At 42.9% G+C, this 52,298-nt stretch overlaps 1 protein-coding gene across 1 annotated transcript; it reads left to right on the top strand.

The window, feature by feature from the left end:
- Positions 1 to 3,090: 3,090 nt before the first annotated feature.
- On the top strand, positions 3,091 to 51,472 carry LOC309451691 (neuronal acetylcholine receptor subunit alpha-7-like; the record flags this gene model as incomplete). The annotated part of the gene is made up of 10 exons (XM_082075642.1): positions 3,091 to 3,169; positions 21,076 to 21,215; positions 30,487 to 30,531; positions 32,053 to 32,162; positions 35,066 to 35,145; positions 37,050 to 37,217; positions 39,282 to 39,476; positions 40,768 to 40,854; positions 47,160 to 47,269; positions 50,951 to 51,472. The coding sequence occupies 10 exons, from the start codon at positions 3,091 to 3,093 to the stop codon at positions 51,470 to 51,472; spliced, it is 1,536 nt and encodes a 511-aa protein (XP_081931768.1).
- Between the last annotated feature and the right edge of the window lie 826 nt (positions 51,473 to 52,298).

Consider the following 52,298-nt stretch of genomic DNA (forward strand, 5'->3'; position numbering starts at 1 on the left):
AAAGCAGGAGAGAATGCAGCAGAGGAAAGGAGACCAAGCTGCTCCTACCTGAAAAAAAAAAGAAAGGATTGCTACCTCCTGCAGACATTCAAATGCCATAATACTTGATCTGACACCCGGTTTGCCTGCATCTGCAAATGCATGCAGAGACAGCAGTGCTGGTGTCCCATCCCCACTCTGACTGCAGCTGTCCACTAGGATGCTTGCAGGAGATGCTTTCCTTGGCACTAGCCCCGATGGGGATCCCCTCATTCCCTGCCACTGAGAGGCACTCTGTGGCAGGGGAAAGTGCCACGGATCTGCACCTGCCACAGCGCCCATACCTATCTTCAGGCCGAGCTTCTGACCCACACTGCTTCCATCTGTATGCAGCTCCCAGTCTGGTTTTTCTAAGGGAATATCCCTTAAATCTGGAGAAAATAATTTGGCTTTCCTTCCTTTTTCAGCATGATTCCTTCTGCTGTTGCTGCTGCAGCAATGTAACAGACCAACTTGTCATCCCCAGCTTCCCCCAGCCCACAAGGAGAGCATGGCCACAGAGCTGGACAACTGCTGTCCAGTATGCCTGGACAGCTGGGAGGAGGCCAGCTGCATGATGACATGCCTCCACTAATGCTGTTACATATGTATCCTGTGGGGGGCTGAGAGCAAGCTCAAGTGCCCTTTCTGTAAAAGGAGGGTGAGCTCTATCTTGCACTCCATGCAGGGGTACGATGGCTTTGAGGTTCATGTCATCCTTCCACCTGTGGCACCATCACTTGTCGTCCACCTGACAGGAGGATCTTCCAGTCACCCAGCCACCCACAGCCTCTATCACCCTCCAAAAACCTAGCCAGCAGCAGCTGCCCGTGGCTCCAGTGGGTGGCTTCCATGCCTACATCTGGGCATTCTTCTTCCACATCTACCCCTCTGTTCTCCATTCCCTGCTGCCCTGGCTGTATCAGGAGCTGGGACAGGTCTTTGAGGATGCCAAGGAAACAGCGGCAGTGCACAGCCTTATCACATCCAGCCTGCGGTACTTCAGCCTGGATGAGGAGGCTCTGATCCAGCTGGTTCGGGCCTCCCTGGGCAGGTACACGAGGAGCTTTGTCCACCACCTGATTGACACTGTTGTGCACTGGTGCAGCGGGGAGGCCCAGCTTTGCATGGGCCTGGGGGATGGCTGTGCTGCTGGAAAGTGGGAGGACAGTCCCATGGCTGCCCCTGGCCAGGCTGCCTCCCAAGGAGGGTCTTCTGCCTCCAGCTCAGCCCTTTGTGGGGCTCCCAGCAGCTCCCACTCTGTCCCCGTTCCCACCCACAGGGAGCAAGAAGAGCCAGAGGAGGGTGTGCCAGGGCCCTCCACATAACCAGGACAGCGAACGTTCACCTGGATAGCCCAGTGACCCCTAAGAGAATGGCCAGCAAGCTCCAAGAACCCTTCCCAGCCCCCCAGGAAGCCACCCTGTCATCCTTGACATTGGGAGGGTACCTGAGGGACTGGCTAATCCAGGGCCGGGCTGCAGCTGGGGTACACACCAGCCCCTTGTGGTCCTGGCCCCCCAGATCTATTTAGCATTTAATAAAAGAAAATTAAAGCATGAAAACTGCAGAAAAAGCCTAAGTATTACCATCAATCCTGTTGGTATTGCTATCCCCACCTGTGCTGCTTTTTCTCCCTTTTCCTGAAGCTACAGTCACTGTTTCCTCCCATGTCTGCTGCACCCTACAGCTGCTGGGGTCAGCCTGGCTGGAGAGGGCTTGCAGCAGTGCAGCCTTTGGTTGTGAGTTGAGATTTTGTTGTTGATAAGTCCTTCTACCTGTGCCAAGTACTATTTTATTGTATCTCCCCGAAGTCAAGTGCTGCCCAGCTCCAGATCTGCATTTCTGCAATTGGGCAGATGTTTCCAGCCAGGGGGTCTCCAAGGACAACCCATGCTCATCACCCCATCTCCTCCTCCTCACTGCACCCTCTTGCCCCCCATCCTGGGGCTCAGCTCTCCTACCAGCCTGCACTGCCCGGTACAGCCTCGCTATGGCAGCGCCCAGATCCCTCCTGTGTAAAGTTACAATTTGGTGCTGCTCTCTGCATCAGCCTAGGGTTGTACCATGCCAAGTCAGGAGACCCAAGAAGTTCATCAGGGGGAAGTGTGAAGTCTTGCACCCATTTTCATTGAAACAGAAGTGGGTGAGTGTTCAGAAGAGGCAAAAAGAGTAAAAACAGGCTCAAATGATGAATGTCATGAAATATGTTCAAGTCTTTGCTTTGTCTTTACCTTTGCCTGGCTGGTGAATAATATGGAGTGGGCAGGTACAGGAGCTGTCCCAGGGAAGCCAGGCACACAGTGGGGAGCCAGCAGCAGTGGGCAGCTGGGGAAGAGGGCACTAGGGCAGTTCCCTGCTTCTGGTGGAAGTGATTGCAGGAAGGGGTGCATCAAAAAGGATGGGGTCTCCTGGCTAGTTTCACCTTCCCCAGCTTCTGCACTATTGAATCTCACCAGTCACTTCTGCTGAGAGAAAGCACAGGTACATGACAGAAGGACCATGTCACAGGTGTGCTTGCTACAAGTTTCACTGGCAGCTGAGATAGAGCAGAGAGGAACACAAACTCTTTTTTTTTTTCTTTTTTCTTTTTTTCCTGTTTTTTTTTTTTTTTTTTTTTCTTTTTTTTCCTGGAAAACAGCTCTAGAGGCACCAGAGTGCAAGCAATGGAAGCACTGCAGACATGCTGTCTCGAGTTAGGTACAATCTGTGGGGATGTGAAAAGCATCTCCCAGGCATCAGGCTCCCCCTCCTCGCTGTACACTCTCAGCTGTGTGTGGGGATTGCTAGTATTTGCTTTGGACCGAGAAAAGGCTCAGAGTGCCTGGGAATGTGAGCCCCAAGCAAAGTAACCAGCCTCTTTGTGTTTGGATTTACTAACTCAGCACTGAGCTGATTTGGCTCCTGGGAACTGGAGAAGCACACAAGCAAATGCACTTCTTTTTCCTGGTGGGAAGCTGGTTTGATGCTTTGTTACTGTAATTGCCAAATCCATCAGTCATTGCAGGCTGTCTTTAAGACTTCATCCACTTTCATCCTCTGCTCAGGAAGGATAGCCAGCCTATTTTGACAATGCTCACAGAAAAGTCTTTGGGATTTGTTTATTCTGGACTATGTCTCTGGGCACCCTTGTTCCTGTCTTTCTTTGAAGGTAAGTTCATCTGTTGTTATCCAGATTGTTTTGTTTGTGGTGGTGGTTTGGTTTGCTTTTTTTTTTTTTTTTTCTAAACGCCTGTCACATCCTACCCCAATTCTATTTTCGGGAGGACTTGTATCTGCTTTTAGTAGAGTAAGTTTGTGGATCTTAGAGTGCTGGGCACTTTTTTTTTTTTTTTTTTTTTTTTTAAACAAAGGATATGGTGTGTTTTGTTTTGTTTTAATGAAAAGTGAGTCTTTCCCACTTTCAGAAATGAATTGAAATGATTGTGTTTCAAAAGGGAGGTGTTCTTGCTCTCCTTTAAAAATTTAACCTATCTGTGTTTTTGGGGGGAATGGCAAATTATAACTCCAAGCTGGACAGGATCACTGTGAGAGTCCTGTAGGTGTGTTAGTGAAATGGTGTTCTACAAAGAAAAATGACCAGAAAAAAATTCTTAACATTTTTAATGGGAATTTGGGAAAATTCATATTTGCATAAATACCTATATTTACTCTTTCTTGATTTGTTTTTTTTGCTTCCAACTTTCAGTATGCATAACAAAAATCCTTCCAGATAGTGACAGGTGTAAGTTGGAAACATCTAATATCAATAATAATGGGCTTCTGTAGTCTAAGGTGTCACCTGTGACCAAATTGTCTTCTGAAGTTTCAGCATGTTACAAACAAAAGTAGGAACTGTGTGATTGTTCCGAAACATGGAGGATTGCAAGACTGAAAATAAAGAACTTTTAAATGAGAAGGGAGGTTGAAATGGCCACAGTCCAGAAAGGTGTTCAGGATTCTACACAAAATGGGCTTTTATTGCTCCCTAATAATTGAAACTAAACTGCAACTAGATATTAAAAACGCAGCATATTCCAGGTGTGAGGGACCATGTCATGTTACTCATGATTTATGCATAGAGAAAGGATGATTGTCTTTTTAAAGAAGAGAAAGTGACCCCTCTGTTTCAGAAGTGCAGGGGCATAGGAAACTTATGTATGTGTTGTTGCACTGGACTATTGTTGCCACGGAGAGAATTCCTCATTATTTTATCTGAGTCTGCAAAACATCCATACATTTCAGTATTACAGCTCTGCATTTCAGCTGCCTAATGTAGCAGTGGTATTGCAGAAAAATATTTACCCACCTTGCTAAATTAAGAAGCTTTCTATCTTTGTTTGTAAGACATTTCTGTGCTACTTCAGGAGCTGAACTAACAGGCAGGTGGTGGCAGCTCATTATTATATAACTCACTTTGTGTGAAGTCCCATCATGAGTAGTTGTGTACCCTGTAAATACTGCCTTTTAAATACTGAGTAATCACTAATTCTTCAGGGGAGATGCTTAGTTTCTCTGAGCAGCACACGAACACACAAACTGCTTCTATAAATAGTTCAGAGGATTTTTTGTTAGGTGCTTTTACCATCAGTTTAGAATTATGCAGTTTTACAGACAATTGCTGATGGAGAATAAGATGAACCTCTGATTAAGGTGGTCTGTGTTTGACCTCTGCTTTGTGTTTATTTGAAGGGAAGGGAAGGGAAGGGAAGGGAAGGGAAGGGAAGGGAAGGGAAGGGAAGGGAAGGGAAGGGAAGGGAAGGGAAGGGAAGGGAAGGGAAGGGAAGGGAAGGGAAGGGAAGGGAAGGGAAGGGAAGGGAAGGGAAGGGAAGGGAAGGGAAGGGAAGGGAAGGGAAGGGAAGGGAAGGGAAGGGAAGGGAAAAACAAACCACCATATTGTACAGTTGCTGCAGAAGGGAAAAATCTCAAAGTAATCTTAGCATGTTATCATTAGCAGAGTCTTCTAACAGTAAGCTCCAAATAAACTGCCTCAGGATTCCTCAGTGCACCCACATGGAAGTCACAGCAAGTCCATCATCATGAACGTCACTCTTACATAGTGCTGAGTTATTTCAACAGAATGTATAAAAATTTCTCAACTACTGAAAACTCCTGTGGGGCTGCTTGACAGGAAAGTTGTGACAACAACTAGGTAAAAACCAAACAAATATATAAACAAAAACAAACAAACATACAAACAAACAAAGAAACAAAAAAACCCCTAACAACAAAAAACCAAAAACCATTAAGAAGTCAGTAATTTTTTCTGGTCCTTTCCACAACTTTTTGCTTCAACTTGACTCTGCCTGCATTACTGCTAGGAGCCCTGATAGGCATGTCAGGCATGTGAGGTAATTACAGCCCTCCTTCCCAAAATGCCTGGAGCTAGTGATGCTTTCCTGGGTTATGGGGCCTGGTTCTCAGCCTCCATGGATCCCAGACGAAATCTCTCAAAGCCAAAAAAACCCTTCCAGGCCAGGTGCAATTCATGAAGGAGCATCCAGAGTATGGAAGGACCCTGTGAGTCCCAGCAGCTACATAAGAACCTTAGGTGAAGCATCTTGCTGCAGGGAGAGCTAAGAAGGGAGGGATCAGACCCACTCCTGCTCCTTTCTCTGAGCATGGCACAGTATGGGAACTGGAGGGCAGATCGCCCTGCAAGGGAATTATCCTCCTGAGAAACATGTCCTAGCGACCACATAGGCACCTAGCCTCTCTGAGGAGGGTTACTTTCAGCTCAGTACATAGGCACATTCTGACTTTGAACAGCCAGCAAAGTTAAACATGCATTTTGATAGTTTTCAGTCGACCCATGCATTCCTATTGCTGTGCTTTTGTGTCCTTTTTTTTAAACGAGGTCACTGAAGTGCCACACATGCCACACAGAGCAGAGTCAGTCCTCTTAATTTCTGTGCTCTGTGCAGCCAGATATCAGGGTCATAGTCTGGCCATGTGGCTTTGAAAAGCCTAACAAAGGCATAGGCAAGCTCAGGACAGAGCCCTTCATCTGCAGTCTGGTGGGAATGTAAGTGCTTTGCAGTATGGGACAAATCTTATTGGCAGGGGATGCTGCAAGTGAGCTAAACAGCTAAAAGAAGTAAATTATTCAGTAACTCTGCCTGTCTTGGTGTACCCAGCCTGTACGAAGTAGCTTTTCTTTGGCTCACTCACAATACAGAGTTGAATTCCTGTGCTACACTCATTTCATGCTTTCTCATAACTTTGCTTTTAGATGAATCTTAGTGATCACATCAGAAGACAACTGGTGATCTCTAGGAGCAAAGATACTGTTGTTGATTCACTTCCATGCAAGCAGGTACTGTTCCCACAGCAGTATCATTGGCAAGACAGTCTCGAAAGGCCGGATTCTGCTGACAAGCCACAGTTTCACTCATGTGAGCTAGTTAAACTGAGGTGACACAAGTTTAGAGGTCTGTGTAGCAGGAAGAATCAAGGCTGGTACTGAAATCACAGAATCACAGAATCACGGAATCACAGAATCGACTGGGTTGGAAAAGACCTCAGAGATCATCAAGTCCAACTCTTGGTCCAACTTCAGTCCATTTACTAGATCATGGCACTAAGTGCCATGTCCAATCTCAGTTTAAAAACCTCCAGGGAGGGTGAGTCCACCGCCTCCCTGGGCAGGCCATTCCAATGCCTGATCACTCTCTCTGTAAAGAACTTCTTTCTAATATCCAGCCTAAAGTTCCCCTGGCAGAGTTTAAGCCCATGCCCCCTTGTCCTATTGCTAACTGCCTGGGAGAAGAGACCAGTCCCCACCTGGCTATAACTTCCCTTCAGGTAGTTATAGAGAGTGATGAGGTCACCTCTAAGCCTCCTCTTCTCTAGACTAAACAACCCCAGCTCCCTCAGCCTCTCCCCATAGGTCTTGTGCTCAAGTCCCTTCACCAGTCTTGTTGCTCTTCTCTGGACCCACTCCAGCACTTCAATATCTTTCCTGAACTGAGGGGCCTAGAACTGAACACAATACTCCAGGTGTGGTCTCACCAATGCAGAGTACAGGGGAAGGATCACTTCCCTTGTTCTGCTGACCACGCTATTTTTGGCCTTCTTGGCCACCTGGGCACACTGTTGGCTCATGTTGAGCTTCCTGTCAACTAGTACCCCCAGGTCCCTTTCTGCCTGACTGCCCTCCAGCCGCTCTGTGCCCAGCCTGTAGCGCTGCAGGGGGTTCTTGTGGCCAAAGTGCAGGACCCAGCACTTGGCCTTGTTGAACTTCATCCCATTGGAATCAGACCATTTTTCCAGTCTATCCAGATCCCCCTGCAGAGCCCTCCTGCCTTCCAGCAGGTTGACACTCACTCCCAGCTTGGTGTCATCAGCAAATTTCCTGATGATGGTCTTAATCCTCTCATCTAAATCATCAATAAAGATGTTAAACAGGACTGGACCCAACACTGACCCCTGGGGGACACCACTAGTGACTGGCTGCCAGCTAGATGCAGTCCCATTCACCAGCACTCTCTGGGCCCGGCCCTCCAGCCAGTTCTTAACCCAGCAGAGAGTGCACTTGTCCAAGCCATGGGCTAACAGCTTTTGCAGGAGTATATTATGGGAGACAGTGTCAAAGGCTTTGATGAAGTCTAGATAGACCATGTCTACAGCTTTCCCCTCATCCACCAGGTGGGTCACCTGATCATAAAAGGAGATCAGGTTGGTCAGACAGGACCTGCCTCTCCTAAACCCATGCTGGCTGGGTCTGATCCCTTGTCCATCCTGAAGGTGCTGTGTGATTGCATTCAAGATGATCTGCTCCATAACCCTGTCAGACACCAAGGTCAGGCTGACAGGCCTGTAGTTGCCAGGGTCAGCTTTGCAGCCCTTTTTGTGGATTGGGGTAACATTCGCCAATTTCCAATCATATGGGACCTCCCCAGTGAGCCAGGACTGTTGGAAGATGATGGAGAGCGGCTTGGTGAGCTCTTCTGCTAGCTCTCTCATCACCCTAGGATGGATCCCATCTGGTCCCATAGACTTGTGAGGATCCAGATGGCTCAGTAAATCACCAACTATTTCCTCCTGGAATACAAGGGGACTATTTGGCTACCTATCTCTGTCAACCACCTCCAGAGGCCAGTTGTCCCGAGGGCCACCTGTCTTGCTGGTAAAAACTGAGGCAAAGTAGGTATTAAGCACCTCAGCTTTCTCCTCATCTTTGTTAACTATATTTCCCTCAAAGTCCAACAGAGAATGGAGGTTTTCCTTGCCCCTCCTTTTGTTATTAACATATTTAAAGAAGGACTTTTTATTATCCATAACAGAATTGGCCAAATTAACTTCAAATTGCACTTTTGTTTCCCTGATTTTTTTTCTGCACAATCTAGCTATTTTCATAAATTCTTCATAAGTAGCCAGCCCTTTTTTTTCCGTAGTTGGTAAACTCTCCTTTTATTTCTGATTTCCTTCAGAATCTCCCTGTTTAGCCAAGCTGGTTGTCTTCCCTGCCGGCTAGCCTTTTGGCACACTGGTATAGCTTGTTCCTGTGCACTCAAAACCTCCTGCTTGAAGCATGTCCAACCCTCCTGGGCCCCCTTGTTTTTAAGCATTGTTTCCCAGGGTATACTCTGAACTAGACTTCTGAATAGGCAAATAGGCAAAAATCTGCCTATAAATACCCATATATGGAGTCTAAATTCAGGCTCCAGCTGGGTAGGACTGATGGAAATGCAGTGAGCTGTGTTAATCAAACTGGTTTACTTCAAGGAGACATATTGATGTGGGGAGTACAATGTAATGCCATTGGTAATTTATGTGGTTGGTGATTGAGCTCCACCTTTAGATCTCATAAACGTTACTAGAATAGAACTATATGTTAATGTAAGATCACTTAGTATCTTTCATACTCTTAATTTGAGGTCTGAAGGTCACATTCACCTCGGTTCTCCACATTGTCTACGTTGGTGCTCTGAGTTGTGTCACCCCACTGTGTGATACACAGCCTCAAAGGTAACAATGTAGCTGATGCAAGTTTAAAATAGAAAATATATAAGGACAACCTTTGCTTGTACAGCAGGTCTTTTCTTCCATATTGGCTAAAACTTCTAGGCAGCATGAGTACTTAGGAGTGTCAACAATGAGATGCAGGTAACTCTGTCCTGCCTTGCTTTCTATTGGCTTTTCTCAGTTAAAGAAGTTGTGGTTAGCAGCACACTGGCATGGATGTCTGCAATTCTTATCACCTTCCAGAAATGGATAACTTCCAGAATGTTGCAGAGAAAGCCACACTCATTTCTGTTTTTAATGCAACATAGATTTGGACAAAAACCAGGACTTAGAGGGAAAGTATAGGCTTGAGGAGATGTCATTTTGCATTGAGAACTCAAACAACCTAAAGCCAGTTTGCAGACTGGGCTGACAAGACTGCATGCTGTGTTCCCTGAAGCTCAGCTGTAGCTATGAAGCTCAGCTGTGGCTACGTGGAAAAGAATCTTTGGTCAGTTAGATCTCCACCATTCCAAGAGAGAAAATCAGGTTGCAGATTGGAAAATACATGTCTGTGGAAGCTGAGGTGAGAGAAGATCTGATGGATACAAACTCATAGGCTGGTAGAATAATTTGACTGGAAAGGACCTCCAGAGGTTGCCCAGACTAACTCTTCTTCTCAAAGCAGTGACAGTTCTATTAGGTTACTTCCTGGGTACTCAAGCTGGGAAGATCTACAAGAATGGTGATCTCTCCTATGTGGGTACCCTTCAGAGAGAAAAAGCCTTCTATGATACCATGGCAATGCCCCATGGTGCAACTCGTATCTGATTAGTGCTGTCCCTGTGCACCTCCCAGAAGAGTCTGGCTCCTTCATCATATAGCCGTACTTCATGACAGCTGAAGGCAGTCAAAAGAGCTTCTCCTTGCATTCTCATACACAAGTTGATCAAAGGCATGTCTCTTCACCTCTCATTGGACATTTTGTGCTCCAACGGCCCATCGTCCGAGTGGTCTCCACTCAACTCACTCCACAGGGTCAGTGTATGTCTTGTGCTGCCCTAGGGAGGCTTTATTAGGCACAGTGCTGACTGTGTGTCATGCAGTTGAGTCTCACTGATGTTGAATATAGGCTAGCTGTAGAGGCTACTGCTGTTTAGTGTATTCATCACCTCTGAGTCAGTAGGTTTGGAAAACAAACAAACAAACCAACCAAACCAAACCAACCAAACAAACAAAAAACCCCACCAAACCAACGAAAAACACACACACAAAAGTAGGAGCTCATAAAATAATGCAGAAAATACCTTACACAGTTCCTAGCCATCTTGTGTTGTTTTTCAAGAACTTCCTCATCTTGAGTATGAAAGGGTCAGAGCAGGTCATGACAAATAATGGACTACATCCCCATGAATATTGTGTCATTTTACAAAAGTCATCAGCAAACTGAAATCTAGCTTAAGCAGTTGTAACAATAGGAAGAAGAGATAAAAAATTTAATAAATAGTTGTTAGATAGTTTGCAGTTGTCAGTGTTTCAAGCAGCAAATGGACAACAACTTTGAATTGTACCCATTCTTGTTCACGCTTTACACACAATTCATAAAAGACAACTGGACAGCTTCAAGAGCTCTAAGCAAAAGACTTGCCTTTCTAATATAGCCAAACAGCTATCCTGCAGCATACCCTCTGCAGCAGTGTTTCATTCAAGGTCTAAGCCTTATAATGTAGTTGCCAGAGATATCAGGGTCCCCAGTTTTCATTTACTTCATAATCCAAATTTGTTGCATTGTTACCTCAGCCCACTGGTATCTCCTTGCTATTGTTGGGTCTACTTAAACATTACCTGGCAATAACAACAGGAGAGCAGGACAATAAAGAAAGAATAGTTCAAATGGGAATAGGTCTGTGGGTAAGAAAAGGAGACATGCTTCTCCAGAGGAGGCCTCTTCCCAAGTGGACAAATCATTTCTTCTTTGGGTCAAAATGCTCTTAGCAGACTCAGGAAGTCTGTATGCTGGGGAATACAAGAGGTCAGGCCAGACAGCACAGGGTCACTTTCTGCTCTTCAGGTTAGTTCTGGTCTCTCTCAGAGACCAAGCATCCCACATCTGCAGGCATTGCCATTGTATCACAAGATGACAGTCATACACCACCTGGACATGTGGCGCACCAATTTTGTTTTGTTTTGTTTGCACTGACATAATTCAGGAGCATTAGATGGAAGCTGCAAAAGCTTTCGTTCAAAAGAGTAATGCTAGGACAAAATCAGGCTCCCCAGATCATAATTGTCTGAAAGTATCTCATTTTCACTGTAGTTTATCTCTACTCTTAGGATCAGTGACTCAGCCAATGCAGGTTAGGCTGGCAGAGTGCAGCAAGGAGAGACATATACTTCATATTCCCACTGATCCCAACAAAACCAGGACTTGAGGCCTGTAACAGAGGAAAAGACAATAGCATGTAGCATTCTGGAAATAGACAGATCAAGGCTAACCAAGGCTCAGCTGTCACTGAGACCTTGTGGCATTCAGAGTCTAGGAAAAAAAACAGCTGTAACCTTCATGATACAGATCATACTCAGCCACTTCATATGCACATAAGCAAATCGGGGCTCAATCAGCCAAAACAAAGCACTTCTTACCATTTCAGGCATCCTAAGTCAGATCTCCACAGACCTTCTTTGATTGGTCATGAGTCTAATTTGCTCAGAGACGGTCATTTACCTCATCAAGACAGTATTAGAAGCAGCTTTTGTCTTCATTGAGGAATAAATTCAGACTCTGTGCTGAGAAATTTAATGCCTCTTTTAACAAATCCTAACTTTGAATGCCTGGACCACCTCAGAGGTCTTTCCCTTGGAAAAAATCCCATGATAGCAGACACTTCAGCTTCCAAAGCCTCCAAATTATCACCACCCAGGTAGCAACACAGCATCTTTTGCATAGACAGGCAGTAAGTTTTGCCTGGCCTAGTGAAAGCTAAGCAGTGCTTCTCAAAACAGAGCTTGAGTCTCATCTGCAAAGGTTTTATGTAAGTTTTGCTTCCCAAATAGGAAACTGTTTCAGATTTGGGAAAATGTATCCTGATATTTCCCAGTTAAGGTACTAAGCCCTGAATAGGAGGACAAATAAGCAGCCATTCAAAATCCAGCCAAAATTTCCATCAAGTTAGCCCACATCCCTTTCACAGGACTCTGACACCATGTTTCATGTTTCACACCATGATTTGATTTTCTGATATGGGACAGAGAAGTTTGCAACTTTCTCTGCATTCCCAGATCCATGTTCATTTTGGACGTTTGTGCTTTGCAACGAGTGCAGCTCTCACTTTGCTCAAAGGCAACAGCTGAGACTTGAGTAATGTGGGAAAAAGGCAGGAGGAACCATCACTGCCCTTGCCTATTGCATCCTCAGGACCTTTGCTGCTTAACATTGCTATGAAAGTACTGGCTGGCAGGCTGGCAAGGCAGGAAACTAGCCATTCCTGGGTACATAACCATTGCCACTGACCAGCACTGTAGAAGGAGAAGGGGAAAGAATCACTGCAACATCTTCGGGCACACTGGGTTGTTCATTTCCACAATATTACTCTCTGTAACATTTCCACTCCAACCTGTCCTCTGCATTGCCCAGAGAAGTTAATATCACACTGCTGCTTAAGTAACAACACACTGAGGCAATGGTTTTGAAACAAAATCCCTCACCTCTTAACTATGAAAAAGGAACAAGCCTTCTCTGCCTAGTAAAGACATGTCTGTGGCTAAGGAATAGTGCTTGGGAGAACTAAGTTTGGTTTTTTTGTCTTTGCTCTCTTCATGTCTTGGGGACAAAATGACTTACCTCTTCTTGGGAAGTTAACTTATCTTCCTTCTCTTCCAGGATCCTGCTGACCCTGGTGTGGGCTTCTTTCTAATTATATTGTAAGATTTTCAGAGTGGGAAGAGGAGCCTGAAGAATTGTGTTGCACAGTAAATTGAAGATTTCATTGCAGCCTCTGTCACTGCTGTTATCTGCACTGGGTTTAGGAAAAAAAACCCTCTTCCTACCTATCAGCTTCTCAGCCCTAACCAGACCTGTGTATCTGCTTCCACTGAAAACATTATTATAGCTGTCTGTTCACATATGGCTTTCCCAGATCTGAGCTCTCCATATGTGCTTGGTATGGTGTTGAGTGGACTTTGGATAGGGAGGTGCAGATTCCCTGTGATCCTTTTCAGACATGTCTGTGAATGCTGTGCAGATTGCCACGGCTACTTCAGTGACAGCACTTGGTTGGTGAAGTTCATAGTGCTTTATTAAGAAGGACTTACCCTTGGTTTACTGTTCTGAGTGCTGAAACATGTAGGGGTGAATGGATGTGACAAGCTGCTCTGCAAGCCAGTGGGAGCAGGGAGTCCAGAAACCCACTTCAGTACACTGATGACCTTAGCTGCCTGGAGGAAAAGGACCTGGGAGTGGTCATCAACAGCCAGCTAAATAGGAGCCAACAGTGTGCCCAAGTGGCTAAGAAGACCAACGGCATCATGGCCTGTATCAGAAATAGTGTAACCAGCAGGACTAGGAAAGTGATTGTTCCCTTGTACTTGGCACTGGTGAGGCCCCATCTTGAATATTGTGTTCAATGTTGGGCCCCTCACTATAAGAAAGACATTGAGGTGCTGGAGTGAGTTCGGACAACACCAAGGAAGCTGGTGAAGGGTCTGGAGCACAAGTCTTATGAGGAGAGGCTGAGGGAACTGGGGTTGTTTAGTCTGGAAGAAAAGGAGACTTATTGGTTGCTACGAGAGCCTGAAGGTGGTTGTAGCATGGAGGGTGTTGGTCTCTTCTCCCAAGTAGCAAGTGATAGGATGAAAGGAAATGGCCTCAAGTTGCCAAAGGGGAGGTTTAGATTGGATGTGAGGAAAACTTTCTTCACAGAAAGAGTTATCAAGCACTGGAACAAGCTGCCCAGGGAGGTGCTTGAGTCACCATCCCTGGACATGTTTAAAAGACACATAGGTGAGGTTCTTAGGGAGATGGTTGAGTGCTGGTGTGAGGTTAACAGTTTGACTTTATGATCTTGGGAGTCTTCTCCAAACTAAGTGATTTTATTATTCTATGATTCTGTATCACCAGTATTTCACATTTATCATACGATTTAGTTTCTTTCCATTGGCTTCCATTACTGCTCCTCCCCACAAATCACAGATGGCTAGCTAGAGTCACCTTCAGATGGCCACAGCTCTCTGTAATATCTCTAGCAAGTGGAGTTTCCTTCTTCACCACTTCTCCAACTCCCTCCTCCTGTGGTCCCTCCACATAGTTATATTGCATGGAACTACTGTAAACTAGCATTACACTAAAAACACAGGGGTTTTTCCACTTCTGCCTGTAGCCAGTTGTTTCTGACCTGGAGCAATGAGGCAGTTTAGATAACTATCACAGATTTGAGAAGTATCCCACTGTTAATATCTTAATGTGTGTCTGCTCACCTTACACACTTCTCTCAGCCTTTAAAACATCTGCACCAAGCCAGGAGGACCAAAAATATAAACTCACCCTTTCATTATGTAATGGCCTATATATTCTCTTTTTAGCATGTTGTCCTATGCCTGAAGTCTCTGAGATTGAACCTTTCCTAGTATACCCTTTAATACCCATCTCTGCTGGGAGCTCTTTATCTGCTATGAAAGAACAGAAATGACCAATATTAGGAAGATTAGGTCCTTTTTGCCTAGGAAAACAGAGCATTTCCCACATTCCTCCGGGTATCTAATGAGTTTTGCGTGTAAGATGCAGAAACAATCTGCATAGCGAAAGCCAAAGATTAGAGCCAAAGATTACCCACAAGGGAAGTAGATTAAAAAGAGGTTTTAAATGAGAGAGGTATTCAAATACACAACATGCAAAGACAAACATGCACACACAGGGTTGAGGCAGCTAATGTGATTTCAGTGTGTGAGTACTCTTCCCTGAAGATGTGATGGCAAGCATTTAAAATCAAAGGACGTTGAAAGAAAGAATGCATTTTCAGCCACAGATAAAGGCAACAACACTGCACATAAGAATAAAAGCAGATGGGACACGTCTGTGTTTCTGGGGATTAAGTGACATATGGCAGTGACGTGCTTTACATTCTCAGAAATCTGCAAAATATGCAAAATAAGGTGGGCGTTAGAACATGTCACATTTTTAAAGTGCTGCTGTCATTCCAATTCTTTATGCCAATGAAGTTACCTCTGAAAATAGTTGCTTTTATTTTGATATTACTCCTGTTACTTCACCCATAATTCATAATTGCATATAGTGTGTGTGTTTGTTGAGTCTTCCTGTGATGATTTTATTTGTACTCCTAAAGAAATAGCTGAAAATCCCTGTAAGAGTACAGTGATGAAGTAAAAAGAAAGTAATAATAATAGAAGAGGAGCTATGGCAGAAAATTCTGCAGGTTGTTAGGAAAATACTTGGAAGTTCGAGGGTTTAGCTCTGACACTTAGAGTTTTTCATTACAATTTTTTTTCTCTGTAAATGTTCCGATTATAATAAGACTGTATACAGTCATTACACAAGAAGATGTAACAATACATCTCAGTATACTTACACTGTGTTTTTTTTTTTTTTTTAAAAGGCCAGAAATCCACTCAGTTTCTTTTAGGAGACAGAAAACAAACAAACAAATAAACTAACAAACAAATCAGCCAAAACAGAAAGAACATGGCAAAGTAACTATATATCTATATATCTATCTATATATATATATATATAAAAATGACATAGATGGGGTGAAATACCTGCAGAAGGTACAAGGAGAGTAAAAAAATACCACAATATTGCTACAATTTAGGACATTTTGTGAAGTAGCAGAGGATAACATATTTAAAAGCAACAATGTGATGGACCAGGAACATGCTGATTTTAGCTTACTGTGCTCTACAAAGCACTTGTATATGCAAACAATTCTAGAAACTGTTTTTGAGAAGGGAAAGAAAAAAGTGCATGTTTTGTAGTTCACAGACATGTTAGCATGCATATGTATGAATATAAAGTGATGTGGGAAGAATACAATATTTGGTCTGAAAACCATTGATCCTTTAGGTGCCAATAACACCCATAATCTTGTATGAATAAAGTAATAACTTGCGTGTAAGGCTCAGGTCTCTGCCAAAATAAATGAGTAGCAGTTAGAAAACATTCAGCTAGCAGCTGGCCCCAAAAAAGTTCAAAGATTATGAAAATAAAACCAGTGAATGCTAGGAACCAAAGGTGGATTGGTCAATAAATACAGGTACTGTGTCTGAAAACCTTGTGGAAATCCATGCCCTTCTACCTACCCTCTTGTTAATATTTTTTTATTTATTCTTTACTGTTCACAGCAAACCATTATGTGGCACATACCAGGGATGCTCAGTCAAGGAGATTACTACTTTAGAGGCAAATGTGGAGAACTGAGAAGGGCTGGACTCCTGCCTTGTAGCTCAGGGAGCTCTGCATGCAAAGCAGAGCAGGGGGATTGACCAGCCAAGACCAGACATAACAGCATGGGTCCTAGGAAACAGGCCTTCCTGGGGATAGCATATGGATGGTCTGGCCAGAGCTAGTTGCAATTTTGACAGCCATTGCTACCAGACAACACTGAATAACCTCCAGTCCAAACAAGTACTTTCTCAGATCTGAACCCAAACCCACAGAAGAAACAAAGAGTAGTGGCATAGTGAGGAGCACGGGATCACACTCAAGCATGGAAGAGGCAATACATGCCCAGAGGATCCCACCTGGACATAGAAAGTGAAATAGGTTTATTGCCAGCCTGCAGCTATGTGCCTAGGGTACTATAACTCCTACACAGGCCAAGTAAAATTGTAAAGGAGTAAGCCAATGCAACCAATTAAACCATATGCAGCACAGAAAAAAGGAGGAAGGGCTTTGCCAGTTTTAGTCAGTTTTTTTTCTTTCCCTTTCCCTTTCCCTTTCTCTTTCCCTTTCCCTTTCCCTTTCCCTTTCCCTTTCCCTTTCCCTTTCCCTTTCCCTTTCCCTTTCCCTTTCCCTTTCCCTTTCCCTTTCCCTTTCCCTTTCCCTTTCCCTTTCCCTTTCCCTTTCCCTTTCCCTTCTTTTTCTCCTTTTCCCCTTCCCTTTCCTTCTTATTTTTATTTTTATATTATTTATAGATCTGTTTGTTTGATTATCTCTTTCTTTTTCTCTTTCATTTCTTTTTCCTACCGAAACGTTTGGCATACTTATTTTATTTTTAGACAGACTAGATATGTGAGTTATTCAATGATCAGCATCTCTTAGGTCACAAGAAAACACAGAGGCCAATTGAGGCAGCTCTCCTTGCCATTACTGGCTTCAGTCTGAGCTTGACCTTGGGCATGTACAGCTGCTGATTTACAGCTAACATCAGCCAGTACCAGCTTGATCTAATTTAATTGCAGTGTCTCAGAATTCAAACTCCTTTATTGATACCATGAAGGCTCACAGTTAGTATAAGAGATATCTGTGCAAGTCTCATCAGACTTTTCTCTCTTCCTCTAGCAATCAACCCACACTTTGTTCAAATACATGGATGCAGTTATTAACTTGTGCCACCCAATTCCCTGCAAATGTCAGAGACAGGTTAGAGAACAATTTCAGATTGTACAGAGACTAAAGCTTATGGGACAACCTAGTCCTTGGTCTAGTAAGTCCATGTCTCCTTTGTACTGAGGAGCCCAAAACTGGACCCAGCACTCCAGTTGTGTCTCACGACTGCTGGGTAGAGAGAAGGATCACCTCTCTTGACCTAGTGGTGAGGCTCTGCCCAATGCAGCTCGGGATGCTGGTGGCCTTTGCTGCAGTGTGCATTGCCACAGTGTGTTCAACTTGGTATTTTTAAGGACTCCCAGGACCCTTCTGCCAACCTGTTTTCTAGCTGGTGGGGCCCAATCTATCCTGGTGCCTGGGGTTACTCCTCCTCAGGTGCAAGACTTTGAACATCCTTTCACTGAACTTCATGAGGTTCCTGTCTGCCATTTCTCCATTTTTTGAGGTCTCGCTCAATGGCAGCAAAACCATGTGCTGGATCAGTCACTCCTTCCAATTTTGTACCATCTGAAAACTTGCTGAGGGTGCACTCTGTCCCATCATTCATAACAATGTTAAACAGCATTGGCCCCATTATCCACCCCTGGAGCACTCCACCATTGGCTAGCTCTTGGACTTTGTACTGCTGATTACAATTCTCTGGGCTTGACAGTTCAGTCACTTTTCAGGCCACCTCACTGTTCACTTATCTAGCCTATGAGGCGTAGATAAATGTCTACGAGGATGTTTCCAGAGATGGTGTCAAAAGTCTTGCTAAACTTGAGATAAACATCATACTTTCAAATTTTAATGAGATTGTATGTTTTCGTACTGCTTTAAAGGTAATTGAGAAAGAAGAGGGACACTGTCTGAGGATGTAAGACATAGAAACTCTTTGTTGCTCAAAGCTCGTTTATCTGGAAAGCATGACCTTTTCCAGTTAATTGTACTTTGCCTGTAACATACATAGGCAAGCAAGTCTGACATTGCTTTTGGGAGACTGACCTGGCAACCTTAAATATTGATGTCCAACTTCCAGCCTACTTTAAAAGATGAAACAGTTACACTGTTTTTTTGTTAATTTTCTGCGACTGAAAGGTTGGTAGTAGTAAAGTTTATTCTGCCACTACTCCTGTGAGATCCAGACTTCCCCATCCCCTCCAAACGCTCTATTTAGCACACAAGGATGTAGTGTCACAATGCATTATGGGGAAAAAGCAGAAATCTCTGGAGTATGAAACATTAAGTATTTGAAGATCACAATTTAAAGAAGAAGTAGTCTATGAAAATACAAGTCTGACTTGTCACTCGCCTCAGTTCCTTCTCCAAAGCAGCTGTAGCAGTGAGACGGCAATGTGATTAGACTAGCCACGTCTTTGTGGTATCAATAGCTGCATTGACTATTTGCCAGGACACCTCAAAGTCGCCACGGCTTCTGCATCTAGGTTATTTTGTAAGCAAAACCATGCAGCACACAAACTTACGTTCACCAATGCCAATTCAGCAGACTAAGAATTGATCAGCTACAGCTGCAAGACACAAGAGGTCACAAAGTAACTGGGCCACATTGCAGAGGGCATAGTTGAAGAAACATTGGAAAACCAGGTGCAAAGTTGCAGTACTGGACTACTTCACAAAGTTAAACAGGAAAAGGGGCCTGGCTTCAGCATGGTTGGAACACACAGTACAAAGACATCTTCCGAAGCAAACAGCAGAGGGTTATGTTCAGATCTTTCCAAGTCAGACCTCCGTTGGTGGGGGCTATTTTAATGCACCACGACAGCGACGATACCAGGACACTCTAGCAGCCCAGCTGACTTCCAGGGGCTGGTGAAGGGCACTTTTACCTTGTAAAAGCTGAGGCAGTCAGTTTAAAAGGAACGTTAAAGGCAAATATTACATAAGTACCCAAGATGAGAGCAATAGTGCAGGCAGTCATTTCTTTCTGAAAGCACAGGAATATGGGGGGCGAGGGGGAGGCAGGTGAATGAAAGGACAATAAATTTGCTCAAAATACAGAGCCTCTTTCCATAGAACAATGTGTAGTGATTCTCACTGGTTTCCTTTCCACAGAAGGATCTTACAAGGGCATCAGAGTCTGCTGAGGCACTGGAAAGCAAGTACTAAGCCATAACAGAGGACCTAAATCACTGCCTTTGGTATTGGAAAACTGAAGGAAACATTAATTTAACAGACTTATTAACTGTAAACTACATTTGCTATTAGCTTTAAAAGGCATGGCTGCTTTGCTGGGCACAGTAAGAGACTGAGGAAGGCAGAACTGGTTGTTCTGGTTTGTTTGCATTGTCAAAAAGATGTTCATCAGAACCATGAGAGGAGTCCTGGTCTCAATGTGCAGAGCTCTGCTCAAGAGCTAAAAAAAGTCACACACAGAGACTGGGAGCTGCAGTGGATAAAAAATGCTTCAGTCCAAAGTAATAGTAATTTAGAGTGCAGATTCCCTGCCAGGGACTGGATTTCTACAGTTCAGGGAATATGCACTCATGCTGACAGGACTGGTTTAGCCTCAGAGAACCTACAGCTCATTACCCTCACTCTGTTAGATGCAGCTCTTAGGTAGACCTCAGGCTGCCACTGGCCAGAGCACCAACACCCACACTGTTTGGGGGACTCAAGCTCCTGGGTATTGTGTCCAAGCAAAGTGCTCACCTTCTTATGGGAAGTGACCAAATCCATCACTGCTACACTGCCTTGTCCATTGTTATTGTGGCAAGGAAACCTGGTCACCCAGGTTAGATGGATGCTCTCCACACCCACCCCTAAGATGGGGAACAGGGACACCTTGCAATTTAAGCATAAACTGAAATTCTGCTGATCTTTAACATGCTCATGTGTTTCCGTGACAGCTTCTGTGTTGAGGCTATTGCCAGTGGAAGCTGAATTAAGCATCTAACACCAGAAATTCAATATCATTATACATACCTGTCCACATTCTAGCCTTCATAACAACACTTCATTAGGTATTAAAAAAGTGTGCTGCCATCAGAAGGAAAAAAGGCAGGGAAGTAACTCAAAGCCTGGAAAGACTGCCACACAAAACTGAAGAGGGTAAGAAGAAGGCTTGTTACTGTTTTCTGAGCACAGAAAAGGGACTGATACATGAGTGCCAAGAAATAAGGATACCTGTTACTCATGCTGGGTAAACACACAATATGTGCAAATAATACTAATGTTGGCTTACAGTAGCCAGTCTCTAGGAAATAAGAACAAGCAAACAAAAGCACTGTGACTTCCTTCCAGGAAGCTGTTTGGTGGTTTTGAAGCCACATATTCACTATCAGCAAAGAGGGGCACCAATGGAATGGGATGTTTACTTAGAGCATCAAAGGCTGTTCAGTAGTTTCTAGCTGTTAGTAATGTGTTAGAGTGATAGTAGTTAATTTTTTAAGAGCTCACCAGCCATGTATGCAGAAAAACTATGTCTGTCACTCCCATGTGCAGAATTTTGGGGATTTTTTGCTAACTTCTTTCAAATTACAAACCTGTTAAGAGGGGGATTTCAACAAAGCAGGCAAACAATGGAGACAGTGTGACCAGCCCAAATTACAGATGCCTTATTTCTTCTCCCCTAGTCTCTCAACAGGGTGAAAGCCAGAGACGCTTGTACAGAGAACTGCTGAAAAACTACAATCGTCTTGAACGACCAGTAGTGAATGACTCCCAGCCCCTTGTAGTAGAGCTGCAGCTTTCTTTGCTACAGATAATTGATGTGGTAAGTTACTTCCTGTTCTGTTTGCTATGGCACTCATTCAGCATGCAAAATCTGATCTCTTGTGTAGCGACCATGCTTTTCCTCTTAATCAGGCTATCAGAGATGAAAGTAAACTGTCTTGGGTTAAACGTCCTCCCTAAATGCTGAAATACATGCTTTGGCACTTAGGACAAGTGAATATCCTGCTAAAAGCATAGACACCTCTGACACAACAGGAGCTGCAAGGAGATTAATTATTTAGGGTTTTTTTTCATTTGTTTTAAACAGAAAGAAAGGATTCTATAAATTAGAAGCCATGTGTTACTACAAATTATTAATGATACATTCTTCTCAGAGTTATGTGGGATGCAATAACTGAAGACCATGTGCAGTGTTCAAAGCTAACATCACTGCACTTTGGACTTTTTCATTATACATTATAATGGCAATGCCTTGTTCTCCCATTATATCTTTATCATGCACTACCGTTGAAGGAGCCTGCCCTGAGGTTAGAAATATATGAAAGCAAAACCTGGGAGCGTGGACACTTTTTAACCCATGGAAAAAAATTAATATAATACTGCAAATCTCTTTCTTCACCATGAAGAGGATTCTGTCTATATGATAAACCATGATGTACAGAGAGGATTTCTTTCATCTACATGGAAAAAACGAAGGAGGAGAACAATTTTGACCACCTTCATCCTGTCGACACAGCTGAGCATGTTAGTGCTCCTTTCCTCATCCTACCCTTTCTGTAGTCAGTATTATGGGCTGGTTTCCAATGCACCATAACTATTATGGACGGAACAAGGGATAGACAGAGAGATGTGCAAACCTTTGTGCAGTTGAAAACAAATTTGGCAGAGGCCTCAAATATTTAAAGTTTTGAAGTTCTCACAACCTTTCTGAAAACACATAGTGCACCAGGTGCTCTCCCTGAACATGCCATGAAAGTCTAGGCCCCCAGCATTGTGCCATACAACTGACAGATCCAGACAGTTGTGGTGCTCCTGGAGGCAAGCAGCAGCCACTCAGGCAGGTTAAGCAGCTTTCTGTTTCGAAGCGCTAGCAACTGCATTGATCTGGAAGAGAAAGGACATAATTACTCTGAACTAAAGTCACTCATTCACATCAGGAACTCACAGTAGTCTTCATAAATTAAAAAGCAGAGAAAAAGCAGAGGAGTGGATAATGTCACTTGTTCTTTTCATCCTGGAGGAGACTTCACTGTGGTCTACAGCTTTCTCACAAGGGAGTGAGGAGGGCAGGTGCTGATCTCTTCTCTCTGGTGAACAGTGATAGGACCTGAGGGAATGGCAGGAAGATCTGCCAGGGGAGATTTAGGTTGGACATTAGGAAAATGTCTCTTCACCAGAGAGTGTTAGAGCACTGGAACAGGCTCCCCAGGGAGGCAGTCACGGCCCCAAGCCTGACAATATTCAATAAGCATTTAGACAGTACCCTCAGACACATGGTGTGAATTTTGGGGTTGTCCTATGCAGGAACAGGAGTTGGACTTGATGATTATTGTGCGCCCTCAGGACCTCCTATGATTCTATAAAATCCTTCAGCTAATTTCAAGTACTTTTCATCAAGCAATTCCAGGTTTAGCAGGGGAATCTTAGCTCCAAAGATCTTGCTCCAGACATTCTTTTTTTCTGATGATATTTTCTTGCAGTAATTTGAAGGTTGGGGTGGTAAAGTGGGCTTTTTATCCTTCAGGCTGTGACTGTACATTTGCAAAGTCGAGAGGAGTTATATTAAAATTTTTCAGTCAGGCTTCACATTGACATGTGAAACCCATCCTTTCAGGAAACCAGCATTTCTTCAAGCACTTTAGTTACATTATGTCAATGTCCATTACAACAAATTTAATTCCAGTCTTCCATTTTTATAGTCTACAACAAGAAATACGTAACCTAAATGGTTATACATACCAGAAACAAAGCCTTGCTTGTCTCCGTCTCTGCACACACTACAGATACGGGAAGTTAATCAGCTCAGAACATTGATGACTTCTCCCAGGTCTTGCAAAATGCACCCAAGGTGTTTTTAAAAAAAAATCCAGAACCATCTGAAGGGTTTATCCCCCTCCTCTGTGGATGGATAGAAAATTCCTTGGCAGCCAAGTCCCTGTAGTAGAAGGGTCACTATGGCCTCAAGAAGTGGGTAAACCAAACGGCCTGTAAGTCCACAAAACACTGCTCCCTTGGGTTCCTAACTCAAGAAGCAATGTGTAAAAATGCCCCAGCAAGCAAGTCATGAGCATGGACACAACACCTCAGCCTCCACATCTTGTTGGACAGACTGCAGCACCTGGATGCTCCAACTGCTGAAGAAAATGCCATTTCAAAAGGAGCATCATGATGGCCACAACAATGTAAAGGGTGAAAGAAAAGTAACCTCTGTTAGCTGACACACCGTGAGGCAAACCAAGTGGGTGTCTCTCTATTCACTCAGATGGAAGGCCAGGGTGAGCAGACTCTGCCTTCTCAGCTGCCCTGCCTGCACAAGACAAAGCAACTGGTCCACCAGTAGTTCTCGGTCAGGGAGGAGTATAGACAACATCACAGTCTTTGCAATGGTGTATGCACTAACAAAGCACAAAGCTGCTCTTTCTGTGGATTTATGTGTCCAGCATGCTTCATTACCATAACAGAGCAGGGAGCTAGGCAAGGTCTCAGCCTGAAGGACTTCACGCACCACGCACTCTGGAGAGCAAACAAGGACTCTTGTGTTAAGGGGAATATGGTGTGTCAATGCATACAACAGTACTGCAGGACTCACTAGGATGCTTTGCAAGTGGTCATTGCAATGGACATGAGGCAGTGGGCCCTGGACTGGTTTCCGTGTGGAAGGAAGCAATATAAAGAAAAAGAAAACAAACCTCCTGTTTAACTGTTGCATGTAAGGAAGAAGGGGTCTGCCACTGATACTCACAGAAAATCACTCTTATCCTTGCCAAGACCTGGCATCACATCTGATGCACTTCTACCTGGTACAGGTTCCATGACATGCATCCATAAGTCTATTTTCTACACATATAGCATTATAGCATAATAAAATCTAAATTAATCTTCTGCAGCCATCCTGCTGAGAATGACATCAATGACAACCTAGATATGCTTTGCTACATAGTAAGATAGCTCCGAGGCCCCTGTGCTTTGCCAAATAGTAGTTACAAGTGACTTTACATAAAATCTCACCTCTTTTTCCCACATCCATCCAAGAAAATTTCAAAGCATGACTACTGTGGATTAGGTTTTCTGTACCTACCACCATATATCTAACTGCATAGGATCCTTGTGCTTTTTAGCACTCAAAGCCAGCCACCCTATTCAAAGCTGTGAAGAACATGTACTCTGCTTGTCATGGTTGTGGTAGACAAATACAAGTGAAGGGCCTCTTATCATTAGAGTTAGTAGTTTTTCCAGAATTCTATGTATTCACAGCAGCAATTGCAGACAGGATTCATTCTTTTAACTGGTAATGACAACAATGTGATTTACCATTATCTCTGGGTCAGTGTACCAGTACCGCTGCAACAATAGCCTCACTGCACTTGGTTGCCCACAGGAAAAGTTTGTTTTATTTGCTTTCTAGGCTGCACAGTATCATAGAATCATAGAAATGTTTTGTTTGGAAAAGACCTTTAAGATCATCAAGTCCAACCATTAACCTAGTATAGTCAAGTTCACCCCTAAATCGTGTCCCTAAGAACCTCATCTATACCTCTTTTAAACACCTCCATGGATGGTGTTTACCATCCTCTCCATGCAGCCTGTTCCAATGGCTGACAGCACTTTCAGTGGAAAAGTTTTTCCTAATATCCAATCTGAACATCCCCTGGTGCAACTTGAGGCCATTTCCTCTCATCCTACCACTTGTTACCTGTTACTTCCTCATTGCAACCTCTTTTCAGCAATGCTGTCTCCCCTCAGCCTCCTTTTCTCCAGACTACACAACCTCAGTTCCCTCAGCCGCTCCTCAGAAGACCTAGACCCTTCACCAGCTTCATTGCCCTTGTCTGAACCCTCTCCAGTACCTCAGTATCTTTCTTGCAGTGACGGGCCCAAAACTGAACACATTATTCACGGTGTGGCCTCATCAGTGCCAGGTACAGGGGGATAATCACTTCCTTAGTCCTGCTGGCCACACTATTTCTGATACAAGCCAGGATGCTCTTGGCCTTATTGGCCACCTGGAGCCGTGCTGCTGGCTTGTATTCAGTTGGCTGTCAACCAACACCTCCAGGTCCTTTTCTGCCAGGCAGCTTTCCAGCCACTCTTTTCCAAGCCTGTAGCACTGCATTGGGTTTTTGTGACCCAAGTGTTCAACCTCATTACAAGTGGCCTCAGCACATCAATTCAACCTGTCCAGATTTCTCTGTAGAGCCTTTCTACCCTCAAGCAGATCAACACTCCCAACCAACTTGTCATTTGCAAACTGACTGAGGGTGCACTTGATCCCCTCATCCAGATAGTTGATAAAGATATTAAAGAGAACTGGCATCATACTGCATGCTTCCTCGACCTGCAAGTTTAAATGTACCATCAGAAAAAGAAACCAAGCAGTAAACCAGCAGAAAAGTATGAAGAAGAAAACCACAACCAGACCAAAAATGTGTCAAATGTATTTAAGAAACCCTCTAAATAAAAAGCCTGTATTTTAAGAAGAGTGCTACAAGGTGGCTGCATGATGCTGCAGAGATAAGAAATGCCTCAAAGTCTCCTTCCAAAAGCAAACACACTTCTGAGGTTTCCAGTAAATACTGCATTGTTGCCTTTCAGAGGCTGTACACTGCTAAGCACACTCATTAACCTCATGCAAGAAGGAGGGCCTAGCCATCATGCTTTCCCTGTCAATGTTGTCCTTTGCAGAGCCACTCCAAGGGTCTGGCTGTTCAACTCACTGCATACGGTGAAGTCCCATGGTACCTTTTTCCCTCCTTGTTCACCCTTCCATCTGCCACTGACCCAGCAAACCTTCACAGCAGCTTGCATGCTGCCCACACATGGTTGTTCAGGTGCTGTGGAAATTTCCTCCTGTTTCAGAGGGCATAATTACTAGAAAAAGGGACTGAAAGTGCTCAGTGGAAGCCACAAAAATACTTTAAAAACCCTCAACCACCTATGAGCCTTTTTGCACTTCCAGAAGCAAAAAATATATAATTTTACTGTATTTTGGTCTACAAACACAAATGCTGTATCTGAAAAATTTAGTCATTACTATTTTGATTTGATCAAACAGTATGTAGAACGATTATACATGCTAGGGACTGCAGGATGATTCCAAACCTGATCGCATTCTTACAAACAACCTCACCTGAACTGCAGATTTTGTTGCTGGAGTGTGTCCACGCTCTTGACATGTTTGGAGAGCAGCAAGACAAGGTAACAGGAAAGTGTAGTGGGGCAACAAAGAACGAAGATTCAGGTTTTCTCCTGAAAACCGAATCTGTGCCTTGCTGTGCAGGGAAACCAATGGAAAAGATCTGCACATACTTTCTCTTACTGCTCAGATGCAGTTATTACCACTATGAGCAGCATACTAGCTTAGTAGCATAGCAGCTTTTATCATCTCTACCAGGAACTTATCAAACTGTGGGGGTCAAGGTGTAGCTTGCACTGGTTTTCCCCTGAAATAGAGACTGCATCCCTGAAGGCCATGAGTCTTTTTTTTGTGTATGTGTGTGTGTGTTTTGGTTTAGTTTTGGTGGTTTTTTTTGTTTGTTTGCGTTTGGGTTTGTGGTGGTGGCTTTGGTTTCGTTTTTTTTTTTTTTGGAAGCTTTTGGTGAGAAAATGGTTTGGTAGTCATGGCCCCAAGCATGACAGTATTCAAGAAGCATTTGGACAATGCCCCCAGACACATGGTGTATATTTTGGGGTTGTCCTATACAGGGACAGGAGCTGGATTCAACGATCTTCATGGGTGCCTTCCAATTCAGGACATTCTCTGATTTACTGCAGGGAGAGCTGGGAGCTGAGAGCCTGTACAACATCCCCAAGGCTGACAGTGCCAAGTGAGACAGAAACCTCGCACAGGCAAAGGAGTGTGATGGGTTATTCAAGTTTTCTTCTGGGAGGAAAGACATCCTCACAACTAACCTTAGATGTCTCTACACAAACCAATGATACACAATGAGTAAACTGCCTCCAGCACTTCCCAAGCTCAAGCAATAGCTTTTACTTAGGGAAAGCAGTAGAATTGTAGAATCATGGAATCACAGATCACCTTCAAAGGTCATCCAATCCAACTCCCTGCAATGAGCAGGGACATCTTCTACTAGATCAGTTGCTGAGAGCCCCATCCAGTATGGCCTTGAATGTTTCCAGGAATGGGGCACCTACCACCTCCCTGGGAAACCTGTTCCAGTGTTTCACTGCCTTCACTGTGAAAAATTTATTCCTCACATTTAGCCTGAATCTCCTCTCCTTCAGTTTAAAACCATTACCTCTTCTTGTATCACAACGAACCATGCTAAAAAGTCTGTGCCTATCTTTCTTATAGGCCCATTTTAAGTACTGAGAGGCCACAATAAGGTTTCATGGAGCCTTCTCTTCTCCAGGCTGAACAACCCCAGGTCTTTCAGCCAGTACTGGTCAGTGACCTCTTGGGACTGAGTAAGGCACACACACTCTCATAATTGTCTGTAACTATCTTTTGTAAAAGACAAATACAGTTGCTCTTGTGACCAGGTATCTCAGAGAAGTACCCAGGACACAGGTCATGATGAAGACAGTAGGAGCTATAATTCTGCAGCTCTGGAAAGGTGAGGCAACCAGCCTACTCCAAAGGCCAAACTACATGATGTTTCAAAAAGATGGACACAATTTCAAAACAGTATATTTCACAATTACACAAAAATTTATAAACTGTTTAATGAATTATCAAGTTTTAGTAACCTTTTTATAAATGCTCCATGTTCCCTTTACCTGCTGTACAGACATCAAGATGATAGCAGAATTTGTCCCAAACACCTCTCAATTGAGTCCATCTTTTTGACATATCCTGTACTTCCTTACAGGTGCAAAGCTACATGGCTCAGTAAATGATCACACCTGCAAAGACGGAAAGCTCCAGAAACACCTCTGCCCTTAAAAGTCTCTTTCTCTAAACAGAAGATGGATTCAGACTCTAGATTCCCACAGCCCTCACCTCCTGGGAACCCAGCAGGCACTCTTCCCCTGACCAGGCTCCTCAGGGTCCTTGTCTAGAAAGGGCTTAGCAAGAGAGCTATACATGGACAAATGCCTGCCCATGGCAAAGGGAACTTTGCCGTTTCTGCAAACCAGGTACTTCTGGCAAACTCAGAGCCTTGTCTGGAAAACTTTCTGTTCCATTCTGTGATAAGGACCCATCAGGATGCATCTGTTGATCAGTGCTGAGTATGAACAATTTCTGTGTTTTGCTGTCCATAAAGCCAAACACCATTTGAAAGCTCAGCAGCCTGAAGGCAAGGATGATAATAGACTCAGAATAGCCATGATAACATCCTGAAATGACATTTTTTTTCCCCCAGGCTGAGAGAGACGTAAGTAGCCCAAAGCCGTGGTTAGACTTAGTGTTCTTGCTTACTGCTCTTGTCAAAAGGCAAGAGGAGTAAGACCATGCAGGGCATGGTTACACTGTAGGTAGACCTGTAGGAACTCTACTATACAAGATTTCCTTTGACTACAAATCTGAGAAGTAGGACAAACGTGGTGAATGCAGTAGCCCTGTGAAAAGGAGGCAAATCATACCCAAGATAATAAATTTAATGCTAACTGAAATACATGGCTGATGGATTGCTTGGAGTCAAATCTGATTTACAAGGTCATTAGCACCTGCCTATGAACAAGGAGTTCACAGAAGTGTGACAAAGAAGCAGGTAAGGGCAACAAACAGTTTTGTGAAATACAAAAGCCCTACATGTCCTTCTTCACAGTTTGTTGAATATAAACTTACCCTGTGAGGCAAAAGGGAATTTCCTTGTAAATTCAAAGCCATACATGAAAGGCTCCTGACAAGAGGGATCTCCACATGCAAGAAATCCATAGTTCTCCCAGATCTACATTGCACCTTAATGCATCTCCCTGGGGCTCTCAGGTAGCCAACAAAAAGAAGATCCCCTCCTCCCCTTCTCTACAGAGTGAAATGGAGACAGGAAAAATCCTTCATCTCACACAGGAGAGGAATTGTCTAACAATTGCAGCCCATCTTTTTGATCATCATGTTCAGGTTTCTTTAGAAGTACACAGAAAGACTTTGCAAGGAGAACATGTGCAGCATAGAACTATAAAGCAATTATTGATCAGCTAGAAACACAAAATAGTGCTAGTATTTAATGAGCAAACTCAAGTGAGCATCATGCTGGCCATCCCTAGAAGACACATGAAGAATCATTGCTGGACAGGAAGGCTGGCTTGTGAGGATCCCTGGGACACAGCCTCTGTGTTGCTTTCATTTCCCACGTCAGTTGACACAGATAGCTCTGATGACCCCATCAGCTACACACTCTGTTGTTTGGTTTGGTTTATTCTAGGATTTTATACTTTTCCAAGTTTGTGTTTATCCCTTTGAATCCTCAGTGTCCAAAAAACATATCCTATGTGTGATATTTCTTTTCTTATTTTACTGTGGACTTTCTTACAGTCTCTTCAGGAGTTGCAACCAAGGGGACAAAGGGAGTTGCAGATGGACAGGGCCTCTGGAGGAGGGTTGTGGTTTGCACAGAGGCATGTATTTGCTGCCACAAAGGTGGCAGAAAGGTGAAAGGGCTTCAGGATGCATCCCAGTAAAAGCTGGAGTTTTCTCTGGAGAGGTAAGGCTTGCAAACAGGTGATGCTCTGAGGGGGAGGAAACAGCTCTCCCTGATGTGGAGAAAACTGGGTATCCAGTCATACAGCCCCACTGAGTACTTACTGCAGCATCAACTCGTGGGAAGTACAGGGCATTCCTGTGGTGGTATTTGCAGCTGTGCCAGGCAGGGGTGTGGATCTGGGTATCCGCATCACAGTCACTCTGCAGCCCTGCTTCTCCAACCCCACTGCAGCAGTATCACCCCAGAGTCCTGCACCTGCAGGATAACTACAGCAAGCTGGGCACCCTGTGGCTCCCCAAAGCCCTTGGAGACCAGCTCAGTAGGGTTTCTTTGTTTCTGTTGTGTCACAGCTGCTTCCCCATGGCAAATGCATGCAGGTGTCTGAACTTACATCTCTCCTCTCCTCTCCTCTCCTCTCCTCTCCTCTCCTCTCCTCTCCTCTCCTCTCCTCTCCTCTCCTCTCCTCTGTCCCTCTTTTGTTCAAAGGATGAGAAGAATCAGGTGTTGATCACAAATGCTTGGCTGCAAATGGTGAGTAACCTGTATCAATAAAGAAAACCCTTTCTAATAGCAAACTACCAAATGTGATTTCTTAGCTGAAAAGCTTTATCACCCTCTTTTAACTTGTCTGTAATGTGAAACAAGCAGGCATTTCGAGTCTTTTGAAATTCCTCTAGTGCTCCTTCAGCACTGAAAATGAAATGCAGAATACATTAATCCTTTGGGCAAACCTGTTGACCTTTTGAATGTGAAACCAAACACATTGTTAGACCAGTGGATGTAGTGACCTAGGAACAAAGATCCCAAAGTTAGGGAGTGCAGGGCACAAAGATCCCTAGCACTTGTCCCTGAACACATATGATGGAGCCATGCTAGATTGTGTGGAGACCACTTGGGCTGGGTGGTGGGGTGGCCAGTGACCACAAGCAGCCCCATGCTGCATTTTTGCTGGCAGACCCCAGGGAATATCAGTGGGAAAACTGCCTTACCTTGTGCTTTACAAACCTCATCCATAAACAGTCTTCCTCCATTTTCTGCAACCTGCTCCAGTGGAGGAGTTACCTGCACCAGTCATGCAGGATAAACAAAACTGATCTTCCCTGAGGGTTTTTGGGGAAGGTGTTTCCCTGTCAGGTCTGCTGCTGGCTGCCCATGGTGAGACATATGATCTTTTCTTATGGCCCTGTAAAACTATCTCCTTAATGGCTTGCCCTCAGTAAAGATGCAACTCTGGAAGGAAAAGCATTCAAACACTATCTCATGCTGATGGGTGCAACTGAACAAGCTGTTTCTTCCTCAGCTTCCTGCTCGGATTTGCAGCAGAAATGAGTTGTTTTCTATTGCAAAAAATAACCTGGACCAACCTATAGGACTATAGGATTGTTAGAACAGAGCCTGTGGGTGTCCTGTCCTTTGCAGAGGTGTTCTTCAGTTACAGCATGAATAACTGTTCCTCTCACAGCCCTTCCACAGAGCTTTGGTGTAAGTCACAATGTCCAGCACAAAAGCTGTGCCCACACCTTTCCTGAAGTAACTGTTTTTGTTGGGGTGGAGGAGAGGGCTCCAGAAACAACCCATTGGGATATAAAGTTCACTTGTCTACCCCTCATAGAAAAGCGCTTATTAAAAGTATCACTCAACCTTTGTAACAGATTAAATTATTTCCACCAAATAGGGACTATCAGACCACGGTCCACACACCAGTCAGATACCCAGGTCATTCAAACCACCTCAGCTCAGAATCAGCATGCCTCAGAGAGGTGCCTACCGCCAGTGTTTCTGCCAGCCCACCAGAAAAGGTTTGGGATGCCTGGCTTCAGGCCACATGGTGAAGAGGTTAAACACTAGATTAAAATACAGCTCACAGCATTCAGTCATCAGACTATGGATTCCTCAGTATATATGCCAGTATTTCTTAATAAATAAAGCCAAGTATTTACTATCCTACTACTGCTGTTGCTACTGGCAAAATCCATTCTGTTCCCATGATACTGCAGACACTTTAGAAGATTTTACCAGCTCATGTAATCTGATGTATGTATTTACCAACAGTACTGGGTTGATGTTTACTTGTCGTGGGATCAGTATGAATACCCAGGGGTACAGAACTTACGATTTCCAGTTGACCAGATTTGGGTTCCAGACATTCTTCTGTATAACAGGTAAGCCATCATTTCTGCCAGCTGCCAGTGGGAACCTAGAACTAGAGCATTATAGACTGGAAATCAGCAATGCTTCACTGATATTCTGGAGCTTTTGCCATCTGGGGATTTAGCTCTGACTTTTAAACAGTAACAATAAAAGCAAACAAGCAAGTTTTCTCTGCTGTAGTTCTGCAGATGCCTTCTTTACCTATTCCCAGTGAATGCAGAGAGAAAACAATCCATATTCTCCTTATTACCATGATTGTTCTCAAAAATTATTTTCTCCACCATAGTTTTTCCTTCCTCATCTAAACAAACAGATCTTCTTCTCACTTTCCTCATCACACATATTTTATAAATCTATCCATCATTGCTCTTCCCCTCTGAACACTCTCTTATCTGCTTTGCCTCCTCCAGAGCTGAGTCCAGCTCTCTAGCCAGCAATTCTGCAGTGTTGAATGGAGTGGAAGATCTCTCAACAGATATTTCCTTAATGTTATCCCAGAGAAGGGGATTTTGGGTTTCTTCTGAAAAACATCTTCATTTTGAACTTATTTTTTGATCTGTCACAAACTCCAGATGTGGTACTTCAATCTTGCTCTCTTACTAGATTTTCACTTACCTTTCTCTGAGAGTTTTCAGGGTAACACTTTCTAATGACCCAGATGGCATTTCATTCTGCTGGTTTCTCCTGTTCACCAAGATCCATTTTCCATTCTAAGCCCTCACTAAAAGATATCTGAAGGAGGCTTAGAGTGACCTGGATTGTTAAGTGTTCTTCTTTACCTCAGATTTACTCCTCACAGTCTCTTTCTTCATTTTCAGTCTCTAAAAATGAGGCATTGAGTCTGAGTCTTGTCCATATTAATGTAGTTTGTTTATAAGAACATGACGTGGCAAAGGTTTTCTGATGTCCAGATATACCACCTTCCTCCTCTTCCTCCTCAGTAAGAAAACTAGATTGATTTAATGCAGCTGACCCTTGACAAATCTGTGCCAGCTCTTTTCACCTTATTATCTTTGAAGTTAGGCTGATGTGTCTATAATTTGAACTTTAAAAAAAAGATATCAGAATTCTCTTTGATCTTCCTTAATTCACCAAGCACTTCACTGTTCTCCACAAGCTCTTACAGATAATTGTTAATACTTCAGAGGGTACTTTGGCCAGTCCCTTCAGTTCACAATTAAATTTCATCAGCCCGACCAACTAGAATCTGTTTTATTTACACTTCTTTAACCTGTTCCTCCCCTGTTCCGCATTGGACTTCTGCCACTGTGCTAGAAATGTCATGAGCCATAGTTCATGCAGAGTGAAGCACAGACAGTGCAGGATATTGCAGCTTTCTTTATCCTGTGTTTCCTTTTCTTTCTTTCTCCAGCAAGTAATGGATCTATATTGTCTTTTTTCTTTTCCTTGTCTCCTTGCTTTTGTGGTTTAACCCCAGCTGGCAACTAAGGACCACACAGCCACATGCTCACTCCCCTGTGGTGAAACTGGGGAGAGAAAATCAAAAGAGTAAAAGTGATAAAACTTATGGGTTGAGATAAAGGCAGTTTAATAAGTAAATAAAAAGTCATGCACACAAGAAAAGCAAAACAAGGATTTTATTCACTGCTTCCCATCAGCAGACAGCTGTTCAGCCATCTCCAGGAAAGCTGGGCTCCATCACACTTAACAGTTACTTGAAATGATAAATGCCATCATTACAAACATTCCACCCTCCCTTCTTATTCCCCCAGTTTTATATACTGAGCATGATGTCGTATGGTATGGAAGATCCCTTTGGTCAGTTGGGGTCAGCTGTCCTGGCTGTGCCCCCTCTCAGCTTCTTGTGCATCTCTAGCCTCCTCATTGAAATGTCCTTGACTTGATACACTGCTTAGAAACAACAACAACAAAAAATCAGTGTATTGCCAACATTCTTCTCATGCTAAATCTAAAACACATCGCTATGACAGCTACTAGGACTCTACCCCAGCCAAAATTAAAAACCTTTTATGTTTCTTCATATTTATCACTCATTCTGCACTTAGTCTTTTCAATTTTATCCCCTTCTTTGTTTTGTACTGGAGACAATACTGAGGAACAAGGACCCAGGCATTAATAAAAAGCAGACCACAGGAGGAACGGAGAATCTGAATTTTCCACATCAGGTTGTAAGACAAGCAAGGCTCTACAGCATCAGCCAGAGGAACCTTTCCTAGTTAATTTCTTCCCAAGAGACCCTCTGGTGCAAGCCCGCAGGCCTGCTCCCTTGAAGAATTCTTGTCCTTGCCTGGCTTTTTATTCCATTATTATTCTCAGAATTGCTGGAATCCTAAAGAATGTATCTTCTTTTGGTCCCTTTCGCCTAGTTTCTGCTTTTGGACTCTCAATGAATCTCCTCCTACAAGCCTCAAAACTGAAACAACTTCTCCCCAGTTCCTTCCTCCATAGCTTTAAGCAAACCCTTGGACCCTCTGCATCATAATGAGATTGCAGAATTGTTTCACTGAGGCCATCATTACTCTTAAAATAGGTATATGGCTGACAGATAACTTGATTGACACTGTGAGCTCCTTGATTCTGACAGCAGCCCCGGAAAAGCCTCATCATTGCCACTGTCCCATCTTTGCATACCGCTACTGTGACACTTTTGCTCATGTCACTTCTGTCTTTCCTTTGAGACATTCAGCAGCTCTGCTTCTCACTTCTTTGAAAACATTGCAGCCTGCAAACAACATGTGCAAGCCAACAGTGTCTATGAAAAGCCGAGATAAAGATCGGGAGTAAAATCTTCATCCAAGTGTAGGACATTAATTCAGACATCTGTATATTAAATTCAGCCAAAAGATTATTTTTGTTTCAACAAACACTACAACTTAAATATCAGCTTGATTTTGTTTTTGTTTTTGTTTTTGTTTTTAATACTGTGCCATAGTGCGGATGAAAGATTTGATGCAACATTTCACACAAATGTGCTGGTGAATTACTCTGGATCCTGTCAATATATCCCTCCAGGTAGGGTACAGAAAGCATTTGTTTACTTTAAGTCAATGTGTAGCTTTGAATAAGTACAAGCAGTTTTCCTGCATGAATGAAACCAAGATGTTTAAAAGCAGTCTCTGGAAATTTCACAAGCTGTGTAATTATGGGACTGAGCCACTGAAATATTTTAAGTCCATTATTAGTGGTGTATTTCCACTTCACAAATCAATAAATCACTCTCCTGAGCAGTTCTCTTAGAACATTCAGAGACCTAACTAAGGTGTGGTCTAAAGCAAGGTGGTATGCACCCTCATATCATGTTTTCAAATGCAGTCCAGCTAGCTCTTTCTTGAGAGTGGACAGGCGTGATCACAGGAGACCCTGAGAGCAGCACTCCCTCTGCAATTAAGTCCTCCTTGCTAGACTGAGGCTACAACTTCAGCTGAAAAGACAAACTGAGACTGGTCTCAGCCAGGCAGGCTTGAGTCTCAGCCTGCTTTCCATCTGTATTACTGATTCAGTGCCCGTAGTGTCCAATATCCAGGGCCTAACAGAAAATGGCTATTCCCACAGTTACTTGCTCTGTCAGACAAGAAACGCCCAAACTTTGTGTCATAGCTGGTGGCAGACTGACACCAAGCACGTCCAGAGGGCCAATCAGGGAAAAATGGGTCCTCCCTGATAGCTGGTCCTCTGTTGATCTCTACCTCTGAGACACCTTAAAGCCTCCCTATAGTTTCACTGGGACAGAGTAAGCCTTGGTAAGGTTGCTCTCCAGGGAGCCAAAAATGGCCATGGTGGTGGGAGCCAGACATCCCAGAATGTAAAGTGACAAATGAAGGGAACTCAGCCACCCCAGAGCAGCAGTGTTTACTTAGGCACATGGTTTTGCACATATGGTTATGCCCCCAACATTTGTAGCAGCAGGCAAACATAGTTATTAAGGATATCTGTTTGGGGGATTTTTATCTTCAAAAGGCTCAAGAACTTAGTGCAAAACACCAAATTCTGCTCAGTTAGGTGACTCAGACCTGGAATTCACATTAGTGGGTGTTTTGGGGAGTACACAGAAACAATTACTGCAAATAGGTTGTCTAAGTGCAGCACTGGAGATAATTTTCCAATGAAGCAGAAACTACCTTTCCTTCACATGGTGCATCTAAACTGGCCAGCATGCACTGAGCTGGTGAGGGAAGGTGAAGGCTGCAAGTGCAGCCCAAAGGTGTGAGGGTTTGCAGGGATGACCTCTGTGCTTTGCCACCAGCTACAAGTGATGCAGTCTGTGCAGATCGTCTTCCCCACTCTTCAAGCCCTGCATGCTGCTGGACGGTTGGGGAAGTCCCATAGCCTTAAGAATTAAGTTTAGAACATCCATGTGGTGGTGGTGGTGGTTTTGCTGGTGGTGGTGGTTTTCTTTTTCTTTCTCTCTCAGCTGAATAAACAAGAAAAAATAGGATTGCAATAATATACAAGCATTAATCTTCTAAGCTGCTTAAAAGGTCACATAAAATAATGATAGTGGACTAGACACATCTGGAGTAAAATTCAAGGCCCAGTTTAAAAAACAACACCTATAAAAGTATTAATCTCCTAAGCTGCTTAAAAGGTCACATGAAATAATCATAGTGGACTAGACATGTCCAGAGTGAAATTCAAGGCCCAGTTTAAAAACCAAAGGCCAGCCCCAAGCAAGCTTTAGCATAACAATGTATTTTCAAGGACCAGTGTTCCTATTTGAGGGCCTGACAAGGAACTCCTTTCAAAAAGCTTGTCACAGTAAATTCAGCCACACTGTATTTATGCAGTCTTTGCTCCCATCAGATCCTCCATGGCTATGTCACACAGACTTTTGGAGAAGAAAGTTGCTCACAAACAGATAAGAGTAGAAATGAATTGCACCCTGCACACACTTGATTCTGACTGATTTCTATCCACAGGCATTTTGAAGAGCACATGTTACATTGATGTCCGCTGGTTCCCCTTTGATGTACAGAAGTGTGATTTAAAATTTGGCTCCTGGACTCACAGCGGCTGGTTGATTGACCTCCAGATGCTTGAGGCTGATATTTCCAACTACATCTCAAATGGAGAATGGGATTTAGTGGGTAAACAAGCTGGCGTATATTTTTCAGTAGTCTAATTTTCAAAGTCAAATTCCAAACATACACAGAATAATAAATCCTAATGGGGCATAAAATACAGATACTAAAAGTTTCTATGTTAAGAGGCAAAAAAAAAAAAAAAATAAAAATCACAGATCAGAGACAACCTTTCAGCTTCAATCATTAAACAAAGTCTGAAAAGACTGTGTTCTGAAGTAATTCCCTGCAACTGAGTACATAAATGATATCTACAAGACCTGATGCATCTAAGCAGTTTGGCAAGTACTAAACTTGGATGTGTCTCATGTAGGTGCATGGAACACTACTGTCAGATCTACTCTAACATGTCAGCAAAAAATTGATTGGTCTAAACACCACTGTATTGGCTAAAATGGAATGAGCTTTTACAGAAATTAATCTCTCTCACCCAGAAAACCATCAAAGTGTCTACCAGTTCATAAAAACTGCAAATAAATGCAGATCAGTATGTCTCTCTTCCCTTCTATGCTTTTCGAGATATCTTTATTTTTAAAAGAGGAATCTATGCCCAGAACTGCTATAGAATTATAGGATATCCTGTGTTGGAAGGGACCCACAAGGATCATCGAGTCCAGCTCCTGTCCCTGCATATGGCAACTGCATAGTTCACACCAAATATCTGGGGTGTTGTCCAGCCTCTTCTTGAATACTGACAGGCTTGGGGCTGTGGCTACCTCCCTAGGGAGCCTGTTCCAGTGCTCCACCACCCTCTGGGTGAAGAACCTTTTCCTAATGTCCAACTTAAACTTCCCCTGACCCATCATCCTGCCATTCTCTGGGGTTCTGAGAAATAATACAGTAAGAAACATAATCCTTATTCAGTTTCATGAGAAGATGGACTCCATTGTGAAGTCTTCCTCAAGTCCATCCATTTCAGTGCCCCTTTGCTGTGGTTATTTCTGTCCAAAAACTTTGCATACCTGATTCAGAGACAGGCCTGTGGTTTAACTGTCTTCCACCGTGACAGGCCCTTATCTAGCTCACACAGCAAAAGCATTAAGTAGTACCTCAGGCAAACCATGGCCATATCCTTTACAGCAACTTTGCCACGCTCCTGCCAAAATGTACGTGTTGTCGTGTCTTCTGTCATGTGCACAGAAAAAAAAAAAAGTGGTGAGCAATGGTGGCATGAAAGATACAAGGTGCTGAGTTCTTCCTGCTCCTCTGACTTATGTTGTGCTCCTGCAGTACCAGCCATGCAGCATCTCAGTCTGTTGCAGCTTGGTCACCATGACCAACCCTGAAATACAGATATATTGGACAGCTATGTCTCTTAACTTTCAGATATGACAGACCTGAAGCTTCATTTGACACTCCTTTCGAAAATTAAGCCATGTCCTCATTGTTTTTCATGGAAAAAAAAAAGCAAATGTGTATAAGAAATTGACAGAAAGATAAGAACCAGAAAATCTGCTGTGTGGGCTACTGAATGTGACACCAGCTGTTTGTCACTGTTTTCTATAGGCAGGAAGGCAGAATGCACATTTTACTGAGTAAATCTTTGGCCACTGCTAGCAAATCTTTCCTTGTTGAGGTTGGTATGCTCAGAATTGTTTTGATCTGGCCCAGATGAGCTTTCTTCATTTAGCCAGGTTCTAATGACTCAGAAGACATGAAAACAAACCCTAGAAAACACAGAAGGGTATTAGGAACAGTAGACATTTTACACTGTTGCTTCAGATGTTGCTGAAGACACTGACACTAGTGATTTTCGCTCATTTAACCCTGGAGTGACGTATTTCAGCTTCAAATGACACTGAATAGAGGCACATTATAATTTGTCCCGTTCAGTCTGTTTGTTCATGCGTGCATCATTGACCACAAGGATTAGATAATTATTTTTGCCTGGTAACTGATTTGAGGATGTCTTTTCTCCCCGACAAATTGCCACAGAACTCTTTGAAGCACTCTTCAATGGACAATGTGTGGTGGGTGCCACATGTTGGACTGTAAACAACTAGTTCCTAGCCCATGCAAGGGGCAGGATTCCCGTATCTCTCCCTGCTTCTCTGATCTCCCTCTCTATAGGTGTCCCAGGAAAGAGGAATGAGAAGTACTATGAATGCTGTAAAGAACCATACCCAGACGTGACATACACCATCACCATGCGTCGACGCACCCTCTACTATGGCTTGAACCTACTAATTCCCTGTGTTCTCATATCTGGCTTAGCACTGCTTGTTTTCCTTTTGCCAGCTGATTCAGGGGAGAAAATTTCTTTAGGTAAGTGCTAAAGAATTCATTTTTTTTAATGTGCCCTTCCCATAAAATGGAAAATAAATACCTCATGGTGCTTGATGAAGAAAGATTTCTCTGCAGGAGCAACAGCACTTGTTTGGTTGCATTAACTAGGCTAACAGCTTTCTGTATGTCATTCACACATCCTGCACGAAACACTTCTAAAATCTTTTGGATTTTACCTTGGGATGAGGCAGAACTTGTCACTGGCAAAGGCAGCAGTGATAGTACTCTGTCATCCCTGTTTTTCTGTTCAATAGTATGTCTCAATGCATTTCACAGCTGACTAACTCTGTTTTTCAGATAGGACGTACTAAGACATAGAATGAAATGTTGTGAGCAGCAGCAACTGGACACTGGATTTTCACCTTCCATGTTCAGTTCTCAAACCACCAAGCCATGAGTGCCCCATGAATGAAAAGCAGTGACAGCCAAGGAAAGGCTAAATGAGATTTTGTGTTATGTGTGTTGATAAAGACAGCAGGGCTGCTTCCAACATAAGAGAGGACAAAGCTGGATATACACAGGACAGGTCTAGGCAAGACCCCAAGAGTAAATTGTGCACAACTCCAATCAGGATAGAGTGCTTTACAAACACATGAAGCACCCTTAGTGTTAGCAGAAAAATCAGTGATCTGAGGAGACTTTGTTACAAGAAGTAAAACACAGTCAATGGGAGTTGCACTTACTGTCTATTAACGATCAGATGGAGATAAGAAAAAGATTTATTTGAGCTGAAATACAATGTTGACACAAAAACAGGAGATAAAGTTCTTGCACTGATGTTGTGATTTGTCAGTACCAGGGCAGTTAGGTTTAGCAACCACATTCCCAAACAAAGAGCTTATTTTGAAACAGGCTGCAGCCCTTTGGAGAGTGTTGTAAAATATGCAATAGCCAAAACCTTGACGCATGTCTGTGAAAGCTTCTCTTACCCTTTATTACCATCTGGGTTTTGTTTGCAGTATGTTTTAGAAAAGCAATGTTGTTTACCAGTTCTGCAAGCTTCATTTCACTTGAGAGGCAAGATTTCTCCAATAATTTAAGAAAAGCAAGAATTCGGGTGTAATTGAGAAAAGTGAAAAGATATCAGATAAAATTGCAGCCAAAAATGCTCTCACTTTGTGGAAGTTCTCATCTACATTGACAAACATGAAGTCATAGGCTTGGCTCAGCCACAGATCAGGATAAGGTTATATTTAACTGCAAAGACATCAGAGGAGCAGCTGCAGAGTACATGTTCCTCATCCTTCTCCTCCATGTTCACTCCCTGAAGGTATCACTGTCCTACTTTCGCTGACTGTATTCATGCTGCTTGTGGCTGAGATCATGCCTGCAACTTCTGACTCAGTCCCACTAATAGGTAAGTTGATTTTCTCTGCTCTCTGCACAAGGAATGATGCTTCTCAATAGTCTTTCAAAGACTATTTAAGGACTGACTGATTTTGTTAATTTCAGCAATGTCAGGAGTGTATCTCTGATTGGGCTTTCCTGTTTGCATGTATGAAAAGAGCATACATGAGGACTATGAAAAGGCTCTGGAAATATCAGATAAACTGGTAACTGCAAGGATTGAGGACACACAGAGTCAACACACAATATGGAGGTTTGGGTAGGCAAAGCACAAAGCTGGAGTACACAAGTGCACAGGCATGAGTGGGATACTGGAATTTTACTCAGCCCTGGCTTTAGTTTCATTGAGTCTGTCCACAAAGTCCCTTCAACAGCACTTTGGATGAAGCTGTGTGCTGTGTGATCTTTAGAAGATCTCAGTGCTGCTGGCTGGAGAAAATTCATCTTCTTCCACATCACCTGCCCTCCCTGCTGTTATGCATTTTTCCCCTCCCTTCCCCTCCCCTCCCCCTTCTTCTCTTTCTTTTCTTCAAGAGCAATTCAGGATACTACAATCAAAATTCAAATCTATCACTGGAATGCTTCTAAACATGTACTGAAAACTATGTGACAGATTTTCACCTTGGGAATGTGGGCCAGACAGGTGTTGTTACATCCTCTGTTTTCATAGGACCATCCATTTACCTTGCATGTGGCCTTAGTTTCTCAACTGTGAACTGGAGAAAACATTATTCACTGACTTTATAGCAGGACAGAGAAAATAAACCTGTACTTGGTTCACAAAATGAAGTATGAACACTGTAGGAAAACTTAGGACTTGTTTAATTATCAGCTCCTGAGCTAAGGTCTATGTTTGCAAACAGGTAAACTACACATTACAGAAAGTACAAAAAAACCAAAATATTCAACAATATATCTAGGTTCTGAGGGAAGGTACACCTCACCATTGTATAATTAAAGCCTTGTACGAGTTATATCATGAATATGACAAAAGAGCATTTACTCAGAACATATACCTGAGATTCCAGAGGCAGTTACAATTATAAGAGGAACTTTGTGTGTAGGGAGGAGACACAAGGCATCTTGGACCAGTCTTCATGTAATTTTCACTGAATTGTAGAATCATAGAATACTTTAGATTGGAAGAGACTTTCAAAGGTCATCTAGTCCAACTTCCATGTCATAAGCATGGAAGAAGAGCTTTTATCTATGCATCAGAGCATTCTGGGAGTGAGAGATGTCCCTCTACATATCAGCTGTCCAAGTAATGTTATGGTTTCATGACCACATACAGAGTTCTTGTTGCTCCTGCATATTTCCCAGATTTCATGCATTTGCTCACTCTGGAGGCAAGACCCTCCACGTGTTTCAGCATTCCTGAGGTCTTTCATGCTCTGGCCACCCAGCACCATTTTCTTTCCACTCTTGTCCACTGTTTCTCCATATAAATTTGGGTTCTAATCTTCCTTCCACAGTATTCCAAGTTTAAAGCTCTGCTCCTATCTCCTTGCTCAACTCCAAATATGCAATGTAAGACTGGCTTCTGCACTCAGGCAGCCCTTGTTCAGCAAGTGTTCAAAGCTAGGCTGTGTGAATTCACAAGATCTTGAGCTCTTAAAACCTTATCCATACTCTAACAGGGTAACATATCTCTACAGTGATCTTACAGGTGATCCCAAATGGGATATTTTAGCTGCTGAACTGGATATACCAGATCATGATAACAGTTCTTCAGTGTGATCTCTGGTCCAGTTGAAAAACATGAATGTGTGGAAAAGGAGGACACTTGGACAACTTGTTTGATTTTGTGAAGAATCAGCAAGCCTAGCACCACATTACAGGAATAAACAAACCTTCTAAAGTATGTGGCTTGAGAAGGATGTAAGTAATTCAGTCTTGAAGTAGAAAGATCCATTGCTGGTCTGCAAAAAAGCCACTGTCACCTGTCTTCCTGCATGTGGGAGCAGAGATGCTCTGAAAATGTGACCCCACACACTTTAAAAAGCTCCATAATATAATGATGTATGATAAAAACATACTTAGGGTCTAGGTTTTTAAAAACAAACATGCATCCCTACCTATCTGGGCCTGAATGAACTCTCCCAGACTTCACTAGTATGAAAACACTAGCACCTGACATGCTGTACCTCTTAAGTTTCTGTGCCTTCAGACCTCAGCTTTAAGTACTTAACTATAATAACATGGGAAATTCTCACAGCTGTAATTTGGAGTGTCTTTGCTGAGGTAGAAATGGAAATCTGGTCTAATATGACACTAAGAAAATAACTAAATTCTGAGGCATATTTGAAAAGAAAAGTGGAAAGGATATCCCAATTTTATTTAGTTGAGGCCACTCTCCCTTTACCTCAACTTACATTTACAAGCATATCTCAGCCTAAATAATCACAAGCAAGCAGGTGGGGCAAGACACTTAGTTTTTTCTACCTCTCTTAAAAGTCGTTCCCTACTTCCTTGGTATGTCATCTGTGTTTGTCTGTTTATAAAGCTGCCCAGAGCACAGACTCTGTTATTTCGCACATGCAACTCCTTCACATGATGGACACCCATTTATATGTAGCCTACTGACTGTTGTGTTAATACATGTTAAAAAACAACCCGTTGTTTCTGTAAAAGAGCAAGTGATGAAACTTGGCCTCGAAGTCATCAACACGTTTTTCAACACCTTTGAACACCAGGACCATGCTGCTCCTCTACACCGCAGAGTGACTGGTAGAGCTTTCCTTTCCAGAGTGAGCCAGTCCTTTTGCATACCAAGAAATGTTCCAGTTGGACAGGCTGTGTATTTGCATTTGCAAATGCTCTGCATTTGCCCCCTGCTCTCAATCATCTTTCTTGAGGCTTCTATTCACATCAGCAACTAGCTACTTGCCCAGAAGTATGCCTACTCCTGCCCTTCTTCAGGAGAGCCTCCCTTTTTGGGAGAACAAGATATTTCCAAAGACAGTTTTCAGCAGTTTGCACACATGCAAACCAAGGTACTGCAATGTTTCAAAAGCTGAATCCTGCCCTTCTGTAAACTCATGCATGATGCCAAAGAAAGAAGAAGTCTGGGAACCAGGGCAAAGATGCCCATTTCTGTTTAAAACATCAACCAGCCATAGCAACATAAACCTGCTCAGTCATTTGGATCAAAAGCTTTAAAGTCCCATCACGTGTAGAAATAAAACAGCTCGGTCAGAACTCAGCACAAATCAACTATATGAACAAGGCTTGTTTCACTACAGGGTCCTTGAGGTCCCTCCCGGAACTTAAGATCTCTACTGTAGCTCCTAGAAGGCTTTCAAACCACTATTATAGAGCAGCAGCTGTGTCCTAACCTTACCCTTCTGAGTATAACCTATTCATGCTTCCCAGGAAGTATGTCTGGCTGCACTTGTGATTTGACTTACTTTTAACTCTCTCTTTAAAAATACTTTTATCAAGAATCTATGTACATAGAGTGCTGGAGTTAATTGCTTGGTGAAAAGATACAGGGAAATGCAGAGAACTCCAGATGTATTATGCACCTTAACTTATTGGTCTAAGTGCACTAATCACTGTGTGAAACAGACAGAGAGAGAACAGTTTTAATTTTCAAACACACAGTTCTATCCTTCAAAAGCATGTGGGAGAAAAATTTGAAAGCACTGACAAAAAAACTCTACCCTTGTGCTCTCTACAAGTACCATAACCAGAAGGTAAACACAGTCCAAACCTGAAGCCTCTCACTCTTTTAAGACATTTCATGTTTAAGAGGGACCAGCTGGACTGAGAGGATGGTCTTTGTTTACTACTATCAATGAGAGCTAATGGATTGCACAACATGTCTCAGCTACAGCAAATCTTGATAACAGTGGAAATTTTTTACCTACTTACATCGTCTACTGTGTTTCTTTGCTGTCTGTGTATAACAGTAAATCAGCCAGCAATGGAATCTCTCCTCTCTACCTTTTAGTTTTTCTAGTCTCTGAGAAACTCTGCCATTACCTGTTGTACACTGCAGCAACAACTGCCAGGCACCTGCCCTGGCTCTGGGCTGCTTGGAGGCTTTGGAACTTTCTCTCCCTGAAATGAATACAGCATCTGCACCTACCTGGGCTGCATAAGTCTACCTGTCACAATATCTTGCAATATGTGATTGTCTGACACCGGTAATACAGTTAAAGTACCATAGCCTATTTCCTCCGTCCTTACTTTCCAACTTCACCTTACCTTAAACAGAATGGCCCCCTCCTAAAATGCAGATAATGCACATCCAGCCAATCTTCCTTGCCCATGACCAGGCAAAAACATAAAACTTCTTTCTTTATGGGTCCACAAGTCCCCTACAGTTCCCAGTTTGTTCCTGAGAAAACTGTTTTCCCTGTTTACTAGCAGGTCTGCATAGCATTTTCCTGATCTCCATTCCTGGGTATACAGCACAAGAAACTGGGAGTGTGAATACATTTGCTAATCGTTGTCTCTGATCTCGAGTCAGGTAATACTAAGTTGTTCCCAAATTTAACCAGGTGATGAATTTTCCAAGGGTCTGTGAAAAATCTGTGCCAAATCCATTTTAAATGGACTACTTCAGGCCTTTGAAGTCTGGTGGCATCAAAAGGCATAGAATTTACAGAAGTTATTTAGTGACTTCTGGTACTAATGAAAGCAGCAGTATCAACACTGCTGTGTTTCTGTTACATGGGGCATACTGCACAACCAATTCCCTGAAACCCTAAAAGCCTGGCTGTTGCCTCTACTCTCTCACGAGTAAGTGCAACACAGATGTTTTGATTCACCTGACCCTTGAGACTATTCTTCTAATCCAGCTGCATAGGTCATTTGGCACAGAAAGCCATGCCCACGTCTTGAAGCGATTAAAGCATTGGCTTCAGGAAGGCTTGATGTTGCAGAATAAGTTTAATCAAAGTAACTTTTTAATTGTATGCTATTCTTTTGTTTGAATAACCTATTTACCATGAGTAGCCAAACTTAGCATGAGTGTCCAGGCTCGCTAGAATACCAGGCCACATATTGTGAGCTTATATTAGTCATGATTGCTTGGTTACGGGGGCCCTGAAGACCAGGACCACAGAAAACACTGTCAACAGATGCTGAAGACCATCTAGATAAGAAGGGTAAAAGAGCTGCTTGGATGGCAGAAAAAGAGTATCCAAATAGAAAGCCCCCAGACCTGGAATTACTATGGGACAAAAAGACACGTGGACAGCATTTGAAGGATGTGTGAAGAGCAGATGCATAGATTGTCAGGGTTTAAAAGCCCAAGCCTCTTTGGTCTCAAGGGCGGACTGTTTCTTTGCTGTCCCTTTCACTTTATTCTATGCTATGGAGAACTAGGGTCAAGAAGATTTCTTTAACAATGAGAAATTCATTATTATGAACAAACTTTTTGTGCTGATGCAGTGAAAATTGGCATTAGGAAAAGGAGATGGAACAAAACTTGCTTCAGAGTTTATATTGAATTTTTGACTTTTCTTGCAAGCTGCAGGAGGGAGTGCTGGGGGTGGGAAGGTGCTGCCATCTGCATCAGTGTTACATGCTTTCCCACATCACCCCATCATATCACCCAATAGTTATGCTCCCTGGTATTTTGTCACGGCAGCCACTGAGTTTCACTAGCCCTGTAGGTAATTCCTCTTTATACTCCAGTGCATCAGCCTCACTCCTGGCATGAGGAAGCTGGACTGCCACTTAGGAGATACGATTTCGAGTTTCAGGTTTGACTTTCAACATCTTGATTTCTTTCCTGTACGGTGGGCTGAAATTTAGCACTCAGGGTTTAGCTTGTTTTCATAGGAATCAAACGTCTTGAAGGCTGAGGAAGGTGCTGAACAATACACCTAAGCCTGTGTGAGCAATGGTGGGGCAAGGGAGGATGTCTAGTGACACTTTCTGAGGGGGTCCATTGACATCATGAGGACAACATTTCTCTCCATCATCTCTGCTGGTAGCGTAGGGCAGCCCAGAACTGGAAATGCTGGTGTTCAGTGGGTCTGGTCAGCTCAGCTTCTCACTGTTTTGGCAGAAGGCAGGAAACAGGTCCTTAGCAGGTGGCCCTACATTCCTCTCTGGGAACAAAAAACAAGCAGTTATTGCCCTTCACTGGTTCTAAGTGCTTCCCTTGTTGGAGGGAGCAGAGCAGATATACTGAAAACTTTCAAGGCTTCAAATGCTCCAGTGTGGAAGATCAGAGAAAAGGATGCTTGCATGAGAAGCAGTGCTTCTCAAATTTATATATCGAGACATGGCCAAGGAATATTATTTGATTTTGCTTGATTTTTTCCCCTCCTAATGTACTCCTTGTTTTACTTGCAGCTCAGTATTTTGCTAGCATCATGGTAATTGTTGGTCTGTCTGTGGTGGTAACAGTGCTGGTTCTGCAGTTTCACCATCATGACCCACAAGCAGGAAAGATGCCCAAATGGGTAAGTAAGTAACTTCTGTGGCAAATATTCAACAGCCTACTGAAAGAAAAAATTATCTAAAAGCTATAGTAAACTATTTATAGATGGGGGCAGAAGCTGTTCTCCATTAATCCGAAGAGTCAGATACAGACAGTACGTTTGACAGTTAAGTTTGCTATTGGAGGGAAGGAACAAACATACTAAATTTGGGTTTCTGTTAAAACTAGTATCTGTTATTTGGTTTTTCTATTTAAACTTACAATGAGGTGGTTTAGCCATTGCAGAGTTATCTTTCCCAGAACCAGCTTTCAAAGTGCTAACCCCATGGGCAACACCTTTGGTATTTTTTCCAGCAGACACCTCTACTGATAAAATATAACATTTCAAAGCTCTGAACAAACACTGGTCTCTGCTGGGCAGTTCATCTGCTTCGTTCCTTACAAAGGTTCCCACTGCACATGGTGACAGAGCTGTAACCTCCCAAAACAAAGACAGGAGGGGAGGCCAATTTACTTCTGTCTTGAAATTGTTCCAGTTATGAGCTGTCTCCCTGAGCTGCTGGAAGATTAGGAACCCAATACCTTAGTGTAGTAAGGGTGTTGAATACTGAAACCAACCAGCTATGCTTCTCACAGCTTGGAGCTCCCTGTTACTGCACTACCAGAAGAAACAGAAAGGAAATGCTGTTGGGCTCAGTCTGACTGTAATGAGGAGATGCCTGGACTTCCCTGGCATGGAAATCTGCCTTCTGCTGAAGGTTCATCCATTTGTCTTTATGAATAAACAATTTTGTCTGCTGCCACCTGATCAGTTCTCAATGCATGAGCATGTGGATCTTCTTTTCTCTACAGCAGCAGACTCTATTAGCCCAGTGAGGTCTGGCACCAACACCAGCTGGCTTTCAGGAGGAATTTGTTTCATTTAGATTTTAAAGTTAAAAGAAAATTGTGGGGTTTTTTTCTGTCTCCTTTTCCCAAGAACAGATTTTAAAATAAGCAAGGTATGCTTTAGAAAAAGAATGAAAGCAGAAGCAGATACAAGTAGTCACAGACAACTATCCACCCTGGTTGCACAGAAGCCTGATTATACAGAATCTCCTGGTATTTCATTCACTACATTTGTCATGCTAGACAATTATCCAGACATGATGTTAAATGTCACATGGTTACCAATGTCAGCCTAAGTACAGAATGGCTTTCTAATTTAGCCTCTCTGAAAATAAACCACAGCATCAATGCAAAATTGAAAGAAAATAATTAAAAATAACATTTTAAAAAGTTCAGTAGCAATTAAGCATACTAACCATTATTTCTTTCAGTGCTGTATCATTTAAAATCATCTTAATTTCAAGACAGTAGAGCATGCGAATTCTGCATGAACCTGTATACTGCATGTAAGCAAGATCTGAGGGCACGTATCTGGGTTAACATGCTTCAGACATCTATGTGGAGAGGGTCTTCAAGCAGCATAACAGCCCCCATGGACAATTTTATTGTTTTGGCTGCTTTTTTGAGGAGCTTAGACACAATGGCTCACGTTAAATTTGCTCACACACTCTGCATGTCAGTTCTTTCTCTCTAACAGTGTCTTGATCTCTTGTCTGGAAACACAGCATGCAATGAATTTTCACTGTTGAGGAAGCTTGTTCAATGGCCTGACAGCTGAACTGGTATAGAGTAAAAAAATGCCATCAGAAAGCAAAGACTGGAAGGCATTACTGGGAAGCACAGATGACAGACACTGAAATCTGTAGGCCAGGCAAGCTGACAGGGCTGACACCTTAAGAGAAAAAAGGTGAATGCCAAGTGTGTAGGAAAGAGGTTGACTCTACAAAAATTGGCATTGGCATCTCTGCAAGGAATGGGCGTGGCTCACCTATGTCAGCTGTTTATTATAGAGACACTCTGAAAGATTTTTTCAATAAAAACAAGGAATTTAAGATAGCCATCTGCAGAAAAAAAAAGGAGATTGCTTCCCTGAAATTTGTTCTCTGCATTTCCAGTCTCTCATCCTGGCAGAGCCAGACACCAGTTTATTGCAAAGTTCTAACCTGATTAATTGGATATTGTTACAGGATTGTTCTCACCTCCTGCTTAAATGGAATTAGCTGCTGGAGTAAGTTGTAGTGGAAGGCATTGGGCTTCTGTGGGAGCACCACCAGACCTAGAAGATTTAACTGAACGCATTGTCCAGACACTCGCTTTCTTAACTGTTTGCAGTTAAGCATATTCTTTTCCATGGCTGTCTCTCAAGGATGCTGTGCTTGACCTTTGAACAAGAAGAAGGAATGTTAGTATTTAGCCTCTGTGTAGGTGCTCACTTCTTGCCTTATGCCACTGCTGAGAATTGTTCCTTCCTTTCCACTAATCTTTGATGACTTACTAGAGCTGACTTTTCCAAGACAGGAGTTTAAATTTGAGGTGTTCAGTCAGGAAAGTTGTTGGCTACTCCATTGAGGAGTGATAGCTGCTGGCTACTTGACACTTTTGACAATGTCTGCTGTGCTAGCTTGGAAAAGAGGAATACGGAAGGTCCAGCTGTGGAGTTTGAGAGTGGATAAGGTCGACCTGCCTGAACATGGCTGAATTGACTGAAGCAGGATCCCACAAGGAGTCAAAGCCAAAGCTCAGAAGTTAAACCAGAGATCATGTCTGTTCTCATTAAAGAGGCCCACCCGTCTTCCTGAAGGGACTCTCACAACCACATTGCAACTGTCCATTTTGTACACACAATACCTGAAGGACTTCATAATTACAATATTTTACCGATTTAGTTTCCTACCCTTTGCACAAGATATTACTGATTTCACAGCCTTTTTACTGCCCTTCACAGGAAAGTTTACAAAAGGAATCACTACAAGCTCAGATTTCAGACAAGACATCTGAAGACCAGTTCACTGGGAAAAAAACACTGGATGCACTGTCTGGAGTTAGCTCATTTGATTACTTTGACAAGAAATATATAGGGTACAACATGCCATGTACATGGTAGAGCACTCTCACAATATGTCAGTGCAGTTGTGCACCAGAACATAGCATTCAGAGTTTGAACTGCCCAACATAATTGATATATTTTTCTTTTGAAAAAAGCCTTGCTGTATTATGTGGCTGAACTCTCCAAAGGAGTATTAAAATGGCTTTCAAATAATTAAAAACAAACAAATAAACAAACAAAAAACAGCCAAGGCCATTTAGTTAGACTTAAACAATAGAGATGGTGGTGGGGCATGTGCTAAAAACAGCTGTTAGTTTGGTGCATAGAGTGTTTTTTTTCAGCAGAATCTAAACTTTGGCCTCCCTCCCACATTCCAAATATTTAAGTGTATCTCGTTCCATACTATGTGAGAAATGGTTGAAAACCATGCAGCCAATTTTCTGCCCTCTGCTCAGTTACAGATATCTGGGTTTGTTAGCTAAAAATAGGACTTCAAGAATCATCTTGTAAAGTGAGATTTTTTAGTCTCTTTTACCTTTTAAGCTAAGTGGGCATTGAACACTTCTGTAATCAATACGTGTCTGAAAAAAGGTCATTCTTGGGAAGAAGCCAGACCCCCCAAAAGACTAATTTGAAAGCAGATACCTGGAGAACACAGAAAGCAGTTGGTCTTTCTAAAGGACCATACAGACTAATAATAACAGTCCCAAAAAACCTTTAAAATGCAGAAAAGTTCCCTTTATTTCTATAATGATAACTCTCTTTCAGGTCCGTGTCATCCTACTGAATTGGTGTGCTTGGTTTTTACGAATGAAGAAACCCGGGGAAAATATAAAGCCCCTCTCTTGCAAATATAAGTATCCAAAGCACCACCTGAGCATAAGCAGCACAGAGATGAATGTCCTACCTGGGCACCAGTCCGGCAATTGCAACATGATCTATAGCTACCATGCAATGAATAATCCATGCTGCCCCCAGAAGAATGATCTGGGTAGCAAGAGTGGAAAGACTACTTTCCCCTTACCAGAAGATATTGAACATGTTCAAAAGAAAGCTTTGATGGATACTATTCCAGTGATTATTAATATCCTGGAGGAAGTTCAGCTCATAGCAAAGCACTTCAGGAAACAAGATGAGGGTGAAGACATCTGCAGTGAGTGGAAGTTTGCAGCTGCTGTCATAGACCGATTATGCCTGGTTGCATTTACCCTTTTTGCCATCATTTGCACATTTACAATACTGATGTCTGCTCCAAATTTTATAGAAGCTGTTTCAAAGGATTTTGCATAAGGATTTCAAAGATGATAATTTAGAAGTTAATTTTACCAGTTATTTTTCTATGTAGTTTAACTCAAGAGAGAAGTGTACTTACATGGGCTAACATACACAGAAGGGGATGAAAATAATTTCAGGAGGTAATTATTCCTAATGTTGGTGATTGTAGTTACTGAATAGTAAACATATTGAGCTCTGTTACTTACTTCATAGACTAGTGCCATGTGTCTTTTTGTCATGATCTGTAAAGAATGATAGATAAGATTTCAGATCTACAATATTATTACAAATTAACACGAGTATCAATGTGTTACTATGAATTTGTGTACTTTTAGATATTGTTAATAATTTAAATGATCATTGATGGCTTCACAATGTTTTGTTGTTTCCAGTATATTTGTGTTTTATAATTTTTGTTTGGTGTGGCTCTGACATTCACTTCTCAAATTTGACAGATGTATTTCCACAGCCTTATGATGCTGTGTGGTGTATCCACAAAAATAAAGTATAATCATGCTAGGTCTTACTAGTGCAGTGACTGGAGTGTTTCCTCAGTAAATATGTTAACAGAATGTATTTTTCCCAGAACATTACTTTTTTTTTTTTTTCTTTTTTTTCATTAGGAAATGCTGGTTTCAAGGTTGAAAAATTATTCGTTCTCCATGCAGCCAATCACATATGTCATTAACACTGCCTTCTTAGCTGTCCACCTGCTCAGCTGTTGCTGTCATCTTGAAACTCTACTTCATTTGAAATATCTCTGATCTCTTGGGACATAGTTGCCAACCTAATACTAACTCTGTTTAATAAGGGCAAATCTTGGCCTTATATAACCTGTGGG

The sequence above is a fragment of the Streptopelia decaocto genome, assembly GCF_964273445.1.
Source record: "Streptopelia decaocto genome assembly, chromosome: Z".
Taxonomy (NCBI): domain Eukaryota; kingdom Metazoa; phylum Chordata; class Aves; order Columbiformes; family Columbidae; genus Streptopelia; species Streptopelia decaocto.